Source organism: Pelodiscus sinensis, chromosome 2, assembly GCF_049634645.1.
Source record: "Pelodiscus sinensis isolate JC-2024 chromosome 2, ASM4963464v1, whole genome shotgun sequence".
In the NCBI taxonomy this organism is placed as follows: Eukaryota; Metazoa; Chordata; order Testudines; family Trionychidae; genus Pelodiscus; species Pelodiscus sinensis.
In genome coordinates, this window is record NC_134712.1 from 64,256,485 (window position 1) to 64,307,626 (window position 51,142).

Sequence of the window (51,142 nt, forward strand, 5' to 3'; positions counted from 1 at the left end):
TTCATTTGCATGAAGCCGGCCGGTGCCATTTTTAAATGCCGGCTAGTTCGGACCCTGGCTACACGCGGCACGGGGTCTGAACTAGCCGGCATTTAAAAATGGCGCTGGCCGGCTTCATGCAAATGAAGCCCGGGAAATTCAAATCCCGGGCTTCATTTGCAACTGCAGATGACTACATTACCCCCGCTAGTTCGAACTAGCGGGGTAGTGTAGACATACCCTAACAGAAGGTAGTGCCTTTGTAATTTAGCACAGGAAATAGTTTCTGTTCCAGTGTAAGCTTCTTGGGGTAGTACTGGATCCAGGTGTTCTGAAACTACTGGTATGCTTGGTCTGTTATTTACATGAGTGGAGTGGGGAAGTCAGATACTGGGAAGAAATGCAAAGAGGAACGAGCAACAAAGGAGGATGCCTGATTCAAATGCAGAGGGTAGGGCAATCAATTGGTTATCTAAGGTGTTTGTATACCAATGCGAGAAGCCTGGGTTACAAACAGGAAGAATTGAAGGCCCTGGCCCAGTCCAAGAACTACTATTTGATTGGGATAACGGAGACTTGATGGGATGACTGGAGTGCTGTCAGGGAAGGGTATAAACTGTTCAGGAAGAACAGACAGGGGAGAAAAGGAGGAGGAGTTGCACTGTATGTAAGAGAGCACTATGATTGCTCAGAACTCCAGTATATAGAGGGAGAAAAGCCTGTTGAGAGTCTATGGGTCAAGTTTAGAGGTATAAGCAACAGCAATGATGTTGTGGTTGGTGTCTGCTACAGGCCACCGAATCAGGTGGATGAGATAGATGAAGCTTTCTTTGGACAACTGAGAGAAGTTTCCAGATCACAAGCCCTGGTTCTTATGGGGGACTTTAATCACCCTGACATCTGTTGGGAGACAAATACGGCAGTACACAGACAATCCAGGAAGTTTTTGGAGAATGTTGGGGATAACTTCTTGGTACAAGTGCTGCAGGATCCAATGAGGGGCTATGCACAGCTTGACCTGCTGCTCACAAATAGGGAGGAACTAATAGGATAAGAAGAGGTGGGTGACAACCTGGGAAGCAGTGATCATGAGATGGTAGATTTCAGGATCCTGACCAAAGGAAGAAAACAGAGTAGTAAAATATACACCTTGAACTTCAGAAAAGCAGACTTTGATTCCCTCAGAGGCCTAATGGGCAGAATTCACTGGGATGCTAACATGAAGGAGAAAGGAGACCAGGAGAGCTGACCGTATTTTAAAGAAGCCTTTTTGAAGGCACAGAAAGAAACCATTCCAATGCGTAGCAAGATAAGCAAATATAGTAGAAGACCGGATTGGCTCACCGGGGAAATCCTTGGTGAACTTAGCACAAAAAGGGAGCTTACAAAAAGTGGAAACTTGGACAGATGACTAGGGAGGGGTATAAGTGTATAGCTCAAGAATGCAGGGGAGTTATCAGGAAGGCGAAAGCAAAATTGGAATTGAAACTCGCAAGGGATGTGAAGGATAACAAGAAAGGTTTCTACAGGCATGTTAGCAAGAAGAAGGTGATCATAGAGGGTGTGGGGCCCCTACTGGATGAGGGTGGTAACCCAGTGACAGATGATGTGAGGAAAGCTGAAGTACTTAATGCTTTCTTTGCCTCTGTCTTCACGGGCAAGGTCAGCTCCCCGACTAATGCACTAAGTGATGCAATATGGGACGAAGATGGACAGCCCTTGGTGGGTAAAGAACAGGTTAGGAACTATTTAGAAAAGCTAACCATACATAAATCCATGGGTCCGGACTTAATACATCCGAGGGTACTGAGGGAGTTGGCAAATGTCATTGAGGAGCTTTTGGCCATTATCTTTGAAAAGTTATGGAGATCAGGAGAGATCCCAGATGATTGGAAAAAGGCAAATATAGTGCCCATGTTTAAGAAAGGGAAGAAGGATGACCCAGGGAATTATAGGCCAGTCCCTGGAAAAATCATGGAGGGGATCCTCAAGGAATCCATTTTGAAGCACTTGGAAGAGGGGAAGGTGATCAAGAATAGTCAGCATGGATTCATGAAGGGCAAGTCATGCCTGACCAATCTGAATAGCTTCTATGATGAAGTAATTGGCTCTGTGGATATGAGGAAGTCAGTGGATGTGATATACCTTGACTTTAGCAAGGCTTTTGATATGGTCTCCCACAATATTTTTGTGTTAAGCCTGAACAGTGCACCATATGGACAGTATGCAAAATGGAGTTTGTGAACTGAGGGACAATTCAAGATGGAAACCTGAGAAGCTCTTGCCGCCAAAATCACTATCTGCATATGGCACATGGCTGTACACACTGTACCATGGTGCTGCATGCAGTACGGAAGTTTGCACCCAGCTCTAGTTTTGCACCCAGCACCAGCACTGGAATCCTGAGGAGATCAGGTCGGCAGTTTCTCGCAACATCTTGGAGAAGAAAGAGTCCTGTCACAAGAGAAGACCGTGGTGAAGGCCCAGTCTAGCTGACAGACCTACCTGATACCATTCCTGCCACCCTCAGGGTGCTTCGGACCACACTGTGGCAATAACCCAGCATCGTGAGCCTTAGCTACCTGATTGCTCCCTGCATCATCGGGACTGAAACAGAGCCTCAAACATCGTTCAGCGCATGCTGTGGTGAAGGCCCTCACAGTGCTTAGAACCGCTCTTTGACTATCACCCACAAACTGCGCATCTGTCCGTTGTGCTAGCAGAGACTTAACATCAAACCAAATGTCTCCCCACATCCCCAAGGACGCCTCAGTGTTCCTCCCCTGACAACTACCTTAAGCTAAAGGGTTGAAGGTCCTGAACATCAAAGCTGCCTCTGACGGACTAACTATAATATTCTGTTGCCAGTTATATCTCTCTTATCTTCTTTTATTTCAGAGGGTGAGAGGCTGGGTTATCGATTTAGTGTTGTGTTGCTGTTACTTACTTCTTGTATTTTCAACCTTTTAAATTTGAATCTGACACGTATCCGTGTTTATTTAACAGGACTGGGGGTAAATCTGCTGGTGACAGATACGGTAGTTTCCAGGTCGGACCTCCTTCTGGGGACAAAGGCATTTAACATCTAATCAGAGCAGGCCCCATTAAATTTCGTTTACTAGTGCGCCTTTGCTGGTAACTCTTGCCAGCAAGTTAAGGGAATGTGAATTGGATAAATGGATGGTAAGATGGATAGAAAGCTGGCTGGAAAGTTGAGCCCAGCAAGTAGTGATCAACGGCTCAATGTCAGGATGGCGGTCGGTTTCTAGCGGAGTGCCCCAAGGTTCGGTTCTGGGACCGGTTTTGTTCAACATCTTTATTAATAACCTGGATGAGGGGATGGATTGCACCCTCAGTAAGTTTGCAGATAACACTAAGCTAGGGGGAGAGGTAGACATGCTGTAGGGAAGGGATAGAGTCCAGAGTGACTTCGACAAATTGGAGAATTGGGCCACAAGAAATGTGATGATGTTCAACAAGGACAAGTGTAGAGTCCTGCACTTGGGATGGAAGAATCCCAAGCATTGTTACAGACTGGGGACCAACTGGCTAAGTAGCAGTTCTGTAGAAAAGGACCTAGGGGTTACAGTGGATGAGAAGTTGGACATGAGTCAGCAGTGTGCCCTTGTAGCCAAGACGGCTAATGGCATATTAGGTTGCATTAAGAGGAGCATTGCCAGTCGATCCAGATATGTGATTATTCCTCTTTATACGGCTCTGGTGAGGCTACATCTGGAGTATTATGTCCAGTTCTGGGCTCCCAATTACTGGAAGGATGTGGATGCATTGAAGAGGGTCCAGCAGAGGGCAACCAAAATGATTAGGGGGCTGGAGCATATGACCTACGAGGAGAGGCTGAGGGAGTTGGGTCTATTTAGTCTGCAGAAGAGAAAAGTCAGGGGGGCAGGAGCGACTTGAGGCCGGCTGCGGCAGCTGTTGCCCCAAGCAGAAGGCGCTATCTGCGACCCCGCCTACACAACCATCAATGGTCATGACGTAATCATTGGGCGCCAGGACTGGTGGCTCCCTAAGCAACTGCCTAGTTTGCCTAGCCTCACGGGCCGCCCCTGGAGGGGGCATTTGATAGCAGCCTTCAACTTCCTGAAGGGAGGTTCCAAAGAGGCTGGAGAAATGTTCCAGTAACCAACAGAAAAGTTTCAACATCCCAGCTGCTCTTGTCAGAGCAGTTGTCAGATTATAGTTCTTGTGCTATTCAAACTAATGGTCCAGATATGCAAACTTTGCTCATGCTAGTGAGCTCTTTCTTGCATAAATAGTACCACTACATTTGCATTAATAAATGCTTACCAAGATGAGTAAGAGTTGCACAATTGAGCCCTAAGATATTCATCACAAAACAGAAAGTTGCATAATTCATTGTTATCAAAGTTTAAATATTTTATTCTAAAAATTTAAATGTGGGCAGTCACACTTGTTGTGATGCTAATGATGTGTTTTAAATATTCCTTTTTTCTCCACCTTACAGATTATAGTGTAAGTAAATCTTCAATAATTGATTTTCTGGAGTCGTTAGCTTTTGAGTTGCAGGCTGCAGGAAAGAAAGACATTAAAACAACTGTTGTGTGTCCTTCTTTTGTAAACACAGAATTATCTACAGATATTCATGTCTCGTAAGTAAAACTTCTTATTTTTGCATAGTAAGCAATTGCATATGGAATACTAAAAATGGTTAACTTTAGATCTCACATTTGTCTCAGTTCAGTGCAATTGATCCTTCAGTAGTTAGATTCTCCCAGCCAAGGGCACCCACACTCATGCTTCTAGCTCCCCAGCTGTTATATGTCTTGTATGGAGTTGTTCATCAAGAGATTGTATGGTCTTTATGCTCTATGGGATGATGGAGGACATGTATTATTGGGCAGTATATGTTTAATGTATTTCTGACAGACTTAGCGACCAGTTAAAAGCCACGCTTCATCTTAAATCATGCAGTTTTCTGCATTCATGAAAGCACATTTCTGACCTTGTTCTTGCTAGCTCTGCTCAGGTGAACATATACTTGTCCCTCTTCTGATTTTAGTAGTCAGCTGAACACACAGATAGGGTACGTCTGCTTTTGCGCAAAAACTTGTCAGCTGTCTACACTGGCCGCTTGAATTTGCGCAAGAGCACTGACTTTGTAATGTACAAAATCAGTGCTTTTTGCACAAATACTTTCACACTCCTGCTTGGGAAAAATCCCTCTTGCGCAAGAATACTTAGAACATAAGAACGGCCGTACTGGGTCAGACCAAAGGTCCATCTAGCCCAATATCCTGTCTACCAACAGTGGCCAGCACCAGGTGCCCCAGAGAGGGTGGACTGAAAACAATGATCAAGCGATTTGTCTCCTGCCATCCCTCTCCAGCCTCTGCAAACAGAGGCCAAGGGACACCATTTTATCCCCTGGCTAATAGCCTTTTATGGACCTAACCTCCTTGCGCAAGAGGGCCAGTGTAGACAGGGAAGAACTGTTTTGCACAAAAAAGCCCCAATGGCTAAAATGGCGATTGGGGCTTTCTTGCACAAAATCGTTTCTAGACTGGCCACGGATGCTTTTTGCGCAAAAGCACTTTTTGCGCAAAAGCATCCGTGCCAATCTAGATGCGCTTTTGCAGAAATACTTTTAACGAAAAAACTTTTCCGTTAAAAGTATTTCCGCATAATCATGCCAGTCTAGACACAACCATAATGCTTTGTGAGGAACTTCCTAGTTGGACTGCTTTCCATTTGGCATTTGGTTGTGTCCTGCCCCCCTTTTTTTTCCTCACTGTTTAAATGTAATCAGTTATCACCGAGATGTACCACAAGGACATATAAGTTTTGATGGGGATGGATTTATTGCCTGGGATGGGGAGTCCTGTCAACATGCTGGCATTAATGGATGAAATAGCCTTTTGATAAAGCACTGTCACTTCTTGGTGAAAACGTCTGATCCCTTCATTGCATGGCCACAGCCTAATTGTAGAGGAAGGGGCGGAGAACATGTATCTTCTCTGTGCAGTGTTGTCGTAGCATGTCAGTCCCAGGACATTAGAGAAACAACATAGGTGAGGTTATATCTTTTATTGGCCCAACTTCTGTTGGTGGGAGAAACAAGCTTTCTTTTGTGTCAGTTCCATGTGAAGAATCATTAGATTTAGGGAACAGTTTTGCCATAAGGGGTAGGATTGTAAAATTCTGATACACTATGGAACTGTAGGATCCCTTTTGTGACAATGATGAGTCTGTTGTAGGAGTTGTGGTCTTTTACATGTCAGGCAACACCCAGGCTGAAGCCCTGCTACAGGGATCTGAGAAAGTTCTAGGGCTGCATAGAGGCAGCTAGAGACAGATTAAGCTACAGGATCACCACCCTCTTTGCCCCTGATGATTGGGCAGTTCAGACTGCAGTTTGCCCCTGAGGGAAGGGGCTAGATGAAGAATGGCAATGGGTCACTGAAGCAAGTGCTGGGATTAGGGAGAGAGGAAGGCACCCAGAGACTGGCCACCCCAGAAGGCAGTACCCCAGGAAAGGGCACCACAGTCTCAGAGGGATGCAGGGCCTGGTGCAGTGGAGACTTTGAAAGGGCAGGTGATCACAGGCCAGACACTGCCAGAGGAGGGCACTGCAGCATTAGAGAAGATCTAATTCCCAGAATGACCAGCAGGAGGTACCACCACAGTGAGGCCGAACCTATTACACTCAGGCACATGCATACTTAGCAACTTGCATCAGTTCTGCTCCTGCTCACCAAAAGCGCGTGCATCAATGCCAAGTGTGGTGACACCATCCAGGGCAATGCCTTCTTGGAAGTTTCTGCAATATGTTTTGGGATAGAAATGACTTATCCAGGGATTTCTGGGAGCTGGAGATTAAGTCTTCGGCATGCAACATTGTCTATCCCATAATTCCATCCATATCTCATAATTTCTGCATCTTTTTTTAATCCCACATAGCACTTTTACTATTGCCATCTCTGTCAGAAGCATGGAGCCCACACAGCTCTGCATTATCCTCATGAACATTGCAAATGCAGATAGAACAACACTAAGATATCTGTAAAAAGGGAAATGTATATAATTATGTGAAAATACTAGAGAAAGAGCTAAAGTATTAGTTTCTTACGAAGGAGGAGTAACTCATCAAATTAAGGCCAGGTGTGCACCAGGAAGAAGTTCGAATTAAGATACGCGATTCCATCTACATTAATTGCCTAACTGGAGACAATTAATTGATTCAAACTTTGGCGCTGTCCCCACAGCAGGAGGTCGATGGGAGAAATGCTCTGGTCAACTTCCGTTATTCCTCGTGAGAAGTAGGAGTACTGGCACTGACAGGGAGCCCTCAGCATTCAATTTAGTGAGTCCTTACTAATCCAGCTAAATTGAACCCCAGAAGATCGACCTCCATAGTGTCAATCCACCAGTAAGTATAGATGTGGCCTAAGATTGAAGCTAATTTCTCATTATGGACAAAACTGGATACAGCATGACTGTCCAGCAGCCTGAGGAAAGTGTGGCCTGTAATAGGCTGGTTACAACATTGTTTATACCGTATTTTCCAGCGTATAGGGCGACTGGGCGTATAAGACGACCCCCTAATTTTTTAATTAAAAGATAGGGTTTCATCTTATACCCCAGCGCCCCTACGCCTCCTTTGCTCCCGGTGTCCCTGGCCTGCTGGAGACGGTCCCCAGCAGACCAGAGGCACCGTGAGCAAAGCCGCAGCAGCTTTGCAAAGCCTCGGGGGAAGCCGGCAGCGGGGCATCCCAGGCACGCCTGGGATGTATACCCGGCGTACAAGACGACCCCCGATTTTTGGGGGATGTTTTTTAACATCAAAAGTCGTCTTGTACGCTGGAATATACGGTAATAATTACACACACAATAATATTTAATGTAAAATATTGTTAAGGTTGCAAAATCAAACACACTATTCAAACTCTGCTCTGAAGATAGACTTACTCATTTCCTCATTGGAGTTTACATAGTGCTAATCACTATAGCAGAGGTCCACAACCTGTGGCTCGTGAGCCTAATATGGCTTGTGGGGGAGACAGATACGGCTCTTTTGAAGCTTGAGCTCAGCCCCCCGGCAGCAGGGAAGCCCACACTGGCTACAGCAAGCTGGGGCAAAACCATCTGCAGACTAAGCAGACTCCCCGGCTTGCCCCACCCTCTGCACACTGTGAAGAGAAGCAGCTGTGGGGCACTTTGTTTTTCACACACTGTGAGCTGGGAGACAAGGGGGCAGTGGTGTCTCCTGGCTGCTCCCACCCCCTGAACAATCCCAATGGCCAGTCCTGGGCAATGGAAACTGCCTGTTTCAAGAACAGGCAGTGCAGGAAGCATCAATCCCCCTCCCTTCAGGCTCTTAGTCAACGAGCACATGGCCAGGCACTCTGTGTGGGGTAGGACAGGCTCCTGCCAGAGAAACACGATGGGCTGTAAGTCTCACTGGGGAGTATCCCGACAGAGCCTGCCTCTGGCACCCCCTACCCCAGCCCTCTGTCCCATACTCCAACTCCCTGCCCTACATCACCCAAACCCTCTGCCCCCCCTCCTGAGCCCATACATACTCCCAGACCCTGCATCCCATTCCCCTGGCCTGGTTCATAATCCCCTCCTACCTTAGGTCACAACCCAACATCCTGAACTGTAATCCGCTGCCCTAAGTCACAACTACACCCCAGTCCTGTGCCTCAGGTCACAACTGCCTCCTTCACCCAAACTCAGTGGCCCCCAACCCAAAAAAGGTTCCCTACTACTACCATAAATAAAGACAATATTGAAACCTTTTGTGTTGGACGTAATATTTTACTTTGCTTAAAAATGAAGCCTGGCCAACAAGCCCCCAATTCAGTTAGGGCCCACCCCCATCTGGCCGCAGCATCATAATCAGTGCTTTTTTTATGACAGTACTGCCCGGAACGGCATGCTGCCACCTATTTTCCAAGCCCACAGAAAAGGAATGGGATTTCCCCTGTGCGTACCGGCACCTATTTTCCTGGAGCAACTAGTGCCTAATGGAAGCTTGCTCAGGACATGCAGTGGGTTTTTTTCTGGCTCCCAGCACGGGGCTGTGGCTCTTAAAGAAGCCGTGACCACATTTTGTCCCCCAGCGGGGCGGGGGGAGGTTCTCAACAAGTTTGCCCCAGAAAACCGGCACCCCCCCAACACACACACACCAATTCAACCCTGAGCCCATCATTTACCTGAACCACCTTCCCTGAGCCCCTCATTTCTCCCATCCCCAGCACCTGCCATCACTTTCCTGCACCTCACACATACCCCAAGCTTGTGCCCTGAGCTCATAATACACCTGAACCACCTGCCCTGACCGCTTCATACACTCCAACCCAGATTCCTGCACCCCCACATCCCCAGCCCCCTGCCATAAGACTGACCGAAGGCAGCCTGAATACATGCATGAAGATGGATTTGACCAGTTATTATATAAACTTCAAAGAAATGTGTGAAAAGATACAGCAGCGGAAGTCCCATTAAATAAAATCTACGCGTACAATGTTTCATTTATGCTATTATTAATCATTAGTTCAATTATCAATAATATTAAGTTGTATATTTTCAGTCATGCAAATGGGCATTCTTATACAGCTCTTTGTTGACCACTTGTTCTGAATTTTCATATAGTTTGGCTCTTTGGTTTGAAAATGCCGACCCCTGCACCGAGTATCCAAGTGCTTCAGAAAACAATGATTTTATTTTCACTATACCTCCTATTATATCTCATTTTACAGATGAGAACTGAGTCACAGAGAGATTAAGGTCAAATGTTTCCGCTAATTTCAGGTGCCCCAAACAAGACCAGTAGGGTCTAATTTCAGAGTACTTGGCATTTGATAGCATATCTTACACTGAGTTGCAACTCTGACTGATCAGCACTTATCTGTTTCCATTCATAAACATACAAAAGAGAACCAACCCAAAAATCTCTCTGTGCCCTGCCAATGCTTAAAATCACTTACGAAATTATGCAATAAAATACCCAGTAAGACTTTCAAAATTAGCTATACTCAGATAGTCTTCAGCAAACTTCAGCATCCTATTTGCTCTTTAATCAACTCCCAGTGGTCTGAGAAACAGATGGGTCTTGCTGCATGCACTAGAAGTCAACAGAATCTGGTTATTTTGGACTGAGTGTAGTGGATTTCAGAGTCAAAGGATATGTCTACAGAGCAAAGGAAAATCCACAACTGCCAGTACCAGCTGACGCATGTTTGCAGGGCTTGGGGGAGGTTGTTTCATTCCTGTGTCAACTTCCAGTCCCAGGCTGGAGTTAGTTTTTTAAAGCTGAAATATAACAAACTAGATATTTCAATTTAATTATAGGTAACCAGCAGGTGAGGCCCGTTGTTGTCCAGGCAAAGTCATTTTGCATAGAATACACTTAAAGGAAAGTTCAAGAAATGAAATATATGCAATAGATTTTTTTATTAATGTGCTTGAAAAAGGGAACAGTTTTAAATTTGTAGGATTTCAATTTCAAACATTATTAATGTTATTGAATAATTACCATGCATAGCAAATATGAATCAGAAACTCATAAAGCTTCCATTACTCTTTTCATAACCAATTTGAATTATTTTGTAATTTGCAACAGTAAAAATTTTCTTTGCACTAAAATGACAGTCAAATAGGTGACTCGATTTTAATTTCATTCGCAAATATTTTTATGAACTCGAATCATAATAGTCATGACTTTTTTCTGATGAAAAACAAAAATAATTATTTAAACCTTTCGCCCATCATATTCTGGTGTAAAAAGTAGTGCATTCAACTAATTTAAGTGGCAGGATTGTAAATTTGGTATCTGTAGGTAATCATGAAGTATGACTTTATTTAGCACAAACAAATGCACAAACAAACTCTTCAAAATATATAATAGATATCTGAATTGAATTTAATAGCACCTCTTTTAAATAGGCCAGGGATCATTAGATTACCAATTTTTATGCTATGTTCTTCTCAGGAAAACTCCTGTATTGGATAGTCCTTCAGAGATTAGTCCTTCAGAGATAAAATATTTAGTTATTTTAGCTAAGTATATTATATCACCAAGAATCATACAGGAATATAATCAGTTATCAATTCTTTAGTATCTCTAATATGTTTATCACACTTGAAGTAATTCACCAAGATGTAATGTTGGACTCTAGCTTAATCTGGTCCTGGTATGTTCAGTGTTTGGTTTGTAATGGACAAGATTAAAGCGTCAGAAGCAATTGCTTAACAGTTTTCTCTGAGATTCGCTCAGGTCAATTTACTTCAGCTTACAAAAGAAAAGCATGCTTAGAGCATTGCTTAGTTAGAATCCAAAAATGCAGTTCCTTGATGTCTCACTAAAAAGAGTGTAGACTCAAGAAGGTAGCATTCAGTACTTATATGAAAGAACATAAAGAGAGAGGCACTCTCTGAAATGAAGTCTCACCACGTATTCTGTTATTCTACATTTCTATCACGTATTCTGGTAATCCCTAAGGGAGCGCAGGTCCACGGGACTGGTAGCACTTCTGGGTTCAGCAGCTCCTTTGGTGGGTTCAGCAAACTATGAAATTCCATGTGATGGCCCCAGGCTTTATACCTTGCTCCAGAAATTTGTTGGAAGAGGCAATCCTCATATTTCTTTTTGGACTCATGCCAATGGGCTCTCATTTTTGCTTTCATTTTCTCAGCTATGTCCATCTATATCCAGTAGATGGCAACAGCATGTAACACATTTCTTTGCTCCTTTTATCAGTCTCTTTATATTTTATTCATTTCAGCAATTGTATTTCTGTTTTCACACAAACTATTAATTGGAATTTCTCCTTTTAAGCAATTTCAGTGTCGTGCACACAGGTGCTTATACCTTCCAATAATGCTTTTTCTTTCTATGGCATACAGTTCATATCCCTTCTAGGTGCAAAAATCATTTAGAAAGAAAACAAACATAATCTTCAGTTCCTCCAAATACTGTGGACCTATGCTTTACATTCTCTGAGTATTACTTAATCCCTTTTATTTCACATCCTTTGAGACTTACAAAGAGACATTGTCTTCAAAGAACAAGAAATTATTCACACACACACACACACACACACACATACATAATATATAAAGGAGAATGTTTGTATGTTTGTGTGCTAATAACTTGGACACTATGGGTGTGTCTAGACTACAGGGTTTTGTTGACAAAAGTGGACTTTTGTCGACAAAACTATACTTGAATCTACACTATTGCAGAGTTCTGTCGACATAACGTTGACAGAACTCGGCAGTTTTGTCGATGGTGGTAAACCTCAGTTTTACTAAAATATTACAGAATCGTTCTTTGACCAATCCTAAAATTGTGAAACAATTCTGTACCCCTGAATAGGCCTGCTGACAGGGGTGGGGGGGAAGAGGGCAGTTGTCACAGGGCTTGGCAATTCAAAAAGCCCCCAGGTCTCCCAGCTGTCATCACTCTGTGTAGCTCTGAGGATAGAGGGGGACACCACTTCTGAGGACACAGAGCCGCCTCCCCCTACACCTAGCTTGGGGGCCCCGCAGAGGCTGTTGGCGCCCCGTCCACCACCTTAGCTGACTTAAATCTTGCAAAATTAGGAAACAATCAACAAACCAGAAAGAAACCATAGAGATAAGCAATATATAGGGACCATAGCACCCTTTCCCCCAATCCTGACTAACAATAATACAGTACACTAATCCATATAATATACTTCCAAATCTCTTGGGGAACATTCATCTTCTTAACTCCTTTTATGTTCTCCTTTACAGATGAGGAACTGAGACTGAGTTTAACAGAAAGATTAAATCACTTGACAAAGAGCGCAGAGTTTCTGGCAAAAGTGGGTTTAGAGCCAACAAGTTCCTGTCTCCAAGCCCTAAATGCATTCCTTCAGGTCATGATTCCTTAGTTTTTTATTCTTCATGAGCTCTGATTAGCAGTTGTAAATCAGTGACAAAAAAGCAAGAAAGGATAGATGCATTTCTTGTTATGTGACAGCAAGGTTTCAATTCCTGGATCAAGATGCTCTGTCATATTTAGATTGTCACAAGGAATGTGTGTGTTCCTTTGCCACCAAGATTGCTAACATCTGATTGGCAGCAGAGGAGGCTATGGTGAGGACAAATGTGAACCAAGTCTTCAATTTCAGCTAATGTTGCTTTCTTAGGGTAAGAACTTCGGATGGTCCTGGAACCTTGCTCAACCCATGTTTTTCATTTCTGGTGACAGCCAATTAAGTATCCAATCCAGTCCTTGTGGAGAATTCCAGCACCTCCCTTTGGTAAGACCAGGTGCCAGCTTCTCTGAGAAAATATTTGTTAGATTTCTGCTAAAAATCTGTCTCTTGATGCAGGTAGTCTCAGCCATATAAGCCTATTTCAAACTCTCTTTTTGACAGAGTTCATGGTGAGACAACTCCAGAAATATCTGAAGGTTTCATATTTCTTTATCCCAGCCAAGATGGTTTCAGGCCTCATTATGGTAGTCGATCTATATTGTTCACATTATTTCCCACTAGCATTGGACAAAGGTCAAGAGTCCATATTTATCAACCACAGAAAAAAGAGAAAAATTAAGTTTGGGGGACATCTGCAGTATATGGATATACTTTCCTAGAGTGTCATCATGCTTAGGTTCTAAGAGAAGGTCCAGGACAGTGTTGAACAATTGTTTATCCTGCCTAAGAAGGCAGCCCACATCTTAAATGTGTGACACACAATGTTTAGGGAATCCTAGCTAAGCTGAAGGTGAAATCTCTTCTCCCCCAGGAATAGGAAATGGGTGGTGAAATAAAATCTTCAAGCGCTTGCTTGTCATTTAGGCAAGAATTTCATAATTTACACATGGATGCAATTTCTCTCTCATCCTTTTTAGCAAGACAGTGGAAATGTATGAACTGAAGAGCTGGCCCAAGGTAGTCTGGCATGGGGAGGAGTCTACCCATGGCAAAGCCCTTCCTATGCAACTGTGTCCAAAATGGTGCTGTGCTAGCCCAAGTGCTGGGATAGATTTCGGGGGGCCAAAGGGGAAGGTGTCTATCCATGGCTTGCAGTGCTTTACATTGGGCTGCTCTATGAATTCATTTGCAGAGACTCTCTCTGGCCTGGTATAGAAGCAAGCTGGCCTAGAATACTGTCTGTGGCAGTGATATGAGAACAATAATTTGAATGATTAACTTCCAACTGCAGTTCCTCATTATTAATGCAGACAGTTCGGAAGGCAAAGAGTAAACTGCATTTGGCAGCAAGACCTTTTAATGAGAATGTCATTAAACAATTCAGTCTGAAAACCACAAAATGATTTGTAGCACACCCAACTGACTTCGCTGTCTGTTTCTTCCCTGTGCATTAAACATAAAAATGTCATTTTGGATATATTTCCTAAATTATGGATCTTACTGATATCACACCCTGGCTTTAGCAGAAGGCTGGTGTTGGCTTCTGGCCAATTGGCAGCAAGGAGGAGTGCTATCCAAATGATGTGGAAGCACAGCAGAAACACAGCAGGCAGATGCAGGCTAGAAATACTGAGCTACTCTAAATCTCTTCCAAGGCAGAATGTAGCCAGGGAGGAGGTAGATGAAAAGATACAGCTTAGTTGGAATTGTGAGACTGCATTGGAGGATTCAGCACACTGATGTTATTAGCCTGTATTCTCAGTGAAGAGTAGGCATTTGCCAGTCTGGGTTGAAGTGAAGCTTGACCTCAAACCTATACCCTCAGTCATACCTTGTAGCTCAGACTTAAAGCACTCTGGGGAAACTTTTCTGTGAAGACTGAAGGCTGATGATAAGGGTACTACTGTATTTCCAGTTCAGAGTGGCCTATTCTGTCCTGTTAATCAAATTAAAGAGATTATGGGGAGAAAAGGGGGAGTGAGGCATAAAGGGTACATTTGCAGTGGTAGGAATAACTACAAACAATAGATATAAAATAATAGCTGAAAGACCAGTGTCGAAGCAAAAACACGCTCCTCTGTGTTTAGGCAGCTAACAAACAGCTTTATTAATTAATAAAGCACAGCATGAGCCAAACGTGGTCACAGCAGAGCCAGACCCAGTAAGGCTGCTAATACAATCAATCCTAGTATCTTTATACCCTTAGCCAAACAGTCTGACGTCAGGGCATCCAATTACAGAAATCCTCAATTAAATTTGGAAAAACCAAACCTTATCAACAAGATGGCGGACAGGTGCGAGGGAGTACATCTCCTGTCCCAACCAGCCCAATTAACACATCCCAATAGCCCATCCTGTAGGCCTCTTCTCACGGGGTGACAGAAAGTTCACTCTGGTCTACGTGCTTGAGAGAAAAGCTGAAATGGTTTCTGATATACAAGATGGCTTCTAGCTAAACATGAAAATGGTTTCTACACCAGGACACTGAAGAATCTAATGCTCAAACTTCCTGATCCCCCACTGCTCTCCTATATTGCTTTTACTTCCAATTAGAAACTGTACATTTGTCTGCCTTATGACTCAGATACATATATATATATATATATACACACACACACACACTAGCTGGAGTTACCTGGCGTTGCTCGGGACAGTTGATATAACTGAGGTGAAGGGTCTGAGAGGAGGGAGGGGGAAGGGAGCCGTTCACCTGCCGCTGGCGCCTGAGCCTGCCCTCCACTTCCTTGTCCCTCCACCGGTCTTAGTGAGTGACTGTCCCCGCCACTTCCCCTGGGAAGCCACTTCTCCCCATACTGCCAAGCTCGGTGCAGCCAGGGGAGAGGAGTTGGTCTCTCATCTCTTCCCTCCCAAAGTCCCTTAAAACCTTCTCCTGGATGACAGGTTATTCCTCCACCGGCCTTAGTGAGAGACTGTCCCCGCCACTTCTCCTGGGAAGCCGCTTCTCCCCGCACTGCTAAGCTCCGTGCAGTCCCGGGGAGAAGTGTCCGTCTCTAATCTCTTCCCTCCTACAGTACCTTAAAACTTTCTCCTGGAGGAAAGGTTATCCCATGCAAAATTTGGTTGTGGTAGCTCTTATAGGGTATGTCTAGATTACAGCCAGTTCTGTCGACAAAGCAAGCCGCTTTGTCAACATGACAGTGTAGACAAAAAGGACAGAGTAGATGCAATAACGCCTTCTGTGGACAGAACTTTCCATCCCAAAGAGCACTCAAGAGTGCTCCCAGGAGCCTGCCAGGAACCTCAAAAGGCATGCACTAGTCTGGGCTGGGGCAGAGATCCTGGCCCTCCTCAAGGTGTGAGGTAAGGAAGAGAACCTCCAGGAGCTCCACTCCAGATGGTGCAATGCTGATATTTATGGCCAGATGGATGAAAGCCTAGTTACAAAGGGCCATACCTGGATCCAGGAGCAGGCCCAGAGTAAAGAAAAAGAGCTCCACCAGGCATACGCCAGTGGGAGGGAGCGCAGCTCACACTTGGGGGTAGGACCCCACTTCTGCCCTTCACCACATCCTGAGAGGCAGTGCGGCCCTTCCCCTTCCCCTTCCCCACCTCTGGTAATGGACTCAGGGCTGGAGACACCCGTTGTCACTCACCTGGGGGTCCCAGCCAAGGAGGAGGACACGGCCAGCACGGTGACCACCATCACCCTGGAGCCGGTACCCCACGGCCTGGATGTGTCTCAGGCATTTTCTGAGGCCAGGGAAGGATCATCAGGCGAATGGTCTTAGTTTGCTCACACACACAGGGTGGGGGTGGCAGGTGCTGAGGGGCTGAGGTGTGATCATCGCTCAGCTTTTTGGCCTGGGCATCGCGCTACAGTCTGTGCATGTGGAGGCATGTGCAGCGCTAGTCTGCGCCACACAGCCTCAAGAGGCAGCACCAGAGCACCCTGGGCTCCTACACACAGGCTCTGGGGAGGCCGGTCACACTTCTTACCCATGGGGGAAACGGGGGGATGCCCCCCCACACACACTCACTGGAGTGCTGCACACAGCACACCTGCATGCTTGAGGCAGCATGCACTCTGGGGGGAGGAGGGGACAGCATTGCCAGGCGCAGATGTGTCTGCTGCTCACACACACACCCTTGTCCCCTGTCACCCAGTGGCCAGGGATACAAGGTCTCTCCCCTTGGGATACCACCACTGCTGGAGCTGACGTGTGTATGGCACCGATGGAAGCCTAAGCAGCTCGAGGCCCCCATCCCCGCCATCAGATCCCATTGTGACCGGCAAATTTCCATGCCTGCTTGTCCATGTGATGTGGGGAGGCAGGAAGCCTGGTACCCTGGGCACATCTGGGCTTCTGTAAAACAGGGCCCGCTGTCCAGGTCACACATAGCCTTGCTCCCAGGACACCTTCTTCTGACCTGGGAACTGTTGGTCTCAGCTCACAGATGAAGGCAACGCCTCAGGGAGAGTGTCTCCAGGGTTGACTGACCCTCTGTCTTTATTGTCTCCAGCCAGACCAGCTATGACTTTGGGGCAGGCTATGCCACCTGAGCCAGCCGCCCGACCCCAGGGGAGCCGCAGGTGCCAGAGAGCCCAGGAGGACCTCATGAGGGAGCATGTCTCCATCCTCCAGGACATGCTGGAGACACTGGCCCAGAAAGTCCAGGATGACATGCAGTGGCAGACAGACATGTTGATGGGGTTGCTGCAGCAGGGACACATGTGCGTGACCGTCCAGGCTCTCCTGACCCACCTGGAGCCAGCTTCTGCTCCTTTTCCAGACTGTTACCGGTCCTGCTTCCGCTCCCATGCCTGACCCTGCTCCAGCTTCCCTCCCCCCGCTTATCCCCCTAGACTCCCTGGGTCCCCCCACCCCCAAGGTTGCTGAGGTCCCCGCACATGAGGCTGAGGAAGCACCTTAGCAATGTGCCACTCCCAGCCCCAGCCCTGAGCCTCTCTTCCCCCCCTCCAAGGTTCTCAGCCCCCACCTCTCCCCTCCTTGGTTCTAAGACCCCCTACCCTGTTGGGCCTGCCAGATGGCAGCTGTGCACAGATGCTCAAAGGCCCTTCCCTCCTGTCCGTCCTCTGTCCCCGACCCTGGAAGGAATGCCTCCTCCTTCCTCTCCACTATGTTGTGGAGCTCAAAATATGCAGACACCACCTGGGGGATGTTTTGCTCCCCCACATCCAGGCGAGTCAGGAGGCACCTGAACATTGCCTTCAGATGCCCGAAGGCGCACTCTGCCTACATGTGGGCCCTGCCCAGGTGGGTAATGAAGTGGTCCTTGCTCGGATCAAGGTGGCCAGTGTAGGGTTTCATTAGCCATGGCATGAGGGGGTAGGCCGCGTCCCCCACAATGCACAGTGGCATGTCCACATCCCCAACTCTGATGCTTTGCTCAGAGAGGAAAGTGCCAGCCTCCAGCTTGCAAAAGAGGCTGGAGTTTCTGAAGACATGGGTGTCATATGCCTTCCCCGACCAGCCAACGAAGACATCTGAGAACTGGCCTCAGTGGTCAAGCAGGGCCTGCAGGATCATTGAAAAGTATCCCTTTCGGTTGATGTATTGTGATACCTGGTGGTCGGGGGCCCGGATGGGGATGTGGGTGCTATGAATAACCCCTCCTTCCCGGCAGCCAGGGAAGCCCATAGTGGCAAAGCCAGTGACAATGGGGTCCACATCACCCAGTGGATGACCCCGCACAGCAGGACTGTGTTGATAGCCCTCACCACCTGCAGAAGGAGACAAAAAACAAACAAAACAGAGAATCAAAGGGGGTGCCAGAGCCCTTGGGAGGTCCCTGATCCCTCTCCCTCCTTCCCCCCTCCACAAACACCCCAGGAGCTGCCCCTATGAAGTCCCCTTTCCCCCCTCACCCCCCCCGCAGGGCTGTGTGAAGGCAGGACTGCAGAACCCCTGCCACTCCCACCCTCTCTTTCCCTATGGCCCCCCCTTTCCATTACTCCCCTCCCCCCGCCCGGGACTGTAGTCCAAGAGCACCATACCTGCATGACAAGGGCCCTGATGGTAGACTTCCTCATGCCAAACTGGTTCCCAACGGATTGGTAACTGTCCTGCATTGCGAGCTTCCAGAGAGTGATGGCGACCCTCTGGGGGGATGGGAGGGCCGCATCTGCGTGTCCCATTGTGTGAGGTCAGGGGTGAGCCAGTTACACAACTCCAGAAACGTCTCCTTCCTCATAAGGAAGCTCTGGAGCCACTGCTGGTCATCCCACCATTCCATGACGAGCCAGTCCCACCAATCAGAACTGGTATCCTGCCACCAGAACCAGCACTCCATGGTAGGGTGCATCTGAAAGAGTTGCAGTCCCAGACGCATGTTGAGGGTTTCCTCAAGCAGCTCGGGGTTGTGTTCCTGAAGGACCTGGAGAGCAGCCTGCAGAAACTGCAGCACAACAGCATCTTAAAGACTAACAAAATATGTAGATGGTATCATGAGTTTTTGTGGGCACAACCCACGTGTCATTGTGAGTTGTGGCCACGAAAGTTCGTGGTACCATCTACATGTTTTGTTAGTCTTTAAGGTGCTGCTCGACTATTCATTGTTTTTTTAAGTTTCTCCAGTTAACTAACTTGGCTACCCCTCTGAAGCTTTTGCAGCAAGACAGTCAGGGGCCATCACATGCCCAGAGGCAGCTCCGATTCCATAGTGGGTTGTGCTGTGGTGTCCAAAGGCAGGGCAACCAAAGCACACAATGGCAATGATTTGCTGTCCCTCAGAGAGATAGGCAAGCAAGCAGAATAACTTGAGAAACAGCTGTACAGGAGAGGTCCCTTTAAGCAGGCAACGCAAGCAGCAGCTCCAGGAAGTGACTGCTGACTTAATGCCTGCCTGAACTGGTTCTGGGTGACCTTAAATGTAAGATAGGGTCCAATCAGTGTTGTCTATTTCTAAATAGCAAATGGCTATTTTGTTGTGCTTTTTTGTGTGTAGACATGCAATTTCAAAATATGCTATTCCGGAAGATTTCTTCTGGGGAAGCTTATTCTGAAAGAAGATGCCATGTAGACATACCCTAACAGATTGATGTGGGCATAAACTTTTGTAGATCAAAACCACTTTGTCAAAAGTTTCCTGTGTCAAAACCACTTCCTGCATCTGACCAACTGGTTTTGAGCCTCAAATGCCCAATAAATCTGTTATTGAGTCTTTAAAGGACCCACAAAACTCTGTGTTGTAAAAACAAGGGAGCAATTTTAAAAAATCCAACATCGATTCGATTTAATCCTTGTAAATCATTATCAAGCTCTGTGTGAGAGTGACAAGAACTGCTTTTCCCTTTATCTTCCTCCCCGCCCTTATTGGGGGGGAGAGCGTGAAGAATGGATGGAAGACTGCCTCCACGTGATATTTAAAAGTTAGGGGGCGGCTCACTGTCGCTAATGCTCTCCTGGTTTGTGTGATTCTGTGGGCAGGTTCATGACAGAAAGGTGGAGGAAGGAATCATTGTATCATTTGATCCACGGGATCATGTTTTCCATGGTGTTTCCCTCAGCAGCATGGCGGAAGCTCACTGCCCCTTCCTGCAGCCTCCGGTTGGTGGAAATTCCCTCCCCAAACACCAAATCCCAACCACGACAAACCTAGGGAAATGATGTAGCCAGATACTCCAAAAAAAAAATGTCTACCCCCCAACTTTTTAAAATTATGAACATAGAAAAAGAGGCTGGTCGTTGGTAGCCCTGGAGCAGTCAGGCTGGGCATCAGGGCTGGCAGCGTTCCCAAACCCGGTCATCAGTGCCGCGGATCCACTGTCACACGGATCCTTGTCGGTGCTGCAAGCCGGGCCGCTTGCCGGTGGATAGTGTTTCTGTCGTTGCACCGGCCAGCTGTGTGCGGATGCATCCGTCTACTGGTGCAATGCGCCCTAGGAGGCAAACTCCCCAGGGGCGGGCGGAACCCCTGTTCCCCCGCGTCTAACCCGCTCCGGGCTTAGGGGACGGCAACGTAGCAGGGCTGGAACCTCCCCGTTTCCACCGCTGCACGCTCCCCTCCCCCTTTCCCGCGCGGAGCGGAAGGGACCCGGGCTGCGATTCGCCCCGCTCCGAGATGGGTGGCGCCTGCTCCCGGGAATTTTCTGGCACAGCGGAGCGCGAGCGCTGCAGGAGGCGGGGAAGGGCGTTTAGCAGGGGCCGCTGCCGGGAGCTGCTGCGTCTGCACCGGAGCGCGAGCGGCCGCGGGGAGCTGCCCGCGCGGTGAGTGGGGGCGCGGCTCTGCCGGTCCCGCGGGCGCTGCAGGGAGGCCGGGTTCCCAGCTCCTGAGTGTCCCGGGGCAGCTGGCGCGTCCGCCTTCGCTTGGGTTAGTCGGCTGGGCTGGCTGCAGGGCGGTGCCCGGGCCGGGAGAGAAGGCTGGGGCCCCGCGCTCCACTTCTAAGCGGGAGGTGGTCTCCGGAGCTTCCTGCCGGGCAGCGCTGGAGACTGGCGGGCAAAACACGCCTTGCGGTTAGCAGCTTGGCTGAGCTTTTGAAGGGGGAGGGGGGCGGAAGCTGGGTGATGGGAGGCTGGCAAGGGCCTCGAGAGGCGGCAGGCTTGCAGAAAAGCCTCCTCCCCCTCCCCCACTCAAGCTCTTTTCGCCCTTTCCCCTCTAAACTGCCCAAGGTTCCGAGAGGGACTTTGGATGGGGGGGGTGGGAGTTTGTTGCAGAAGCGGGGAAGGGCTCAGGGAAGGGTTGTTAGCGGCTACCTGGGAAATGGTAAACCATTGCTTGTGGCTTAACCGCCCTACATAACCACAACAGCCTTCCCCCCACTCCTCCGTGCGCTTTGCATTTTAAACTCCAGCGGGCAGGCTGGCTCAGTCCCAGCCCGCTGGTCCAAGTTGTAAATGAAGAGCAAGAATGGGGAGCCACCTGCTTCTCCCCCCCCCCCCAGCAGGTAGCTCCGGCCCCCACAGACAAGGGCTGCTGCTGTATCAGAGGCAACATAGCAGGGCATCAGGAAGCAGACCAGTGGACTTTTTTCAAAAAAATTTCACCTGTATCTAGACTGCCACCGCATTCTTTCGAAATTAAATCGAAAGAATGCAGCAGGTTTTTTTTACAGTGGTAAACCTCATTTTATGAGGGAGATTGCCTTTTTTCAAAAGAGCTCTTTTGAAAAAAGGCGTTCTTGACCACAAACAGGGCTTTTTTGAAAGAGAGCATCCAGGTAGCCTGGGTGCTCTCTTTGAAAAAAAGCGGATCTCTTTTTCAAAAAAGTGTGGCTGTCTAAACTATCTTTCAAAAGAAGTTTTTTTTTGTTTTTGAAAGATTCTTTCAAAAACTTCTTTCGAAAGATAATCTGGACATATCCTGAGTGAGTGGTACTGTAACTGCTAGTGCTTTCCATCTGTCAGTGTAGACATGGCCTACCTGAAAACATTAATGTAGTAATCTGGGAGCACCAACTTGCTAAATTTTACTGAACTTTGCTCAGAGAATCAAGAATCCAAGTTCAGCAGACTTCCGATAACCCGGCACCTTTGGGACCCAGGGGAATGGCATGACATGGGGCGAACTGGGTGCTGGTGAGGGGCGATGTTGCAGGACCAACCTGGCAGCAGCTCAGCTTCCCCAAGTCTGCCGCTGCTGAAACTGACCAGCGGCGGACTTGGGGACGGGCAGGCAGAGCAGCTGGGGTCAGTTTCAGCAGTGCTGGACTTGGAGAAGCCCTGGGGCAGAGTAGCTGGGGTGCTGTCGGGTTGGTCCCGCAGTGCCGCTCAGGTGAGGGGTGGCGCTGCGGGACCAACCAGGTAGCACCCCAGCTGCTCTGCTCCGCACCACTTCCCCAGGTCCGCAGCTGGCCAGTTTCAGCAGCGGCAACAGCGGACTTGGGGAAGCGGTGCGGAGCAGCTCCAATTGTCCGGTTGTCTGGAGCACTTCTGGGTTCCAGTTGGTGCCGGACTATCGGGAGTGCCGGACCTCTGGATGCCGGACAATTGGAGTTTTACTGTAGTTGTATCAGGCATTATTTGTCTAGCCCTGTTGTCGCAGTGTATAATAAAGGACATGCTTTTTATGTGTGTGTGTGGAGGTCTTGTAGGACCCTGGAAATCTTTGTATTCTGGGTTCACTGACATCATGGCCCAATTTCCCACAGGAACCTCTATCCACCTTCTGTTATTCATGCAGTCTTGAACTAAAAGGCAGTGGCAACACAAATGAGAAATATCCCAAGTTTAAAAACTTTTTAGTCTTAGTTCTAAAAATTAAACTCTGAGCTCCAGTACAATGAACCTTCAGCTGAGGAGTGGGAGGGTAAAATATTGATTCTTAAGCTTAGAATTGCACAGCAGGTTCATCATCTTGCTGAGAGTAGAATCATATTCCATATGTTTGTGGATGGTAAAATAAAGTTGTAAACCAACAAAATGTTAAACATATGTTTAACTGCATTGAGTACAGTGCATTAAGTTAAGACCACCTGAGACTATAGAGTCAGGGTGCATGTCAGGCACTAGAGTTTCTACTGCATGTTTGATTAACACACATGTAGCTCTTTTCATTTTGAGGAAGGGTTTTGTTTGATTTGTAAGGGGTACAAATAGTTTTCCACTACTGTAGCTCACCTGCAAAAAGCCAGGAGAGATGATAGTTATTGTCTTGTGGGCCATGGAAGTATCTAATTTTTTCTCAAGTGGTTTGGTGAATTTATAAAAATAGGTTGTTTTCTGAAGTCCTATATGCTAACAGCTCTGAAGTAGAGCAGACTTTATGCTTTAGCCTGGGTACTTTGAAAGAAGAAACAACATATTTAATGCAAAAATTTGTCTTCCGGTAATGTTTCTCTGTGGTTGATTTAAAAAAAGAGGGTGTGAGTTAGCAGTTATTGGTCTGGCTATAATTCTCTTTTAGAATTGTCACACTATATCTAAGGCACACATTTATAAAAATACACACTAGCAAAAATGTAAATAGAGAATAAATATCAAATGCTTAATTAAGATGTCTTGCATAAATAAAATGGTATTAGAGTGCTAATCAGTTAAAAGTATGTGTGTATAAATGAAGTGATTAGGAATTTAGTGATTGCTTATCTGGCAGGTCCTACCAATTTCATAGCTGTGGAAAAATATATCCCAAACCATGAAATAAGTCCCTCACCAGGAAATCTGAACTCCCTTGTGCTGCCAGGAGTGTCCCAGACAGGGGTTTTTTAGCTGTGAGTCCTGGCCGGGCTGGGTAGGGTCAGGATTTGTAATTTCCCTGCACAGCCACTTGGGGAAGAGGGGGGCGGCAGGAGGAGGGAGAGATCAGGCCCATCTCTAGGTACCCTGATGCACCAAGTTCCAGGGTTGGACAGCAGCCCTGGAGGTTCATATGGCTAGGTGCACCCCAACCAAGGGTTCCTAGCTGCTAGTGCTGGCTGGGCTGGAGAGGGGCAGAACTGTCCTTCCCCTGCACAGTAGCTCTGCAGCCCCTCCCTTAAATTCGCTTCCTGTCCCCATAACTTCACAGCCGCAGGGGGAGGAGTCATTGAGTAGGGAACTGCCTCTCCCTATGCAGAAGTAATTATTAGCATGATTCATTTAAAATAAAAAAAGTGAGGAACTTGACAGAATTTTTTGATTGACACTTTAAAGAGATAAATCACACTCACAACTCAGTTCACTGATTGGTAAATAGATGTTGGGACGATGATGTTATGTATGATCTCAAAGGGCACTCTACCAGAAGTCAAGTGAAATTACAAATGTAAGATGAGTGTCCAAAGTAAATAAAAAACCTCCTAAAATCATTACTGCAGTGTATCGTGTGAAAGAATTTGGCTTCTCTATTCTATATGCCAATGATGACAAACTGTGTTTTATTTGATCATGTACATTGAGCAATGGTTCAGAGCCACTTAGACTTGAAAACCAATTGAAGCAGATAGAGGGCTGCAGGTAATGCATTGCTAGTAAACGAAAAGTTGAAAATACAATTTCCCCTTTTTAAAGAAGATAACAGAGTCTGAGAACAGTAATTCAGCTAGAATGAAACTTGGTGGGTGCATTTGCAAGAGCTAATATACAGCTTGAAAATTTTTATCACCCAAAACTGCATGAGTTCATTGAATTAAATATACAAAATGTTGGTTGTTTACCAACTATGAATAAACTACAGTAGGATAGGTTTCACAGGTTTTGCTAGACATTTTTTATGGAGATGAAATCTCAAATTAACTCATATGAATCATTTGCAGTTATTTCAGATGAGTCCACAGATGAGCAAGACAGCTATGTAGTGCCTATTTGGTTCAATTTTATTTCTGACAATGCCAAAAATGTAGTTAGGGAAATTATCAACAGTGCTCACTAAATGCATTTTCTTGGATGCTGTTAACTACACAACATTTTCACAAGTGATAATTAAAGCCATTTAAAAATAGGGTGTGAACTGACAAAGTGTCTGCTTTTATAAATGAAAATTCAGCTTACATGACAAAATGTTTCAAATCTCTTCTCTGAGATATAATGACAAATGCTGTCTACATATACTTTGTCTGGTCAGTGAACTGTGTAGATTATGGGTTCCCAAACTGGGGGGCATGCCCCCCTGGGGGGGGTGTAAAGAAATTCCAGGGGGGATGCGAGGCAACCTCCCCTCCTCCCCCAATCAAGTTTTGCTGCCCTGGTCAGTTCTTTTTTTTTTCTCAACAAGTTTTGCTGCTATTTTTTTGGAGGGGGGGTGGGGGCTGAGTGTTTCTCAGGAATCAAAAAGGGGGGGTGATGCCAAAAAGTTTGGGAACCACTGGTGTAGATGCAAGTTTGGGTAATGTTAATAAATTCAGCTACCTTAAAAGATCTTTGAAGCTAGGGCAGAGTTTAAACTTTGATTTAGGCAGTGTATTGCAAAACCAACTGAAATAACTAAAAAGAGAGAGAAAACATTACATTACACGGTAGCCACCAATTAGTCATTGAAATTCCTATATTTGGGCTGTACAGTACTCTATGCATGCAGAGAGATCTGTATTTAAACACAGACTGGTGTTTTCAGCATAGAGACAGGGCATGAAGAATGAGTCCATTGCTGGATGGTCCATACTGACATTGAATTGATCACATTAGAAACCAGAACATATTTTTTCACTTACTTTTGTTAACTTAAGGCAGTCGTTTCCAAGTTTGAGGCTACCAATTGAGATCAGTACTCCATAATATTGATTCAGATGCCCATATCTATCAATCAAGGAGTTGAGTTCTGAAAATTATTTTCTGCTGTAAAATGTCCATCAGTAAATCCTGTCAAGTTCACATGACCTTTATCATATTGAAACAGGTAATAATTGCATGAAGGGAGGGGGGGGAGGGACACACCCTGTCTAGTGGCTGGAAGGAGAAGATGTCTTGTCCCTCCCCTGCCAAGTCAGGACTACCAACTAAGAGATCCTTCCTAGTGCAATCACAGCAGATTGAAGGAGATCAGACCAGTGTTCCCTCTAAGCTGGACAGCAGCACAGCTTCACAAGTGATTAATCAGCCCTGCCCAGTCAGAGGCTCAGGGCTCTATGCATGGAGCTGGCTGACTGGGTAGGACTGATACTACCTGTAAAGCTGTGCTGCCATGCAGCATAGAGGGAACACTGGATCGGACTCAACTCTGGGAACTTCCTGCCTCTGTAGGAAGCTCTGCAGCTGCAGCCTTCTGTGCCCATCTTTGAAGACAGCACAGAAGTGGGGATGACAATCCTACCATCCCCCTGCAACAGATGTGTGATTCCCACCTGCCCCATTTTGGGTCAGGATCCTGATAGTTACACTGAAATTTTACATTTAAACATCTGGAAAAAAATGAAAATTACCAACTTTCAAACCCTATGACAATGATATTGACTAGAATGGACTGTGAATTTTGGTAGGACCCTGCCTATTATTTCTAATAATTTCCACTGATGGATGTATTCACAGATAGGATCTATTTAGCAATATTTTTCCATTCTAAAATATTTGTAGTTTCATTGTTGCTGGTTTGTTCTAAATGGTAAATATTCATCATTAACAGGTATTTGAAAAATCTTCTCCAAGATGAATTTCTTCCTGGAAACACTCAGAGTCGTGGTGCTCTCAATATATTTCTTGTTGGAGTCTCTAGTCTTGTTGTTTGTTCCCGTACGAAAGAAAAGTGTTGCTGGTGAAATAGTACTTATAACAGGAGCCGGAAGTGGAATTGGAAGACTTCTAGCATTAAAATTTGCCCGCCTTGGAGCCACTCTTGTTCTCTGGGATATTAATCAAGAAGGTAACAAGGAAACAAGCAGACTAGCTAAAGAAAATGGAGCTGTGAGAGTGCATGCATACTTGTGTGACTGCAGCAAAAGGCAAGAGATCTACAGAGTGGCAGATCAGGTGAAATATTACATGTTCCTTGTTTTTTTATGAACCCATAAAATATTATCCATGAATAAGTGACCTCTTACCTAGATGTCATTGAACAAAGTTAATAGGTCCAGAGTTCATATCACTCATTCCATATTAATCCAGTCCCGGGTGCAATATCCGTCTTCACGTACTTCAGAATCTAGCGTCAACTTGTCCAATTCCCTCTGCTTCTGCTAAAAGCAGTAGCAACACTTAGGCATTGTAGTAGATAACTTTATTAAAAAAGACAAAGTGGACGCTAATGCAATAGGTTATTGAACATAATAAGTCAAAATATTAAAGCAACTAATGCTCGAACAACTGCAAAGGATGAGCCTTAGAGGTAGCAGTATCTTGTAAAATGGCACAAATTTAGCATAACTTGTGAGATTTTAAAGGACTTCATGGGTATGTTTTGATCAAACACACCAAAGGCAGAAATATTACATTCCTTTATAAGAAACTGTTTGCCTCTGCTTAACATGCTGTTAAACCTACCTGCTGAGCTGAAAATTCTGAGTCTGCATCAGGCTAAATTTTTGGAAAATTTCAGCCAAAATAGTTCAGCTCTTTCTGGGAAGAAGGTTGGAGCAGAAAATACAATGTTTACCCGGTTAAAAATTTACAAAAGTTTATTTGAGAAACTCTATCATGGGGGTCTCAAACTCAGGCTTGGGAATCTTCCTAACATACTCAGCCATGAAGCCCAAAGCAAAGAATTTATTTAGTTTCTCCACAATGACCTTATCGTCTTTGAGTGCTCTTTTAGCATCTTGATCATCCAGTGGACCCACAGGTTGTTTAGCAGGCCTCCTGCTTCTCATGTACTTAAAAGCATTTTGCTATTACTTTTTTAGTTTTTGGCTAGCTGTTATTCAAACTCCTTTTTGGCTTTCTGATTATATTTTTACACTTATTTTGACAGAGTTTATGCTCCTTTCTATTTTCTATTTTAGTGCTAATAGGTATTCAGTTAACATAGGAAGCCTGTGTGGCAGTGCGTACACATGGGAAGATGGCTCCAGTTCCTGCTCTTCACAGCTTTCCCTAGACGTAACAGAGGTAAAACATCTTACGAGTTTTTGCAGCTGGAAATCCTCTAGGAGGCAGTGAAACTACGAAGATTTAGGTCTGCTTCAGCTTGAGGACAGCTATGAAGAAAGGCTTTTCTCTTGTGAACAACAGCACAAAGAATACCATACACCCTCTACTTTAGGATCCAGGAGGAAAAAACAGCTGTGGCAATATGGAGAATGAAACTCCAGGGCCTTTTATGATCTCATCTTTCTTGCTGAAATTACACAAAATGAAGGATGACTGTAAAGCAACTATAGCTTCAAACAACCCTCCCTCCGCCAGGAGAGCAGGGCCTACTTAGTAGGAAGTAGAATAGGGCCATCCTCTGCTGCCAAGGATTAGTTTTGAAAGTCTGACTCAGAAACCACCCCACCCCCATTTGCTTTTGTTGTTTTCATCCTCCCCACCCAAGAGGTGTTGGCAGCCTGTCACTGAGTTGGGCTGGCATCGTTGATTCCATTACACACACACACCCATATGCACGCTTCTGAATGAGAGTATAGACATACACCCAACTTTAAACTGAATTAAGGCAGTACAAAGTTTAAAATGGAGTTTGTTACAATATTTAAAAAAAATTTGAATAGCAGATTGTTCCAAAGCAATTCTTTAACATGCTACTAACAGATTAATCCAAAAGAAGTTAACACTGTTTCATTTATAAAATCCATCATAAGAATTGGTCTGCTAGCCAAAAACTCAAGAAGTAATAGTAAAATGTTTTTTTAAGTACATCAGAAGCAGAAAGCCGGCTAAACAACCAGTGGGGCCCTTGGACGATCGAGACGCTAAAGGATCCCTCAAAGATGATGGTCATAGCGGAGAAGCCAAATTAATTCTTTGCTTCAATCTTCATGGCTGAGGATATTGGGGAGATTCCCAAACCTGATCCATCCTTGGTAGGTGACAAATCTGAGGAATTGTCTCAGATAGAGGTGTCATTAGTGGAGGTTTTGGAACAAATTGATAAACTTAACAGTAACACATCACCGAGAATGTATGACATTCACCCAAGAGTTCTGAAAAAACTCAAATGGGAAATTGCAGAACTATTAACTGGGGTTTGTAATCTAGCCTTTAGATCAGCTTCTGTACCTAATGATTGGAAGATAGCTAACATGACACCAATATTTAAAAAGGGCTCTAGAGGTGATCCTAGCAATTACAGACCGGTAAGTCTAATGTCAGTACCGGGCAAATTAGTTGAAACTATAGTTAAGAATAAAATTCTCAGACACATGGATGAATATAATTTGTTGGGGGAAAGTCAACATGGTTTCTGCCACTGCATACTGTGTGGACATCTTCAGAGAACTATCCACGATGACTCCAAGATCTCTTTCCTGATTAGTTGTAGCTAAATTAGCCCCCATCATATTATATGTATAGTTGGGGTTATTTTTTCCAATGTGCATGACTTTACATTTATCCACCTTAAATTTCATTTGCCATTTTGTTGCCCAGTCACTTAGTTGGGTGAGATCTTTTTGAAGTTCTTCGCAGTCTGCTTTGGTCTTAACTAACTTGAGCAGTTTAGTATTGTCTGCAGCTTTTGCTACCTCACTGTTTACCGCTTTCTCCAGATCATTTATGAATAAGTTGAATAAGATTGGTCCTAGGACTGACCCTTGGGGAACACCACTAGTTACCCTTCTCCATTCTGAAAATTTACCATTTATTCCTACCCTTTGCTTCCTGTCTTTTAACCAGTTCTCAGTCCATAAAAGGATCTTCCCTCTTATCCCATGACAATTTAATTTACGTAAGAGCCTTTGGTGAGGGACCTTGTCAAAGGCTTTCTGGAAATTTAAGTACACTATATCTACTGGATCCCCCCCTTGTCCACATGTTTGTTGACCCCTTCAAAGAACTCTAATAGATTAGTAAGACATGATTTCTCTTTACAGAAACCATATTGACTTTTGCCCAACAAATTATGTTGTTCTGTGTGTCTGACAATTTTATTCTTTACTATTGTTTCACCTCATTTGCCTGATACTGAAGTTAGACTTACCGGTCTGTAATTGCTGGGATCGCCTCTAGAGCCCTTTTTAAATATTGGCGTTACATTAGCTGTCTTCCAGTCATTGGGTACAGAAGTTAATTTAAAGGATAGGTTACAAACCAGAGTTAATAGTTCCGCAATTTCACATTTGAGTTCTTTCAGAACTCTTAGGTGAACGCCATCTGGTCCTGGTGACTTGTTACTGTTAATTTTATCAATTAATTCCAAAACCCCCTCTAATGACACTTCAATCTATGACAAGTCCTCAGATTTGTCACCTACAAAGGACGGGTCAGGTTTGGGAATCTCCCTAACATCCTCAGCTGTGAAGACTGAAGCAAAGAATTCATTTAGTTTCTCTGCAATGACTTTATCATCTTTAAATGCTCCTTTTGTATCTCAATTGTCCAGGGGCCCCACTGGTTGTTTAGCAGACTTCCTGTTTCTGATGTACTTAAACATTTTGTTATTACCTTTGGAGTTTTTGCCAAGCTGTTCTTCAAACTCCTTTTTGGCTTTTCTTATTACATTTTTACACTTAATTTGGCAGTGTTTTTGCTCCTTTCTATTTACCTCACTAGGATTTGACTTCCACTTTTTAAAAGATGTCTTTTTATCTCTCACAGCTTCTTTTACGTGGTTGTTAAGCCACGGTGGCTCTTTTTTAGTTCTTCTACTATGCTTTTTAATTTGGGGTATACATTTAAGTTGGGCCTCTATTATGGTGTCTTTGAAAAGCGCTCATGCATCTTGCAGGGATTTTACTTTAGTCACTGTACCTTTTAATTTCTGTTTAACATCCTCATTTTGCATAGTTCCCCTTTTTGAAATTAAATGCCACAGTGTTGGGCTGCTGAGGTGTTCTTCCCACCACAGGAATGTTAAATATTATTATATTATGATCAGTATTTCCAAGCGGTCCTGCGCACCAGTCTAGGACTAAATCGAGAATTGCCTCTCCCCTTGTGGGTTCCTGTACCAGCTGTTCCAAGAAGCAGTCGTTTACGGTATCGAGAAATTTTGTCTTTGCATCTTGTCCTAAGGTAACATGTAGCCAGTCAATATGGGGATAGTTGAAATCCCCCACTATTATTGAGTTCTTTATTTTGATAGCCTCTCTAATCTCCCTTAGCATTTCATAGTCACTATTACTGTGCTGTCAGGTGGTCAATAATAGATGCCTACCGTTAAATTCTTATTAGAGCAGGGAATTACTATCCATAGCGATTCTATAGAACATGTTGATTCATTTAAGATTTTTACTTCATTTGATTCTAAATTTTCTTTCACATATATTGCCACTCCCCCACCCGTACAACTTGTTCTGTCCTTCTGATATATTTTGTACCCCGGAATGATTGTGTCCCACTGATTGTCCTCACTCCACCAGGTTTCTGTGATGCTTATTATATCAGTTTCCTCCTTTAACACAAGGCACTCATCTTATTTTTTAGACTTCTAGCATTTGTGTACAAGCACTTTAAAAACTAGTCACTGTTTGTCTGCCCTTTTCTGATGTGTCAGATTCTTTTTTATGTGAATGTTTTTCATCTGATCTGGCCCAGGATTCTTATCCTCTTCCATCATCTCCTCCTGACTAAAACCTAGAGAATCTTTATCAATAGACTCTCCTCTAATAGTCATCTCTGTCTGATCCATATGCTCCTCTGCACCAATCAGCTTTCCCCCATCTCTTAGTTTAAAAACTGCTCTGTGACCTTTTTAATGTTAAGTGCCAGCAGTCTGGATCCACTTTGGTTTAGGTGGAGCCCATCCTTCCTGTATAGGCTCTCCCTACCCCAAAAATTTCCCCAGTTCCTTATAAAGTTAAACCCCTCCTCCCTACACCATCGTCTCGCCCACACATTGAGATTCTGAAGCTCTGCCTGCCTACTTGGCCCTGCGTGTAGAACTGAAAGCATTTCTGAGAATGTCACCATAGAGATCCTGGGTTTCAGTCTCTTTTCTAGCAGCCTAAATTTGGCCTCCAGGACATCTCTGCTACCCTTTCCCTATGTCACTGGTACCACAAGGACCAGCTCCTCTCCAGCACTACATATAAGTCTATCTAGATGCCTCGAGATCCACAACCTTCGCACCAGGCAGGCAAGTCACCATATGGTTGTTCCAGTCATCGCAAACCCAGCTATCTACATTTCTAATGATCGAATCTTCCATTACTAGTAACTGCCTTTTCCTAGGGTGTGTCTAGACTACATGCCTCCTTCGACGGAGGCATGTAGATTAGCCAGATCGGAAGAGGGAAATGAAGCCGCGATTAAAATAATCGCGGCTTCATTTAAATTTAAATGGCTGCCCCGATCTGCCGATCAGCTGTTTGTCGGCAGATCGGGGGAGTCTGGACGCGATGCCCCGACAAAGAAGCCTTTCTTCATCGACACAGGTAAGCCTCGTGAAACCAGGCTTACCTGTGTCGATGAAGAAAGGCTTCTTTGTCGGGGCATCGCGTCCAGACTCCCCCGATCTGCCGACAAACAGCTGATCGGCAGATCGGGGCAGCCATTTAAATTTAAATGAAGCCGCGATTATTTTAATCGCGGCTTCATTTCCCTCTTCCGATCTGGCTAATCTACATGCCTCCGTCGAAGGAGGCATGTAGTCTAGACACACCCCTAATGACTGGAGTTCCCTCCCCCGGAGAGGTAACCTCAGTGCAAGAGGATACTCCAACATCTGGAAGGAGGGTCCCAACTAGGGGAAGGTTTCCCTCTGTTCCCATTGACTGAAAAGGCAATCTCCATTCATTTCAAATCTCCTAGAACTGGAAGGGACCTTGAAAGGTCATGGAGTCCAGTCCCCTGCCTTCGCAGCATGAGCAAATACCATCCCTGACAATTTTTGCTCTCCGAGGGTTGTGAGTTCAATCCTTGAGGAGGCCATTTAGGGATTTAGGACTGCTCTCCTTCCCTGAGCCTTTCATCCTCCTTAACAGTACAGGGGCTGTCTGACTGGAGGTGGGACAATTCTACAGTGTCCTGGAAATCCTCATCTACATACCTCTCTGCCTCCCTCAGCTCCTCCAGTTCAGTCACCCTGGCCTCCAAAGCCCGTACGCGGTCTCTGAGAGCCAGGAGCTCCTTGCACTGAATGCACATGTACGCCTCCTGCCCATTGGGCAGGTAATCATACATGCTACACTGAGCACAATAAACGGGATCACCCCCACTCTGCTGCTGAGCTTCTGCCTGCATTCTCTCCTACAGCTACCTAGATTATTGATAGGGTTTCTAGCTAAATCAGGAAGTTTTGATTAAAACCTTTAAACTAAACTATAAAGAATGGCAAGTGTACGTTGGCCACTTCCCAACTCCCTCTCAAAACTTCCTTTTTCCTGCTCCTGTTTGCAAAGCTCCCTGGTTGTTGACTAACTGCTTTATAAAGCCCTGACCTTCCTGATTGTCCCGCCCCCTGACTAAGGCTCAGCCAATTAACAGAGGCTTCTAGATTTCAAACCTTTAGAAGCTCACAGCTTCCAACTGCCGGCCACAGCACACGCTCCTTCAAACAGACAAACACAAGCTCAGCAGGTAACCCCCAAACACACACTACAGACAGCCACTTACCTCAAGGGTCCCGTATTTGCTCCTCCTTTACCTGGAGAACTCCCTCTCAAAGGGAGTAAAGTCCCGTTTAATCAGTTAACCAGTTAAATGTTATGTTTAACCGGTTAACCACTTAAATGGGGCAGGTTGAAGGTTGCTCCAGCTGGGCTGAGGCCCATGTTCAGTGGGGGGGCTGCTGCAGCCCAGGTTAACCATTTACATCCCATGTATCTATACTTTATGGTTCTGTGCTGACAGGCAAGGATAAGCATACCCACTTCTGAGGGCTCCATTCAGTACACCCTCAAGTATCCAATAGTTTCTTCTCTTTCCCAGCCCACTGGCTTATAACGCAAAGTAGCCAAAAAGATCCCATGGTCAATTTTGGGAGCAGGCTTACCTTCCATAGCTCTGTCTCCACAGACTGTTGGTGTGCAAATTCACCTAACAACAAATCAGGCTTAACCATGCTAAATGCATATTGCTTCCATTCATGTCTACAGGTGTCAAACAATGAGCTTTTTCATTGTTTTAATGTACTAATACCCTAATATTGTTGATATTGCCCAATACAGTTTATGTTCAAGAAGGAGATTTTCATTTCAGTACATCCAATGGCCATTGCAGTTTTATTCCCTGATTCCATCTGATCCTGATTAAACTTATTTATTTTTGTTTTAATAGAGGTGATCATTTCTTGATCTGCCACTAAGCGGAGATAAGAGCTGTTACATGCCTCTCATGGCAGCTATACAGCTGCTGCTCCATTTTGCTTGGGCTGGACAGATTATAAACTACCAGGTATTGGGCCAATTTATCTACCACATCTGAAATGGTATGGATATCAAAAAGGACCTGCTCTGTTCATGGACTGGGTTCAAATTTTGCAAAATATGGATAAAAGGAGTGATTTCTTTGACAAATGGTAGAGAGGATTGCAGGTTAAGATGCTTCCCTGAAAGGCAAGGCTTTTGGGGTGTCTCTTCCCAAACAGTTTTGAATACCACAAATGTCTCTAGACCAGTCAGAGTCCTTCACACACAGCACCCACTTCTCTGTGTAGAAATAATCCTAAGTGCAAACTCTTACTGCCCTGCTAACAGACATGCAGCTCCATCATGAGGCCAGAGTATATGCAGAAGACTCATTGTACTTCTTGCAGGATATATACTTTGCTATGTAGCTAAATTAGCAACACACATTCTGCAGCACCCCTTTGTTAAAAAAGATTAAATATAACAAGTGTCAAACCCAGAACTAGAACCCAAATATCTTGATTCTGCCATTGTCAAAAAGAAACTTTACATTTCTGGGATTTATTACACATGAACTTTCATGTTCAGTATTGTACATGAGCAGTTCAAACTAGCTTGATACAGGTAGCTGACTCAGTTCAAATTAGCTCATTTTAACTCAGCCTGTCTGTTGGCAGACACTTGAGTCAGCCTATGAAAACAAAGTAGAATCTTAAAATCTTGACATATTGACTTTTCTCACTTGGCTTTTTAAAGCATCTTGCCTATCTATGCTGCTCTATAAGGAAAAATTAAGCATGTGAGAGGCTGCTGTGTTGGAGGATTCTCAGATGAAATGAAGCCAGAGGGATTGAAATGTGTTGGCTTCTGCACATTCCTGGAGGACTCTGGGCCGAAGAGTGGTGCTACATAGAAGCTGATTAACACAATCTATTGAGCCAATTGCAGTGATTTTACTGGGATAGAGAAGATATTACAGGGATGCAGATCTTGTATGTGGATAGCCTCCCATGGCTCCAGGGGGCACAACAAATTTGACAGATTTCTTTTCTAGAAAGCAGGTTGTTGGGTTTTTGGGGGGGGGGGGGTGAAGGGGGTAAGCGGTGCCTGAATTGTATCCCGGTCTGAGTATAATCTCATGTCTGTCTATTACATACATTATACAGTAAAACTCCATTAGTCCGGCATCCAAGGCTCCGGGACTCCTGATGGTCCGGCACCATCAGGAACCCGGAAGGGCTGGGGCAGCCGGACAGGTTTCCCCCATTCAGCTGCTGCTGAAATTGACCAGCAGCTGAATCGGGGAAGCCAGGAGCAGAGCAGCTGGGGGTGCTGCCGGTTGGTCTCGTAGTGCTGCCCCTCGGGGCTGCGGGACCAACCCGGCAGCACCTCAGCTGCTCTTGGGGATGCCTGGGGCAGAGCAGCTGGAGTGCTGCCGGGTTGGTCCCGCAGCACCAAAGGACGGTGCTGCGTGACCAACCCGGCAGGACCCCAGCTGCTCTGCCCCAGGGGTCCCCGATTCAGCCGCTGCTGAAACAGATCAGCGGCTGATTCCAGGAAGCCCCGGGCAGAGCAGCTGGGGTGCTGCCGGGTTGGTCCCGCAGCGCTGAGGGGCGGCGCTACGAGACCAACCTGGCAGCACCCCAGCTGCTCTATTGCAGGCATCCCCGATTCAGCTACTGCTGAAACTGATCAGCAGCAGCTGAATCAGGGACGCCTGGGGCAGAGCTGGAGTATCGTAAGGGGGGGCTATGACGGGTCTGGGGTGGCATCCCCTCCCACCCCACTCCAGACCCCTCATAGCCCCCCCTTCTGATAGTCCAGCATATCTGATAATCCGGCACCCCCTGGGTCCTAAAGGTGCTGGATTATCGGAAGTTTACCGTATCCTGCATTATAAATTGCTCCTTTTGACTGTCTCCGGTAACATAAGTCTTAACTTCAAGATTACATTGTCTGAACACTGATACAAACAAAGTAGAGTAACCAGTTCTTCAAACCCCACCTAGGAGCTATCTACACATCCCCTTCTTGCGCAAGAAAAATCCTCTTGCGCGATGCTGCTATGCTGATTATTTTCAGGAATAGCGGCATTGTGCAAGAGGGTTTTTCTTGTGCAAAGAGGGGCAGTGTAGACGCTCTTTCTGGCGCAAGTGCTTCTTCCGCAAAATGGCGGCTCATTAGATATGAGAATGAGGCTGTGATATTCCACGCTTAGCCTCATTTGCATATTTCTGGCGCAAGAACCCGCCAGTGTGGACATAGCCCTAGAGTTTTCTTGAGGCAGTCAGTCCATTCCTTTTGCTCAGAATGAGAACCCCCAAGACTGTCATGTATTCCTTTGTTAAAAAATTTTTTTTTTAAACTGTGTCTATGAAACAGGTGATCAGGGCTATCAGAAAGAAGCTTCAAAGGCTGAGTGCTTAGTAAGAGCAGGTTACAAATTCCCACCTGTGTACTCCCTAAGAATTCCATGCTATACATGTTGTCACAAAAGATCATTTATCCCTTACATCCCTGGTGTCCAACACACTAGCTACATGTGGCTGTTTGGCTGGATGAATGCTGCAAGTTTGCTGTAGCAGAAGCCACTGTAGTGGTACTCCTTCAGAACTGCTTGGACATCAGGGCCCTACACAGTCTTTTGAAATGTACAGTACTTCCCAAAGATTATATTAACCTTGTCTTTCTCCTAAAGGAGTTCTATACAATCCCACAATAATACATAAACTAGGGATCTCAATTCATTTTACCGTAGGGCCAGTGCCAGTCCTCAAATGATCCTAACAGGCCAATGGGCACCTCCCTCTGGCAGGGCTCGGGGCAGGGGAGGATCTTCACACATTCTCTCTTCCTCCTCATCCTTCTCTCCCCCACCCTCCAGCCCCCTCCGTGTATCTCCCAGCCCTGCTTACTGGTCCATACGCTCCTCTCCTGCGTGTCTTCCTGCTGCCCCCAAGTGATTTAAACCCCTTTTCCTGCGTCCTACCACTGGCAGCACAGCAGAGCTAGAGCAGGTTCTGGCTGGTAGGTCCACACTGCTGCCGGCATGTCCCTGTCAATCAGGGTGGTGTTTGCATAGCCATCCCACCCATAGCCAGCCCAGGTCCTGCATTTTGTGGGTTTCCACAGCAGCCACCCCAACTGTCCCATGGACAGAATGATCTCCCATAATGAAGTTAGCCCACGGGTGAAGCAGAGCAACTGGGCTGGTCTGGGAGATGGCGTCAGAGTGGAACAGGCTGCTGTGGTGCTCTGCTGCCCCGGGGCTTCCACCACTGTAGTGAGTGGGGGGCGTTGAATCCTGCTGCCCCAAGCTCCCTTTCCCCCGATAATCTCTGAGGCCACATAAGGGAAGAGGTGCAATGAGGGAGGAGAAGGCGGAACAGGAAAAGGCTGGGCAGGGGCTGGGCTTGGGTGAAGGGTGTAGATCCACATAACTTCCTAGTGCAACAAAGACTCGTGCCAGCAGCCACATGCAGGCCAGATTATGGAACTGCTTGGGCCGTAGATGGCCCACCGGCCATGAGTTTAAGACCCCCGGCATAAACATTTGTGTTTTCACTACAGTGTATTCTTTAAAATACTTAAACGTAAGCCTTTTCTGTGTTACAAATTTTTGCCAGCAAAAGTTATGCTGATTTTATTAAAGCACTTTAATTAAACCACTGTTGCATTTCCACAGTATGTGCCTTCTGTTGGTAGAGTGCATCGACACTAGCAGCTCTTGCATTGACTCACCCCCTCCACACACACACACACACACACACACACTCACACTCTATGCAGCAGTGTGTTACTAGTGCAGAGGGAAGAACAGGAGCATTCCCTGTTAATGATTTGCTCTTTGTCCCAGAACAGATCTGTATACTCAGATGTCAAATGCTTCCAGGAACTTTGAAAAGGGAGAGGGTGGCACATGCCTGGAGGACAGCAGGGATCAAAACAGTGAGAAAAGCACTCAGGGTATGTCTACACTACCCTCCTAGTTCGAACTAGGAGGGTAATGTAGGCATACCGCACTTGCAAATGAAGCCCGGGATTTGAATTTCCCGGGCTTCATTTGCATAAGCTGGGAGCCGCCATTTTTAAATCCCCGCTGGTTCGAACCCCGTGCAGCGCGGCTACACGGGGCTCGAACTAGGTAGTTCGGACTAGGGTGCCTATTCCGAACTACCGGTACACCTCGTTCCACGAGGCTGCCATGAGAGCAGTGCTCCCTATGGGGGAGGCACATCTCCCCTTCCCTCCATGAAGTGGTGGGGGGCCGCTACCTAGGGATGTTAAATTTAGTGTAATTGACTAGTCGATAGAGGCAGCAAAGGAGGGGAAGCGACTAGCTGAGGGACTATTCGACTATCCAATAAGCTTTTGCTTATTGGATAGTTGACTAGTCGCTTACGTCCCCAGCGCTGCCTGGGAGAGTCTCTTGGGGAGCAGCACCACTGGTGGGTGCCACGGTGGCACACATCCGAACAAGCGCACTTGACTCATTGTTGGCACACAAGACAATACTCACTCCACTCATGGATGGAAAATCTTAGAGGGAACACTGGAGTACATCTCCACTATTTTATCAGCAAAAAGAAGCTTTTACCGACAAAGCTTTGTAGTACAGACAAGGCATTAATTCAGCAAAGATGTGACCGGGATATTGCAGGAAACTGCCAGAATTATCACATTACCTTTCAGGGGTGTTATACAAAAATCTGTAGAAGACTAAGAAAATCTTGTGATCTTTGGAGAAGCCACAGAGTATTCTTCTATCTCCATTACCCAATCCTTAACACAATTGGAGAATCCTTATGCCTCACTATCAGTAAGCTTTAATTATATGTCTGGCTGGTCATGCCAGCCAGCTCAGACTAAGACTGCAGGGCTGTTTCATTGTTGTTTAGATTTCTGGACTTAGGCAGAAGTCAGCCAGTCCTCAGCACTACCCGGAGCGCCCCATGCCGGCCCAGTCCCTCACCAGCTCTCAGAGCTGCCCAGAGCACAGCATTCCAGCACTGATTTAAAGGGGCTGGGGCTCCTACCGCTGCTGCGATAGCGGTGGCTGGGAGCCTTTCAAATTGCCTGGCCTTGGGACAACTGCCCCCTCTGCCTCCTCTGTGTTGGCAGGCCTGTGTGTAGACTTATCCAAGAGGGTTATCGGGGCCTCATTGTCTCTGAGGAGGTTCAGTACATTTGTATGTGAGCTCATAACACCTTAATTCAAGGTATGGGAAATATGACAAAGGTTTCCTTTATACAAAATATTCAGATTTTATTTATCTTCTGTGAACTTCTCCTCTTCCTCCCTGTGTTTTTTGGATCATGACCATTGCCAGAGCTATCAAAGTATCGTGTTCTTCTTGCCATTTTTATAGTATACTTAGAAGATTTACGCAGCATTGCTCAGATCCTTAGCTCAATTATTATTCTTTTTTGGGGGGGAAATAACATGAAATTGTACATGCATAATTTAAATCATTGCTCTGGGTTTAGGCTGGGGACGAGGGGGTCAGTATGCAGGTTGCCCCACGGAGAGAGGACCACCTCTTGCCCTCTCTCACTGCAGCAGCTTGGGGCCAGGTGAGAAGTGCCTTTCCATGGCCACTGCAGCTCCATGTTCCCCCGGCTGGGACAGGTGCAGATTCATCTGTCCCCTCTGCTGCCCAGCCAGAGTGAGGAATGCAGCAAACTGCACTTTCCCCTCACTCCCTGATGGAAGTCCCCATACAAATGGGGTAGAGAGCCTCTTCCTCCCCTCCCCCCCCCCCTTTCTAAAGGATACCTGAGAGGTGGGAGGCTCAGGTCTGGGGCAGTCCCAGACAGGGGGACACCACCTCGCCTCTCTCCCCCACCCCCACAGACAGTCCCTTTCACTGCCTGGTTATGATGTCTCTTTTCTGTACGGTTTTATGAGAAGGAATCCAATTCCAGGCACATCCCACTTTCCTGAAACAACCAAATCCTTGCCTTGCTTTAAGTAATGCTAAGAGGAAGCTATATACTGAATTTGGTGGTCTTAGCTCTTACATTTAGAAATTCTTGAACAAACAGAGGGACAGACAAACTCTCAAAAATATGCAGGTTGAATGTCTATAGTCTGGTACCTTTGGGATCCAGAGAATTTGCTGATCCAGAGAATTTGCCGAACCATAGTAGATCAGTGTTGTCTAGCAGTATTACCAACATTTCCACTGCTTACTGGGAGCTATATAACAGCACACTGAGAGCCAAAACTGGTGGCTCTAGACAAACTGTATGGGACCGAGGGAAATCTGGTCATACCCATAAGTAGACACCCAGCTGACTAAAATCATTCCAGACCATGGATGTTGCCAGACCAGAGAGAGCTGGATTAGAGAGGCTCAACCTGTAATAGATAATGTGCTGGTGGTTGTATTTTTCTTTTATAAAGCCCAGTATTTCCCTGTAGCAGGTCACATTTAAATTACAGCCCTGTAAAGTTGTTGTCTTCAGAGTTCTAACACTTCACTAAAGGAAAAAATTGCAAAGGAAAAGACTTCTACCTTATGAAAAGCTTGTAAATGACATCTTGATTTGATTGCTTTTCTTTAGGTTAAAAAAGAAGTTGGTGATGTTAGTATCCTAATCAATAATGCTGGTATTGTAACTGGAAAGAAGTTCATTGATTCTCCAGATTCGCTTGTGGAGAAAACCATGGAGGTGAACATCATGGCACACTTCTGGGTAATATACAGAATTTTTTTTATAGGGAACTATGAAATGTTGGCACTCACACCTGTTTTGGAAATGGGGAGGGAGAGATTTATTTTATGTAATTGATTTTTAGCTGGTTAAGTTTGTGAAGTCCTGCATGCAAGTTGGTGATATTTATTTGTGAGTTCCGGAAATAGGGAGGATGGTAGGGTGTCCCACAGGAAGCTTGTTGGGGGAGAATGGAGGGATATGTGCAGCCCCTTGTATGGGTAATCACTTCTGCCTAAAGAAGAAATAAAGGATGCAACTGCCTAGTATTGGTTGTCTGATATTAAGAAATACTTCTGGGAAATGTGAACCTGAAAAGTAATAATATTGTGGGTAGGGATGTAATAGTGTAACCGTTTAAATGCTGGAAGCTGTCTGCTGCCCTGCGGTACAGGCTCGCAAGGAGTGGGGCTGACAGCCGGGCACACTCTGGCTACCAGTCCCACTCCCAGGAAGCCAGCTGCACTGATGGCTCTGCAATACAAGCTTTATACTGCAGAGCCTGCAATGTGTAACCGCTTAAGATTTTTAACAGCTACACAGTTACCTAATAAACTGCTTTTTAACATCTCTAATTGTGGCGATATTGTTCTGTAGCTGTTGATATAAACTGACAAAAACTTACCTTAAATTAGTCATTCGATTTGCATTTCATTATGAAGGAGACGAACCAATATAGTAATAAAGAACTGGAGAAGGAATGGTGAATTAACACATGCTGCTCTGTTTCCATTCACTGGAAAACATGGAAACGACAGAGAATTTGTAGCTGAAATCAGGAAATGATGTTAGAAAGGTTAGAAGTGGTTTCCCCTTCTCAGCTGCTATTTTTAAAATGGAAGCCTATTTGGAAAATGTTTCAGTACTGAACTCCTAGGTGAAGGGAAGCTTCCCAAGGCTTCAGCTGATTGCAGTCTCACTGACATCAATTTAGTTTCTGACTCCCCCTAGTGGATGACTACAACATGAAGAAAACTATGGAAACGTATTGGAGAGTCCTTAGAGATTTACCTCGGAGGATTTAGTTAGTAGACAAAGTAGCAGTACTTCTTGTTCTAACTAATATGTATCTTATTAACCTCTGTAGAAAGAGGCAGACATTTTTCTTATCTCCTAGAACTCAAAAGACTTAATAGGTCTCCTTAATACTTTTTCAATAGTAATCCTCTTAACCAATTGGGCAATTAAATCACTTTAAGTAATGTTTAATTGTAAGTGTGGGTTTCAATGTGTTTCATAGACTTACAAAGCCTTCCTCCCAGCCATGATGGCCTCTAATCATGGACACTTGGTTAGTATTGCAAGTTCAGCAGGACTGATTGGAGTCAATGGACTAGCAGGTTAGTGTATTCAACATAATTCTAAATGGAATTTAAAGGTATGTTCTTGGTTATACCCCTCAACAACAGCTCTTAGTCCAAGCCACCTAATAACATTATCTGACTTTCAAAACACGTGCACACTTAATTGCTCCCACTGACCTCAATGGAACATAAGTTCTCAGTTCCATTAAAAATTATTTTCACCTTTTATTAAAAGGTACAGGGTGGGGGTGGAGAACAGGAAAATAATTGAAGCATTTGAAATATAAAGTGTTATGATAAAACCTTTACTTACCCATCCTGTGGCTTGTTCCTTTTAGCTGGAGAGTCTGTAAAAGGAATATCCACCCTTCTTCCTCCCCTTTCATTTGATAGTATTTTAGATTATATTAAAAATGGTAATAACTACTCTTCTGGGGGAAAAGAGAAGCTAATTGAAATGGACTAGAGTTGGAGCTGTTGCTGCTGTTAAATCTGATCATCTTGTTTAGAAGATGAACCAGGACACACAATGGTATAGAAAAGAACAATAAAAATAGAAGATGCAGTTTCTGTGTCTTTGGTGTTAACTTTTATTTGCAGCATTACAGCTGGCAAAACACAGGCTTGGCACATGGTCTTATTAGCCACTCTGAAATATGGCAAACTTGCGCCAGCATTGGGCAATTTAGGACATTTAGTTTTAGCGGCCTTTTTCATAACAGGCTTATAGCAGTGTTGCAAAACCTGAAGGCATGAAACAGAAGATGAAAGAGAAGAAATACGGTGAGGAGGAGAAGAGATACATGGTGGGGAAGGAAGGAGTCTCACCAGCTGATGATTGCGGTTTACCCAAAGCTAGTGGAGGTGACAATGTCATCTGAATCCCTCTTTCTGGCCCAGTCTGATCAGGACACATCTCAGGATTAGAACAACAAAGGCCTGGTGGTATCATGATAGATCCTAGGGTCCTAGGAAGCAGTTGAGGTGGCAGCTATGATTATAGCCATCAGACAGCTTTTGATTGGTAGTAAGGAGTTTAAGGATCCCACAAGGAAGCAATAGCAGTGTAACCCTCTTTATTTTGTTCACAAACTAAGCCTAATTTCTGACACACTGATTTGGATACATAAGTTTTAGTCCCATACTTAATTTATTGACCAAGCATAATCTTGTCCTTGAATAACACTGTCCTTGAATTCTATCATTTGCCCTTTTTGTGATCTAACTTAGCCTTGCTCTTTCCCTTTCATACCTTTTCCCTTCAGCATTTGTTATAGATTAGTGTGACTCTTCATAAACTTACACTCATTCTTTGCAGTTAATCTCACACTTAAGATACATTTGTACGTGCAATTGTTTTAACAGTACCCAGACTACCCTCATTAGGGCATAGTTTTGATTGACTTTCTTCTTAGGCAAGAAGTTGTGTTTTATTTGCTCAGCATGAGACACTGGACAGAGGGAGAATTAAAACCATGTTATGTTGTTTGCAAGAGTTGTGAGATGTTTCTCTTAATAGAAAAATTAATTGCACCAAGTAACTGTTCATCTTTCTTCACCCTACAGATTATTGTGCAAGTAAATTTGCAGCAGTTGGGTTTGCAGAAGCAGTTGGTTTAGAAATGCTAGCTCTGGAGAAGACCGGCATTAAAACCACTATTGTGTGTCCTTACTTCATAAACACAGGAATGTTTGATGGTTGTAAAACCAAGTGAGTGAATTTTGGGGTTGTGTATAACTAGTATATGGCACACCAAAAATGTTTGATTAAATACAGGATTTATTAAAGAGAATTAATAATCAGTAGAAATAACATAATCTGAAACTATTGTAAGGTAGATTTTGATCCTTGTGCAATTTTTAGGGCTTATAGACAAAATCCAATAATTGCTAGAATGCAGAATCTAAGACTTTTTATTTACATTTCTAGCCCCTATTGCTAGAATGTGAATCTTCCAGATGCCTATATATTATAGTCCAATGAAGTGTTCTCTTTCCAATTCTACAGATGGTCTGAAACAGTAATTCTGGAAAAAAAGTGTAAACTGCCATTCGCATTAACTCTGCAATCTAGTGATGGTGTCACTTTAATCATCAACACATTTAACTCCTTCACTGCTCATTTGAGAAGAAACATGCAGTCTGTGTCCTCAGTCTCATGCCTTCTCCCCAAAGTGGAGCCCTGCAGCTGGTAGCAGCAGAGGGGCTGAAATTGACCTCCCCTGATCTGGAAAATTTCCAGGTTCAGGACCAATCAGGCCCCAAGGGTGGCAGATCAGGGAGGTTCAACCCGTACAATCATTCATGGCACATTAAACATAGAAAATATAGTAGCAGAGTAAGGTTACCTAAATGAAACCTTTGTAAAATTTGAAGATAGCAAGAATTTAGCTCACAGGTACGAATATCAAGTGAAAACAAAACAGTGACACTTTCCAACTGATTTGTCAGGTGTTATATAATTCCACAAACTTCCTTTCGAAATGTTTGCTTCTAAGAGGCAAAAATCGTTGTAAAATGGGGTAACCTTCTTTTGTAAGGTGTAACTTTAAATTTGAAGCTGCCTTGTTCTAAATTTGAAGTTATCTAGATGGAACATGGAGGGGAAAGCTTTGACAGTTTCATAGTAGTAGCCATATGTTGTCTTTTTCCAGGTGGCCTTGTCTACTCCCTATTCTAAATGCAGAGTATGCAGCAGAGAAGATTGTGACTGCTATACAACGGGAACAGGTGCATCTGATAATGCCACGAAGCCTGTACTTTTTATGCTTTCTGAAAACGTAAGGATGGATTCTCCTTGTTATGTTTGTGTCTGCTGTCAGATGCGTTATGTTTAGTTGCACAGATACTAATTCTACATGCTATAGTATCAAATGATTAACTAGGCGGGGAAAGGGGGGCTACTTAGATATTGACCTTAGTGGATTTCCAGCCACTTTTTAGTTATTGCCACAGGAAGGCTTCATCAGGTGGTGGTCTTGGATAACTTGCATGTCTGCAAATCTTCTACCAGACTCTGAAGATTCCCAATAAGGATAACACAATTTGCTGCAATTTAATAGCCATGTATATTGCTGTGTATATAGAGTTATTGTGCTGGCCTCCAGTGTTACTTTGCATACACCCAAAGAAATGCTGTTTCTGCCCTGAAATGCTTGCACAGCCTGGGTATGTTGAAGACCAAAGGTAGTGTATGCTGTTTTGGATGGCTGAGCATACCAATAGCCTATTTAATGCATGCTCTGATGTGGCTTATTTCTATTGGAGCTTATTAACATGATTGGAAGCTTGATGCAATATTATCCCATTACTTTAGGAAAGAAACTAGGATAAAACAGTAGAAAAGGCTATGAAAACCTTTTCACTTAATGCTTTCAACAGTCACTTGTTCTTTAGGCTTTTTTAAAGGTTCTTAGACTATTTGAAAGCGGGCCACACTCTGAGCAGCAATTAGTGGTCCAACACCTACTTTTAAAATCAGTGTGTGTCTTCTTTTTTAAATGTAAACATTCCCAGATCAGTTTTGGCAGTAGCAGGTGATTCTGTAAATAGCAGGAAGTAAATATACAGTGCTGAAAATATAGCTTGGGGTGCAGGAGAAGGGCAGCTTACATTTTTTTTCCTCCTAGCTCCCCCCCCCCCATACTCCTTATTTGCCTTGTTGTCCTACTAGACATCTATTTTAGGGATGTCAGCATGTAGTCAACTACACATTTAACTGATAAGCCAAGGCTTATTGGTTAATCTTGTTGACTACATGCATTCCCCTGCTTGTATCAGAGGCAGCAAGAGGGGCAATCATGAGTGGTTCCCGTGAAGAGCTAGCTTTAAGTAGGCTCCCCATAAGGAACAGCAGCAGCACAGAGGGAGGGGAGGCAGGCTGAAGCCAATACGGGCAGGAAGCCAGCTTTCAAGCAGGCTTCTCATGCGTGCCAGCTCCATGGACCTGCTTGCCTTCCCTTGCAGCCTCCTACAGAGGCAGCGAGCAGGGAGGCAGGCAAGAGTCAGTGCTGGAGGGAGCTGGCTTAAAAGCAAATTCCTTCCAGCACCAGCTCTGTGGTGCTATCTATTCCCCCTCACCACACTGCTGCTTCTGATACAAGCAGGGGAATGCATGTAGTCAACAAGATTAACCAAGAAGAGGCAGCAGTGTGGAGGTGGAGGGAGACTGTTGCAAAGCAGCCCAGGCTTGCTGTGGACAGAGGCTGGTCCATAGCAGCAGCCCCTGTCTGCAGGGAGCTCGGACCCCCAATGCACAGGGGCTGCTACCACTCCGCCCTGCTGCCTCTGTAGCAGAGGCAGCAGCCCAGGGCAGCAGGCAGCTAGTCTAAGAGGGGAGCTGGTTTTTAAACTGGCTTCCATGGTGGACCAGCTTCCTCTTGCCACCTTGTGCAGGGGATTTGCCGGGAGTGTACTGGCTGCCACCCCAGGGGCTAACAAATAGTCATGTAATTGCTAAGATTTTATGCAATTATACAACTATTCAATTACCCTATATCTAACATCCCTAATCTTAAATTACCATGTTAAATTCTCTAGAGACTCTGATCATCTAGGTGAGCATGCATGAGACACTTTTAGGGAGGGGTGAAAAAATATTTCCACAAAAATTCTGTACTTCATTTACAAATACATGACTTTTATAGCTACTGGCATCACTAGAATGAATTATGTATCTCCATAACTCAGGTCCTATTACACAGATTGTTTATACCATGCATGAGCAATAAAATAGCAGCGCTTTGTCAGGGTTAGCCCCTGCCGGGCCACCGCCACTATATTTATCTGTACTGCTGCACATATGGGCAACTGCCACTTCTGTTGGCTGCAGATTGTCATTCCCAGCCAATGGGTGCTGTGGGAAGCAGTGCAGACTGGGACAACACTTTCCGCTGTTCTCTTTGACTGGGAATGGTGATCCGCAGTCAACAGGAGCTGTGACCACCGATACCTGTGGAAGGACAGGTGAATATAGTGGTGGAGACCTACCAGGAGCTAACCTTGGCAAACCGGATTCAGCCCACAGACTGGTATTGGCCCACCCCTAGGTTATACTAACACGCAGAAGTTTGGCTTCTGCAGTCTTGAGTACAAAACTAATTATTTCTGAAACTACCAGTTCCCAAAATACATTGGGCCTACTTACATTTGGGGAGCATCTATCATTTCTTTGTAATGTAAATTATCATATGGACAGTGAGGCAGTATGTTCTGAAGGAATGTGCCTATTCAGTGGCTTGGGTTCCTGAGTTCTAATCCTGGCTCTGCTACTGACTAGCTCTGATACTGGGGAAACATTGACCCAGTTTCTCTCTGTGCACTGGGAATACTTGCTACCCCATAAATAAATTGTGAAGACTGTTTGTGCTCTATTTTAGAAGCTGTAATGTCACTTCTGTGATTTATAAGATTATGTAAATACTCTGGTGTGTTTTTTTTCCCTTCAGTATTTTGCCTGTGAAAATGGGGATAGTCCTAGGAGACTACATTGGGGCCTTCCATTTCATGGACCACTTCAGAGGTCGGGTGAAGGAGGACTGATAATAAAGAGTGAAGACATCCAGTACCAGCAGCTCTAAAATAATTGACGGGTTTAGAGTTTAAAACATGGCCTGCTATTTCAGCAGCACAGAATTTGTCTTCTGTATTCCACTTGTAGTGCCTCATACATTTGTTAGTTAACAGCTTTAATCAACAGCTTCAACACAAGCTGCCTTTCCTTGATTTTCTGAATAGCTATCCTTGATTTAATCTAAATGAGTTCTGTTGTCTCTTTAAGTTCTTACTGAATGACTGTTGGTATCCATTTCATAAATTAATCACAACTGGCACATACAGGTACTCTCAACTAAGAAATAGGTTGTAATGGGCTGGGAAATTGAATTGAATTGACTTTGAATGCCTTCAAGTCCCCTCCACAATGTTGCTATTAGGGCTGTCTGAGAGAGCATATCTTTGTCATAGCCTTGGAAGTATTTAGTTTCAATTTCCTGAACTGTTTGGCATCTTTTATGAGCCCTAAAATTCACATTCATGAAATTAAGTAAAATGTCAGTTTTACATACTGACAATATTTTCCATATTTGTGATGTTGATTCACTAATCAAATACATATGCAGGGTAATAAATAATTTGTTATTAATGTCTGTGGGAAAGATTCCAATAGTGAGTGATTATAAACGTATACCTTCCAGAGAAGTGCTCGTAAGAATTGTACATGTTTGTCTGATTACAAATATTAACTTTGGAATAAATGCCCATATTTTCTGTAGGACTACATTATTTATCAAATATTAAAAAGAAAATTTATTAAGTTATGTCTAAAATATTGTAACTCTGAACTCTTGTCTTGAAATGAGATACGGAGACACATTGAATATAAGTGGCAGTGAAAGAGCTTCTGAAATCTTTTCAGATGAGATGACTGGCAACTACAAGCAAGTCCCTGGACGAAGTTTAACAGGAGTTTCACTATTAGAAATTCTTGCAGTGTGGTGGCAGAAGAAGTTAAATTTGATGGAATTATTCCACATCTGTAAAAATGAACAAACCATCAACCATGCAATAATTTAAATGTTTATAAATAACTTATAATTTGCTCCTCTGAATGGGTTTCCCATCACTTATAATAATGTGCCACTCCTCATTTTTATCTTACACTGGATCTGCGCTGCACACCTCTAGCGGCAGTATGTAGGGTACGTGTAGCTATATGCCACAATGAAAAACAGGCTATGTCCACACTGTGATAGCTACATGTGCCAGCAAAAGGCTCTCCTGGAGCTGGCAGTGGGGAGCACTATATTTCTTTGCTGCTCTCAGCTATATGAGCCTTTCCCTGCTGTGAGGAGACTCCAAACCCCCACAAGTACCCTGCCCCCCCCCCGCCCAAACCTCCATGAATATCCTGCCCCTGCCCAAACCCCCCACAAGTACCATGCCTGCCATGCCAAGATCCTCACAAGTACCCTAACCCCCTACCCAGACTCCAAACCTCCACGGGTACCCTGCTCCCCCGCCTAGACCTCCATGAGTACCCAGCCCCCCGTCCAGACTCCAAACCCCAACGAGAACCCCGCCTCCCCGCCCAGACCCCCACGAGTACCCTGTCCCCGTTCAGACCCTAAGCCCCCACGAGTACCCTGCCCCCCTTCCAGACTCCAAACCCCCACGAGTACCCTGCCTCCCCGCCCAGACCCCCACGAGTACCCTGCCCAAACCCCCATGAGTACTGTGCCCTCCATGCCAAGACCCTCATAAGTACCCTGCCCAGACTCCAAACCCCCACAAGTACCTTGCCCCCCCCGGCCCAGGCCCCACGAGTACCCTGCCCCCCCCACTCAGGCCCCACGAGTACCCTGCCCAAATCCCCACAAGTACTGTGCCCCTCCTGCTGAGACCCTCACAAGTACCCTGCCCCCCCTGTCCAGACCACAACCCCCACGAGTACCATGCCTTCCCTGCTCAAACTTCCATGAGTATGTTGCCCAGGGCCCCACCTGCCCCCTGCTCAGGGCCCCATTAGGACCCTGCTCCTGTCCCCTACCTCCTGGCTGGACACCTACCCCCAGCTTGCTCCTGTAGCCTATTTTCCACCCAGATTCTGCACCCCATCCCTATCTCACTGACTGGCAGTCCTGTCCCACACAATGAAGCCCTCATTTTTGGCCCCACCTCAGAGTGTAGAGGGGCCCACAAATTCCACTAACCCTGGAACCCCAGAAAAATTAATCTGGCCTGAGCCCTTGAACCTCAGTCCTACCTACCCTCCCCACATGGGGCTGGGGTGCCAGGGGAGGGATGTGTCTCAGTTGCGGCCACATCAGTGGGGTTTGGGGGGGCTAGGAGGGTTTGGGGTTTTTTTGCATCTCTCTTGTGTGGTCCCTGACTGATTTTTCTGAGGGTCAATGACCCCTGAACCAAAACAGTTTCCCTGCTCTTCCCATATATAAAAACAATGCTGAAACATTTGTGCTGGAAATATATTATTTAAAAATGAAGTCTGGCCCATAAGGCCCCGATTGGGTCCAAGCCCCCATCTGGCCACAGCATCACAACACCCCTGCATCCTCACACACACCTCAATCCTAAGCCTATCGTATTCTGGAACCTTGTCCTGAGCGTCTCACATCCTCAGTCTTCTGCCACAACACTACTGCACAATCCACACGCTACAAATGTGTGTCCTGAGCCCATCATAATCCCAACCCCTCTGCCCTGAGCCCCTCAGACACCTCAACCTGAACTCCTGCACCCTCATCCACAAGCCTGTGGTTTGCTCAGCACCCCAACACTCCTCCTGACCCCAACACTCTCCAGCCTGGAGCCCCCTCCCTGAGCCAGAAGCCTCTTCTCCACCTCATCCTGCACCCAAATTCCCTCCCAGAGCTTGCACCTTTCACCCCTTCCCACACCCAAATCCTCATTCCCACCCCAGAGCCCTCACATCCTGTCTCAACCCAGTGAGAGTGAGTAAGGGCTGGGGACAGCAAATGATGGAGAGGAGGGAAAGGGAGAGAGCAGGGCCTCTAGAAAGGGGT

The 51,142-nt window shown here is 45.4% G+C and overlaps 1 protein-coding gene across 3 annotated transcripts; it reads left to right on the plus strand.

Annotated features, from left to right (window-relative positions):
- Positions 1 to 20,833: 20,833 nt before the first annotated feature.
- Positions 20,834 to 48,873, plus strand: SDR16C5 (short chain dehydrogenase/reductase family 16C member 5). Of its 3 annotated transcripts, none has more exons than XM_075920665.1 (7): positions 20,834 to 21,058; positions 26,826 to 27,169; positions 41,149 to 41,280; positions 42,539 to 42,638; positions 44,169 to 44,313; positions 45,257 to 45,382; positions 48,050 to 48,873. In XM_075920665.1, the coding sequence occupies exons 2-7, from the start codon at positions 26,849 to 26,851 to the stop codon at positions 48,141 to 48,143; spliced, it is 918 nt and encodes a 305-aa protein (XP_075776780.1). In that variant the 5' UTR covers positions 20,834 to 21,058; positions 26,826 to 26,848; the 3' UTR covers positions 48,144 to 48,873. The 3 variants fall into 3 exon arrangements, with proteins under 3 accessions (XP_075776780.1, XP_075776781.1, XP_075776782.1); XM_075920666.1 differs by lacking the exon at positions 20,834 to 21,058 and adding an exon at positions 21,169 to 21,304; XM_075920667.1 differs by lacking the exon at positions 20,834 to 21,058 and adding an exon at positions 28,138 to 28,243 and having other exon boundaries at positions 26,971 to 27,169.
- Positions 48,874 to 51,142: the final 2,269 nt, after the last annotated feature.

Excerpts from the sequence above, each read along its gene's own strand:
- SDR16C5 (XM_075920665.1), top strand. The coding sequence starts at position 26,849 with ATGAATTTCTTCCTGGAAACACTCAGAGTCGTGGTGCTCTCAATATAT. Across the intron at positions 27,170-41,148 it reads TCTACAGAGTGGCAGATCAG|GTTAAAAAAGAAGTTGGTGA; the intron begins GTGAAATATTAC and ends GCTTTTCTTTAG. Across the intron at positions 42,639-44,168 it reads TGGAGTCAATGGACTAGCAG|ATTATTGTGCAAGTAAATTT; the intron begins GTTAGTGTATTC and ends TTCACCCTACAG.